General features: G+C 40.9%; 2 long non-coding RNA genes across 2 annotated transcripts; both read right to left on the bottom strand.

The window, feature by feature from the left end:
- Positions 1–20,000: 20,000 nt before the first annotated feature.
- LOC145820285 (uncharacterized) lies at positions 20,001–20,842 on the bottom strand. Its single transcript, XR_014361552.1, has 3 exons — positions 20,744–20,842; positions 20,544–20,644; positions 20,001–20,311 (listed from the first exon to the last, which is right to left on the bottom strand). It is a non-coding gene; the product is annotated as an uncharacterized LOC145820285 (long non-coding RNA).
- A 7,141-nt stretch (positions 20,843–27,983) lies between these two features.
- Positions 27,984–29,980, bottom strand: LOC145820284 (uncharacterized). The gene is made up of 3 exons (XR_014361551.1): positions 29,111–29,980; positions 28,598–29,028; positions 27,984–28,421 (listed from the first exon to the last, which is right to left on the bottom strand). It is a non-coding gene; the product is annotated as an uncharacterized LOC145820284 (long non-coding RNA).
- Positions 29,981–64,663: the final 34,683 nt, after the last annotated feature.

Here is a 64,663-nt window from a genome sequence, read left to right as displayed (position 1 = left end):
ACTTTTTTATATTATACACTAAGCTCAAAAACAGTTCTAAGATAGGTAAAAATAGTATGCAAGAATGGGATAAAAAGGGGTAAGATTGTTACCCTTGTTGACCTTCTTCACAAATGGTGACCAACCCCTTCCTTGTGCTCAAAACAGCTCCCAAGCTTTAAGAACAAACCTCTGGCCCTTCAAGAACCAAGAAAAGGTGTAACACTATGTGTTTGTGTGCAATAGTAAGACACAAACACACTTATACACACACAAAGGCAAAATGAGAGAGAGGTATAGAGATAGAATATATATAAATCCTAACCCTAGAACTCAAACCCTAAAATGGCTGTCTAAAATGTCTAACCTTTTCAACAAGAGAGAAGACCTCTCTTTATAGAACTTTTTGTCTTGTAAAGCTTACAAGACAAGCTTCTAAAGAGAGAGATCCCTCCATACACGTGTATGGAGGGGAGCCAAATGCAAGACAGCTGTGTCAAAATATCTGCAAAAGCAGATGCACAGTAGTCGGCCGGCCAAAGATGCAATTGACCAAAAAAAAGATAGCCGACCGGCCATCTATAGTGCCGGCCGACCAAATATTTGGCCGGTGGCCACAAAACACAGCCGATGGCCTCAAGCCACGGCCGGTGATGGGTGGGGATGGTCTACAAGCCCTACCATGCCTCTCAAAGGCAAAACACAAGTGTTTGGTGTCAAACCAAGCACAAAACAGTCGAGTCGAGAGGTCCTGCGACGAGGCGCGCTGCCAAGGCTTCCGGGAACTCAAGACGAACACAAGCATGGATAATCACCGAGTGTTCAAATGGTGACGTCCAAGTCTTGAGGACGGTCAAAAATGGGGTGTCTACACCTTCCTTTTGAGTGAAACCTTTATTGACAAGACATACTTTATATCTTTTGACACTGCCTTTAGGGTCTCATTTGGTCTTATGACCCATTTATAAGCAATTGGTTTTACTCATTTAGGCAATTCAATAAGATTTTAAATATCATTAGCTCTCATATGCTTTAACTTATCAACTATAGCATCTATCTTTTTTAAGGAGTGAGCACTTTGTTTGGCTTGATTGAAAGAAATTGGAATATCTTTCAATCCTTTATCAAACTCATGCTCTTAGAGATAAACGACATAATCAACCAAAATCGTTGATCTCTTCTCCCTATTTAATTTCCTTATAGGCACTTTCAGTTAAAGTTATTGAGATTTTTTCGTATTAGTAGGAGGTAGCCTAGAAATATTTTGGCAACATACATCAGTATCCTGTACAATAATAGGTGTCACAGCCTTATTATTTTCAATATTTACTATATGAATGCCAATATTTTTCTCTTCCAACAAAATATTACTAGGTTGTAAACTCCCACTACTTTTAGCATTCTCAATAATTTAAACATTATTCATCTCAATTATGGTATTATTGAATGGACAATAAAATTTAGAACCCTTAACCTTTTCCGAGTATCCAATAAAATGGCAACTATAGTTTTTGAGTTCAAATTTCTTTCATTTGGCTCATAAAGCCAAACTTTAGTTGGACAACCCCAAACATGAAAATATGAGAGCAAACATATTTTCTTTCATTTAGACGGAAAAGGTTCATTTGGTGGTTATTGTCTTCCGCTCCAAAACCTTACTCTTGTTTGCTCTCACATACCAATGGAAAAATATGAAATGGAGTCTAGGGATAGAGTAGGGACCTTAACCACATATTTATAAAGCCCCAATTTCATATTAGTCCATTATAAATAATGGAATTACAAGCGGGCCTAAACTGGCCTTCACACATATGGTTTAACCCATACTCTAGTGCACATAGCATGGCCAAAAATATGTTCTATTAGAGATGTGTCCATGACTCTGTCATGTTTCTGTATGGATCATAATTTAATGGGTTTAACTGACACCACTTATACTTTATTTAATAGTATACAATGTATAATTATTTGATCTATGTAAGCCCACTTACAAAAAATTCCTTACATAAAGTACCTAAACAAACCTCATCTATCTAGGCCAGTTTGCACGAATATGTGGACTATACATCCTAAAATAACTACACAATGTAAATAAGCAATAAAAGGGATGAAATAATGACAAAGTCTATCTTACAAGATGAGATATGCATGTAATCTACTCTAACCATTACCAAACATGTAGAACATGATCAAGTAATCTAAAAATGAGAGTAAAGAAGTGCGTACCTATGGTTTGGCAATCATATCGAGGAAAAATGCAAGAAATGCTTCCCTAAAGCCTAGATTGTTGTTTGCCTTGATTTTCTTGACTTATAATGTGTATTAGGCATTGTTTTAATGACGGTGCTTGGTGTGAGTATTGGAGCTAAGTGTTTGTGAGGTAAAAGCAGTAAAGTTTCAGTAGGTTATGGTATGTATCCCTTTAAAAGGTAAGAAGGGGTATATATTGGTTTAGGATCCTTGGGGGCATATACACATTAGGTTGAAACCTTAATGTATATACACACAGTCGCGTGATGCTCCTCTCCAAAAAGACAACAGGATATTTTGAAAATTGAATCTGTATGCACTGAAATACACATACGACTGCACGTTCACATGTGTAGCCTTCAACCTGTAATGAGATTACAAGGGCGGATGTGCCTATCGAGCTAGCCGCTTGGATATTAAGTTAATGAAGTAGACACTTCCATCACCACCACCACCTATTCAACCATAAGTGATTAGTTTGACTTATGTAGAGAAATACGCCTATCGAGCTAGCCGCCTAGATATTGGGCTAGTGAAGTAGACACTTCCACCACCACCCATTTGACCATATATCATTAGTTTGACTTATGTGGAGGAATGCGTCTATCGAGCTAGCTGCTTGGATATTAGGCTAATGAAGTAAACACTTTCACCACCACCCATTTGATCATAGGTGATTAGTTTGACTTATGTGGAGGAACGCGTCTATCGAACTAGCCGCTTGGATATTAGGATAATAAAGTAAACACTTCCACCACAACCCATTTGATCATAGGTGATTAATTTGATTTATGTGGGAGAATACTTCTATCGAGCTAGCTGCTTGGATATTGGGCTAATGAAGTAGACACTTCCACCACCACCCATCCGACCATATATGATTAGTTTGACTTATGTGAAAGAATGCATCTATCGAGCTAGTTGCTTGGATATTAGGCTAATGAAGTAGATACTTCCACCACCACTCATTTGATCATAACTGATTAGTTTGACTTATGCATCTATCGAACCAGCCACTTGGATATTGAGCTAATGAAGTAGACACTTCCACCACCACCCATTCAACCATAGGTGTTTAGTTTGACTTATGTGGAGGAATGCGTCTATCGAGATAGCCGCTTGGTTATTAGGCTAATGAAGTAGACATTTCCACCACTACCCATTTGATCATAGGTGATTAGTTTGACTTATGTGGAAGAATACGTCTACCGAGCTAGCTGCTTGGATATTGGGCTAGTGAAGTAGACACTTCCCCCACCACCTATCCGACCATAGATGATTAATTTGACTTATATGGAGGAATACGTCTATCGAGTTAGCCGCTTGGATGTTAGGCTACTGAAATAGACACTTCCACTGCCACCTAGTTGATCATAGGTGATTAGTTTGATTTATGTGGGAGAATGTGTCTATCAAATCAGCCGCTTGGATATTGGGTTAATGAAGTAGACACTTCCACCACCACCTATTCGATCATAGGTGATTAGTTTGACTTATGTGGAGAAAATGCGTCTATCGAACTAGTCGCTTGGATATTAGGCTAATGAAGTAGACACTTCCACTACCACCCTTTTAATCATAGGTGATTAGTTTGACTTATGTGGGAGAATGTGTCTATCAAGCTAGCCGCCTCGATATTGGGCTAGTGAAGTAGACACTTCCATCACCAACCATCCGACCATAGGTGATTAGTTTGACTTATGTGGAGGAATGTGTCTATTGAGCTAGTAGATTGGATACTACTCTAACGAAGTAGACACTTCCACTACCACCAATTTGATCATAGGTGATTAGTTTGACTTATGTGGGAGAATGCGTCTATCGAACCTGCTACTTGGATATTGGGCTAATGAAGTAGACATTTCCAGCACCACCCATTCGACCATAGGTGATTAGTTTGACTTATGTGGAGTAATGCGTCGATCAAACTAGCCGCTTAGATATTAGGCTAATGAAGTAGACACTTCCACCACCACCCATTAGTTTGACTTATGTGGGAGAATGTATCTATCGATACAACCGCCTGGATATTGGGCTAAAAAAGTAGACACTTCCACCACCACCCATTCGGTCATAGGTGATTAGTTTGAGTTATGTAGAGGAATGCGCCTATCGAGCTAGTCGTCTTGATGTTGGGCTAGTGATGTAGCATTTCCACCACCACCCATTCGACCATAGGTGATTATTTTGACTCATGTCATGATCTATAAGTCTCACCACAGCACATGCATTTTTTTTTTAATTGTTTGGCTTTGTCATTCAGTGATAGTGTACTTCAAGACTTTTAAGAAGGGATGCTTAACCATTCTCGAGGAATCTAGTGACGCTATTGAGAAGGGGACTATTCTTCCAATTTGCCCTCCTTTCTTTGGTGTTTCGGGTTTGAAGTTCGAACCGCTTGATGGTTCTTTTCATTTGGCACAATTGGCTCGTGAGATTTCATGTCAATTGATTGAAAGCCTGCCACATTCTCGGGTTTTATTATTAAAGTCATCTAACAATGGAGAAATTGATGATCTTAGCTCATATCCTAGCCTTAGGAGTGTGGTTTGGGCTCAGAATGTGGCATGGGGTACTATTTTCAAAGCCATAGCAGAACCTTCTTTTTGTGAAGGCTATTGGGAGTGGTTGCAGGATGCACTGGGGCAACATCGTGAGAATGGCTATCCTCTTCATTCATTTTTCTATAAGAGTTACAGTTTTTCTTCAATAATTTCCCACCATCACCGTGGCTAGTTTTCTTCTTTGACTAGTTACACGAATCCATTCTCCTCTTCCCCTTGTATTTTTCTTTGGTTCCTGGCTCTGCCGGCTTGTAACATGTGAAGCACCTCTTGAACGATGTCTAAAACCTTTGGTGATTACGGCTTGCTAGGTCCACAAGTTGAGGTTGATACATAGATGAAACAGAGCCATTTGTGGGTTTGTGTGATGAGTTTGAATTTGAGGGCATAATTTTTTCACTCGGACAAGGGGATCTTTTGTCTCTCAAAACCCGTGTCCCAAATACCGTTCCAGATGTACGATGGTGCTTCAAGATTTTCGTATTTTGAAATTTCTATTACATCGTGAAATCGGGACTGATGTTCACTAACCCGGCATTTTGAATCCTTGCAGTAGCTAATGGCAGATGTTAGCTTCTCATTCCTCTCATCTTCATTCATTTCTCTATAATAGTTACAATTCTTCTTCGGCGACTTTCACCATAGTTTTCTCCTCTGATAATTTACACGAATTCATTCTCACATTCCCCTTGTATATTTTTTTTTGATTCCTAGCTCGGTTGGCTTGTAACACGTCAAGTACCACTTGAATGATGTCTAGAACCTCTGGTGATTAAGCCTTGCAAGGTCCACAAGTTGAGGTTGAGACATAGATGAAATAGAGCCATTTATGGAATCGTGTAACTTGTTGGAGAAGAAAACTAGCAGAGGTGATAGTGGGAATTCACCGAAGAAGAACTGTAACTATTATAGCGAAATGAATGAAGGTGAGAGGAATGAGAAGCTGACATCTACTATTAGCTACTGCAATGATTCAAAATGCCGGGTTAGTGAACATTTGTCTGTATTGCACGATGCAGTACAAATTTCAAAAAATGAAAATCTTGAAGCACCTTCGTGCAGCTGGAATGGTATTGGGGACACGGGTTTTGAGAGACAAAAGATCCCGTGTCTGAGTGAAAAAAACTATGCCCGCACGTTCAAACTTATTACACAATTCAAACTCATCACACAAACCCACAAATGGCTCTATTTCATCTATGTCTCAACCTCAACTTATGGACCTAGCAAGGCGTAATCACAAGAGATTCTGGACACCGTTCAAGAGGTACTTGACATGTTACAAGCCGACAAAGCCAGGAACCAAAGAAAAATACAATGGGAAAATGAGAATAGATTCCTGTAGCTTGTCAGAGAAGAAAACTAGCCGCGGTGATAGTGGGAAATCACCGAAGAAAAACTGTAACTATTATTGCAAAATGAATGAAGAGGATAGACATTCTCATGGTGTTTCCCCAGTGAATCCTGCAACCACTCCCAATAGTCTTCACAAAAAGAAGATTCTACTATGGCCTTAAAAATAGTGCCCCATGCCACCTTATGAGCCCGAACCACACTCCTAAGGGTAGGAAATGAGCTAAGATCCTCAATTTCTCCATGGTTAGATGACTTTAATAATAAAACCCTAGAATGTGACAGGCCTTCAACCAATTGACTTGAAATCTCATAAGCCCATTGTGCCAAATGAAAAGAACAATCAAGCGGCTACACCTTTGAGCCCTAAGCACCAAGGGAAGGAGGGCGAATTGGAAGAGTAGTCCCCTTCTCAATAGCGTCACTAGAGTCCTCGAGAATGGTTAAGTATCCCTTCTTGAGAGTCTTGAAGTACACCATCACTGAGTGACAAAGCCAAACAATGAAAAAAAAAATGCATGTGTTATGGAGAGACATATAGATCATGACATGAGTCAAAATAATCACCTATGGTAAAATTGGCGGTGGTGGAAGTGTCTACTTCACTAACCCAACATCAAGGCGACTAGCTCGATAGGCGTATTCCTCCATATAACTCAAACTAATCACCTATGATCAAATGGGTGGTGGTGGAAATGTCTACTTCATTGGCCCAATATCCAAGCGGTTGGATCAATAGACGCATTCTCCCACATAAATCAAACTAATCACCTATGATTAAATGGGTGGTGGTGGAAGTGTCTACTTCATTAGCCTAATATCCAAGTGGCTAGTTCGATAGACGCATTCCTCCACATAAGTCAAACTATTCACCTCTGATCAAATGGGTGGTGGTGGAAGTGTCTACTTCACTAGCCCAATATCCAGGCGGCTAGCTCGATAAACGCATTCTCCCACATAAGTGAAACTAATTTGCTATGATCAAATGGGTGGTGGTGGAGGTATCTACTTCATTAGCCTAATATCCAACGGGCTAGTTCGATAGACACATTCCACCACATAAGTCAAACTAATCACCTACGGTCAAATGGATAGTGGTGGAAGTGCCTACTTCATTAGCCTAATATCCAAGCGGCTAGCTCGATAGACGCATCCCTCCACATAAGTCAAACTAATCACCTATGGTTAGATGGGTGGTGACGGAAGTGTCAACTTCACTAGCCCAACATCTAGGGGGCTAGCTTGATAGATGCATTCCCAATATCTAGGCGGCTAGCTCAATAGATGAATTCTCCCACATAAGCCAAATTAATCACCTATGATCAAATGTGTGGTGTTGGAAGTGTCTACTTCAGTAGCCTAATATCCAAAAGACTAGTTCGATAGACGCATTCCTCCACATAAGTCAAACTAATCACGTATGATCAAATAAGTGGTGTTGGAAGTGTCTACTTCATTAGGCTAATATCCAAGCGGCTAGCTCGATGGACGCATTCCTCCACATAAGTCAAACTAATCACCTATGGTTAGATGGGTGGTGATGGAAGTGTTTACTTCACTAGCCCAATATCCAGGTGGTTAGCTCAATTGGCACATTCCCCCATATAAGTCAAACTAATCACCTATGGTCGAATGGGTGGTGGTGGTGGTGGTGGAAGTGTCTAATTCACTTGCTCAATATCCAAGCGGCTAGCTCAATAGGCGCATCCCCCACATATGTCAAAGTAATCAATTATGGTGAAAGGTTAGTGAGATATATTACTTAATTATTCTTACAAACTCATTATTTTTATGGGCAACAAGACAATGCAATTTGCAATGAACACTACAACACATAAGAGTTTTAAAGTGAAATTTTGTTGCAAAAGACATTTAGGGATTAATTTCTATCATCGTGAGGATAGTCGCTAAAAAGTCGTCCCAAAAAATAAAAAATAAGACTTTTAGCGACAAAATTTTGAAAATGTCACAAATAAATACACTTTTAGGAACAAAATAATTTAGTATCAGAATGGCTTATTTTTTGTGACAAAATTTGGTTTAAAAAAGATAATAATTCATCACTAATGTCCAATTTTTGTTGCTAAAAATATAACAATGCTACTTTTCGCAACAAAAAGATTTAGACCCTAAAAAATAATTTTCTCCCTAAATTGTGGTCTCTAAAATCTTAGTTTTTTTAGTGATATATAGGTGAGCAATTGGATGATCAACATTAGAGTTCACCCTAGAGTCTGCCTCTTTGTCAAGCCACCGAAGAAAAACCTCTGTGTGGAGGCTTTATTTTATTTTGTTAGGCTTGAGTTAATCTTTGTATCTTGCTAAAAGTCCTTCATGTAGAGTGTGAGATATGTTATAAGATATGTCTTCATACATGTATATATAAAAGTGTGTTAAAAATATTTAAATTACTACATTTGATTATGTACGCACAGTTCAATGAACATTATTATTTTTTTGTTTTGCTTCCATTTCAGGCACTGAATATATGTAAATATTTTGAAATTTTTCTTTGAGGTCGTAGGTAATCTTCGTATTACTAGCCGGTTATGACATTAAACCTATATGGGCAGATTTGGGTCGTGACAAAAACCAAGCTCTTGTTTGCTCTAACACACCAATGGGAAAATATGAGATGGAGGCTAGGGATGGAGTAGGGACCTTAACCACATATTGATAAAGTCCCAATTTCATATTAGTCCATTATAAATAATGGAATTACAAGTGTGCCTAAACTGGCCTTTACACATATGGTTTAGCCTATACTCTAGTGCACATAGGATGAGCAAAAATATGTGCTATTAGAGATGTGTCCATGACTCGGTCATGTTTTTGTATGGATCATAATTTAATGGGTTTAACTGATGCCATTTATATTTCATTTAATAGTATGCAATGCATAATTATTTGATCTATGTAGGCCCACCTACAAAAAATTCCTTACATAAAGCACCTAAATAAACCTCATCTATCCGGGCCAATATGCACGAATATGTGGACTATACACCCTAAAATAACTACACAATGTAAATAAGCAATAAAAGTGATGAAATAATGACAAAGTCTATCTTATATGATAAGATGTGCATGTAATCTACTCTAACCATTACCAAACACGTAGAACATGATCAAGTAATCTAAAAAGACGATTAAAGAAGTGTGTACCTATGGTTTGGCAGTCATATCGAAGAAAAATGCAAGAAATGCTTCCCTAAAGCCTAGATTGTTGTTTGTTTTGATTTTCTTGACTTATAGGGGGTATTAGGCACTATTTTAATTATGGTGCATGGTGTGAGTTTTGGAGCTAAGTGTTTGCGATGTGAAAACAGTAAAGTTTTAGTAGGTTATGGTCTATCTCCCTTTAAAAGGTGGGATGGGGAATATATTGGTTTAGGAACCTTGGGGGCATATACACATTACGTTGAAGCCTTAATGTGTATACACACAGTCGTGTGATGCTCCACTCGAAAAAGGCAACAAGATATTTTGAAAATTGAATCTGTATGCATTGAGATACACATACGGCTGCACGTTCACATGTGCTGCCTTGAACCCGTAATGAGATCACAAGGGCAGATGCTCCTATAAAGCTACCCGCTTGGATATTGGGTTAATGAAGTAGACACTTCCACCACCACCACCACCCCCACCCATTCGACCATAGGTGATTAGTTTGACTTATGTAGAGAAATGTGCCTATCGAGCTAGCCGCCTAGATATTGGGCTAGTGAAGTAGACATTTCCACCACCACCCATCAGACCATATATCATTAGTTTGACTTATGTGGAGGAATGCGTCTATCGAGCTAGCCGCTTGGATATTAGGCTAATGAAGTAAACACTTTCACCACCACCCATTTGATCATAGGTGATTAGTTTGACTTATGTGGAGGAATGGGTCTACCGAACTAGCCGCTTAGATATTAGGATAATAAAGTAGACACTTCAACCATCCATTTGATGATAGGTGTTTAATTTGATTTATGTGGGAGAATACGTCTATCGAGCTAGCTGCTTGGATATTGGGCTAGTGAAGTAGACACTTCCACTACCACCACCACCACATATTCAACCATAAGTGATTAGTTTGACTTATGTGGAGAAATACGCCTATCGAGCTAGCCGCCTAGATATTGGGCTAGTGAAGTAGACACTTCCACCACCACCACCCATCCGACCATATATGATTAGTTTTGTTTATGTGAAGGAATGCGTCTATCGAGCTAGCCGCTTAGATATTAGGCTAATGAAGTAGACACTTTCACTACCACCCATTTGATCATAGGTGATTAGTTTGACTTATGCGTCTATCGAACCAGCCGCTTGGATATTAGGCTAATGAAGTAGATACTTCCACCACCACCCATTCGACCCTAGGTGATTAGTTTGACTTATTTGGAGGAATGCATCTATCGAGCTATCCGCTTGGATATTAGGCTAATGAAGTAGACATTTCCACCACCACCCATTTGATCATAGGTGATTAGCTTGACTTATGTGAGAGAATATGTCGATCGAGCTAGCCGCTTGGACATTGGGCTAGTGAAGTAAACACTTCCACTACCACCTATCCGACCATTGGTGATTAATTTGACTTATGTGGTAAAATGCGTCTATCGAGCTAGCCGCTTGGATATTAGGCTACTGAAGTAGACACTTCCACCGCCACCCATTTGATCATAGGTGATTAGTTTGATATATATGGGAGAATGCGTTTATCGAACTAGCCGCTTGGATATTAGGCTAATGAAGTAGACACTTCCACCACTACCCATTTGAATGTAGGTGATTAGTTTGACTTTTGTGAGAGAATGTGTCTATCGAATCAATCGCCTAGATATTGGGCTAATAAAGTAGACACTTCTACCAACACCCATTTGATCATAGGTGATTAATTTGAGTTATGTGGAGGAATGCACCTATTGAGTTAGTCGCCTTAATGTTGGGCTAGTAAGGTTGACACTTCCACCACCACCCATTCGACCATAGGTGATTATTTTGACTCATGTCATGATTTATATGTCTCTCCACAACACATGCATTTTTCTTTTTTTTTTAATTGTTTGGCTTTGTCACTCAGTGATAGTGTACTTCAAGACTTTTAAGAAGGGATACTTAACCATTCTCGAGGACTCTAGTGACGCTATTGAGAAGGGGACTACTCTTTCAATTCGCCCTCCTTTCCTTGGTGCTTGGGGCATGAAGTTCGAGCCACTTGATGGTTCTTTTCATTTGGCGCAATTGGCTCGTGCGACTTCATGTCATTTAATTGAAAGCCTGCCACATTCTCGGGTTTTACTATTAAAGTCATCTAACCATGGAGAAATTGAGGATCTTAGCTCATTTATTAGCCTTAGGAGTGCGGTTCGGGCTTAGAAGGTTGCATGGGGCACTATTTTCAAGGCCATAGCAGAACTTTCTTTTTGTGAAGGCTATTGGGAGTGGTTACAGGATGCACTGGGGAAACATCGTGAAAATGTTTATCCTCTTCATTTATTTTTCTATAACAGTTACAGTTCTTCTTCGGCGATTTGCCACCATCACCATGGCTAGTTTTCTTCTCCGACAAGTTATGCGAATCCATTCTCCTCTTCCCCTTGTATTTTTCTTTGGTTCCTGGCTCTGTTGGCTTGTAACATGTGAAGTACCTCTTGAACAATGTCTAGAACCTTTGGTGATTACGGCTTGCTAGGTCCACAATTTAAGGTTGAGACATAGATGAAACAGAGCCATTTGTGGGTTTGTGTGATAAGTTTGAATTGTGTGTTGAGTTTGAATTTGAGGGCATAATTTTTTCACTCGGACACGGGATCTTCTGTCTCTCAAAACTCGTGTCCCCAATACCGTTCCAGATGTACGATGGTGCTTCAAGATTTTCGTATTTTGAAATTTCTACTGCATCGTGCAATTGGAACTGATGCTCACTAACCCGACATTTTGAATCCTTGCAGTAGCTAATAGCAGTTGTCAGCTTCTTCTTCTCTCATCTTTATTCATTTCTCTATAATAGTTACGATTCTTCTTCGGCGACTTCCCACCATCACCGTGGCTAGTTTTCTTCTCTCACAAGTTACACGAATCCATTCTCATCTTCCCCTTGTATTTTTCTTTGGTTGGTCAGCTTGTAACATGTCAAGTACCTGTTGAATGTTGTCTAGAACCTTTGGTGATTACGCTTTGCAAGGTCCACAAGTTGAGGTTGAGACATAGATGAAATAGAGCCATTTGTGGATTCATGTAACTTGTCAGAGAAGAAAACTAGCCGTGGTGATGGTGGGTAGTCGCCGAAGAAGAACTGTAACTATTATAGCGAGATGAATAAAGAGGAGAGGAATGAGAAGCTAATATCTACCATTAGCTACTACAACGATTCAAAATGCCAGGTTAGAGAACATCTGTCCCGATTACACGATGCAGCAGAAATTTCACAATGCAAAAATCTTAAAGCACCATCGTGCAGCTGGAAGGGTATTGGGGACACTCCCAATAGTCTTTACAAAAAGAAGGTTCTACTATGGCCTTGAAAATAGTGCCACATGCCACCTTCTGAGCCCGAACCGCACTCCTAAGGGTAGGAATGGGCTAAGATCCTCAATTTCTCCATGGTTAGATGACTTTAATAATAAAACCCCAGAATGTGACAGGCCTTCAACCAATTGACATGAAATCTCACAAGCCCATTGCGCCAAATGAAAAGAACCATCAAGCAGCTTGAACTTCAAGCCCCAATCACCAAAGGAAGGATGACAAATTGGAAGAGTAGTCCCCTTCTTAATAGCGTCACTAGAGTTCTCGAGAATGATTAATTATCCCTTCTTGAAAGTCTTGAAGTACACCATCACTGAGTGACCAAGCCAAACAATTAAAAAAAAATGCGTGTTGTATAGAGACATATAAATCATGACATGAGTCAAAATAATAACCTACGGTCAAATGCGTGGTGGTGGAAGTGTCTACTTTACTAACCCAACATCAAGGCGACTAGCTCGATAGGCGCATTCCTCCATATAACTCAAACTAATCACCAATGATCAAATGGGTGGTGGTGGAAGTGTCTACTTTATTAGCCCAACATCCAAGCGGCTGGTTCGATAGACGCATTCTCCCATCAAATGGGTGTTGGTGGAAGTGTCTACTTCATTAGCCTAATATCCAAGCGGCTAGTTTGATAGACGCATTCCTCCACATAAGTCAAACTAATCATCTTTGACCAAATGGGTGGTGGTGGAAGTGTCTACTTCACTAGCCCAATATCCAGCCGGCTAGCTCAATAAATGCATTCTCCCACATAAGTCAAACTAATCAGCTATGATCAAATGTGTGGTGGTGGAAGTATCGACTTCATTAGCCTAATATCCAAGCAGCTAGTTCGATAGACACAATCCTCCACATAAGTTAAACTAATCACCTATGGTCAAATGGGTGGTGGTGGAAGTGTCTACTTCATTAGCCTAATATCCATGCGGCTAGCTCGATAGACGCATTCTCCACATAAGTCAAATTAATCACTTATAGTCGGATGGGTGGTGGTGAAAGTGTCTACTTCACTAGCCCAATATGTAGGTGGCTAGCTCAATAGACACATTCTCCCACATAAGTCAAATTAATCACCTACGATCAAATGGGTGGTGTTGGAAGTGTCTACTTCATTAGCCTAATATCCAAGAGACTAGTTCAATCGACGCATTCCTCCACATAAGTCAAACTAATCAACTATGATCAAATGAGTGGTGGTGGAAGTGTCTACTTCATTAGCCTAATATCCAAGCGGCTAGCTCGATAGACGCATTCCTCCACATAAGTCAAACTAATCACCTATGGTCAGATGGGTGGTGATGGAAGTGTCAACTTCCCTAGCCCAATATCTAGGGGGCTAGCTTGATAGACGCATTCCCAATATCTAGGCGGCTAGCTCAATAGATGAATTCTCCTACATAAGTCAAATTAATCACATATGATCAAATGGGTGGTGTTGGAAGTGTCCACTTCATTAGCCTAATATCCAAGCGGCTAGCTCGATAGACGCATTCCTCCACATAAGTCAAACTAATCACCTACGGTCATATGGATGGTGGTGGAAGTGTCTACTTCACTAGCCCAATATCTAGGCGGCTAGCTCGATTGGCGCATTCCCCCATATAAGTCAAACTAATCACCTATGGTCGAATGGGTAGTGGTGGTGGTGGAAGTGTCTAATTCACTAGCCCAATATCCAAGCGGCTAGCTCAATAGACATATCTCCACATAAGTCAAAATAATCAATTATGGTGAAAAGTTAGCGAGATATATTACTCAATTATTCTTACAAACTCATTATTTTTATGGGCAATAATACAATGCAATTTGCAATGAACACTACAACACATAAGAGTTTTAAAGTGAAAATTTTGTTGCAAAAGGCATTGAGGGATCAATTTCTATCGTCGTGAGGATAGTCGTTAAAAGGTCGTCCCGAAAAGTAAAAAATAGTACTTTTAGCGACAAAATTTTGAATATGTCACTAATAAATACACTTTTAGGGACAAAATAATTTTGCATCAAAATTGTTTAGTTTTTTAGACAAAAAATTTGGTCCCAAAAAGATAATAATTCATCACTAATGTCCAATTTTCATTACTAAAAATATATTAATGCTACTTTTCGCTACAAAATATTTAGTCCCAAAAAAATTATTTTCTCCCTAAATTGTGGTCTCTAAAATCTTAATTTTTGTAGTGATATGTAGGTGAGCAATTAGAGGATCAACATTAGGGTTCGCCCGGAGTCTACCTCTTTGTCAAGCCACCCAAGAAGTACTTCTGTGTAGAGGCTTTATTTTATTTTGTTAGGTTTGAGTTAATCATTGTATCTTTCTAAAAGTCCTTCATGTAGAGTGTGAGATATGTTATAAGATATGTCTTCGTACATGTATATATAAAAGTATGTTAAAAATGTTTTAATTACTACAATTGATTATGTACGCATAACTTAATGGACATTATTATTTTTTTGTTTTGCTTCCGTTTCAAGCTCCGATTATACGTAAACATTTTGAAATTTTTCTTTGAGGTCGTAGGTAATCTTCGAATTACTGGCCAGATACGACACTAAACCTATAGGGCGGATTTGGGTCGTGACAAAAACCATGCTCTTGTTTGCTCAAACACACCAATGGGAAAATATGAGGTGGAGCTTAACCACATATTTATAAAGTCCCAATTTCATATTAGTCCATTATAAATAATGGAATTACAAGTGTGCCTAAACTGGCCTTTACACATATGGTTTGGCCCATACTCTAGTGCACATAGCATGACCAAACATATGTGCTATTAGAGATGTGTCCATGACTCGGTCATGTTTCTGTATGGATCATAATTTAATGGGTTTAACTGACGCCACTTATACTTCATCTAATAGTATACAATGTATAATTATTTGATCTATGTAGGCCCACTTACAAAAAATTCCTTACATAAAGCACCTAAATAAACCTTATCTATCTGGGCCAATATGCACAAATATGTGGACTATACATCCTAAAATAACTACACAATGTAAATAAGCAATAAAAGTGACAAAATAATGACAAATTCTATCTTATATGACGAGATATGCGTGTAATCTACTCTAACCATTACCAAACACGTAGAACATGATCAAGTAATCTAAAAATACAAGTAAATAAGTGTGTACCTATGGTTTGGCAATCATATTAAAGAAAAATGCAAGAAATGCTTCCCTAACGCCTAGATGGTTGTTTGCTTTGATTTTCTTGACTTATAGTGTGTATTAGGCATTGTTTTAATTATGGTGCTTGGTGTGAGTTTTGGAGCTAAGTGTTCGCAAGGTGAAAGCAGTAAAGTTTCAGTAGGTTATGGTCTGTCTCCTTTTAAAAGGTGGGATGGGGTATACATTGGTTTAGGAACCTTGGGGGCATATACACGTTAGGTTGAAACCTTAATGTGTATACACACAGTCGCGTGATGCTCCTCTCCAAAAAGGCAATAGGATATTTTGAAAATTGAATCTGTATGCACACACATACGGCTGCATGTTCACATGTGTAGCCTTGAACCCGTAATGAGATCACAAGGGCGGACCTACGGGTTGACCCAAGATGTGTGGTTGCGGCTAGGCAAGCTTACGGGCCTACAATGCCTTGGTCAACAATTTCAACTTTTAGACTATCTTATTACATAAAGAGGCCCGATTAACTTGAAATTGACATTTTTTTTTAATCATAACTTGAGTCATCTTTTAAAAAATTGACAATTCGAAGTTCATTGGGCACTCCTCATCTCTTCTTCTCGAAAGATATTTGAAAATGTATTTTTGGCCAAGTAAGACAATTATGGATGGAAAATGGGTTTAGGGGGTGGAAGGTGCTCCAGCAGGCCCAACAACGACCTAAACAAACGATTGCATCAAAGCATCACAATTTCATCATTGGAAAGAATCAAAACGCCTAAGTCTTAGAGTCGATCAAAATGGGATGTCTACATAACCTTCATAATCCAAGATCTAGAACTATTATGATTTTTACATAAATAATCCATTATTGGAAAAAAAAATACTTTAGAGATTTGACAGACGATTGAAAACAACCTAAACCTTTTGATTTTGATGGAAAGTGTTTCTCTCTCTTAACTCTATTTAGAATACGTGAATTCTGAACGATTTGATAGATACCTCGCACTACAAAAAAGAAAAAAAAAGGCTTTTCTCAGTGTTTCTTAAATCCTGAGAAAAGTATTAAAAAAAAAAAAAAAAAACGCTGGTAAAAGCCTTCTCGATGTTTTCCTGGCATTTTTTAAAAATCCTGTGAAAGGCAATTGTAATTTTGGCCCAGCCTCGGGCCCATGTCGGGCCTTGTGGGCTCCCGCCAAAGTATCAGGCCGAGCCAGAAAACTAGGCCCATGCCGTAGCCCAAGCCTAGGGGTATTCGGGCTTTGGGCGGGCCAGTGGGCCGGGCCCTTGGGCTTGGGCGGGCATGGGCGAGCCTAAACAAGTTTTCTTTTATTTTTTCCACCAAAATTTTATTATTTTCTATTAAAAATAACATTGGCCCGGGCAGGCCGGGCTTTTGGGCGGCCCTTGAGCGGGCCAATGGGCCGGGCCACTTGCTAGGCCAAGCGGGCCGAGCCCATGGGCGGGGTCGGGCTTCAAAACGATGACCTAGGCCTTGGCCCAAGGCATTCGGCTGGGCTTGGGCTCGGGCCTAAACAGGCCGAGCCAACCTCGGGCCGCGGGCGAACTTCGGACTACCCGCGGGTCACGGGCTAAAATTACACCCCTAAGTATTGGGAATGTTTGCGGCATTTGTTAAATCCTGAAAATATTACCGGTGTTTATAAACTCCAGGAAAAAAAAAAAGCACCACTGACATGACTCTAGTGCAACAAAGACGTTCCTAGCATTTTTTCCGGGCTAAAAACACCGACAATTCTATATTTTGAGGAGTTTTTTAAACGTTGAAAATAACCGTAAAAGTGTTGAGAAAACATTTTCTTTTTTTTTTTGGCAGCATTTTGTCATAAAAACACCGGGAATAGTTTAAATTTTTATTAAAAAAAATTTCAATTCTAATAACCTATACTCATACAATCTTGTTAGTATTTAGCAAAACATACAATTAAAAAAAAAATTACTGCCACAATATATAAACCATTCATAATAGGGCAAATTACACAAATAGTCCCTATAGCTTGGGACTCGTGTCACTTTGATTCTTGACTTTTCAATTGTGACAAATATGACTATGAATTTTGAATTTTGTTTCAAATAAGGACAATTGAATATACCATTGTTTAATTTCAAGGACAAAATTGTCAATTTAATAAAATATAAACTAATTTGACAAAAATAAATATCAAAAAAATATTTTAAATTTTTAAATTTTTTTTTTATCCACCAATGATAAAATTATGTAAAATTGAAAAAAATTAATAAAAATTACATGATTAATTTTTTAAAATTAATTTTACATGATCATCATCCAAACATATAATAAAAATTAATTCAGTAAAAAAATAAATCAATGTTTAAAAGATTTATCAATTTTACATAATTTTACTTTTAGTACGTAGAAATAATTTTTAAAAATTAAAAAATATTTGTTTGACATTTATTTTTGTCTAATTAGTTTATATTTTATCAAATTGACGATTTTACCCTTGAAAAATTTAATAATATCTTTAATTATCCTTATTTGAAATAAGATTCAAAATTGAGGATCAAATGTGTCACAATTAAAAAATCAAGGATCAAAGTGACACAAGCCCTAAACTATAGGGATTATTAGTGTAATTCACCATTCTTAATAACTATAAATCATTTATTGATAATAAATTATACAAATTTGTCCATCATACGTCAAGATAAATCAGCAATGCTACGTATCTCGAATTTGATCTTGTCTCGAATAGATCAAATTTTGTTTTATTGGTTGTTCGGCCGGTTGTTTGGTAAAGAGGCTGACAGTCGCAGTAGACAAAGTGACAGTCGCGATATACAAGTGCTTCACTTAGTCGTTCGAATAATCGTCCGACCGATCGACCGGTGAACACAAATTCATATCATTCACTCCTGAAACTCTCAAAACCTAAAATATTTTAGAAGATAAATATTCATAATATAAATACATCACAATATATGAAACGTAAAAGACTGTCAGGTAGGAAGTCATTGTCACTTTGACAAACCCGAAATAAACAATTAAATAATCAAATAAACAATAAACTCAAAACATCAACTAATTGTTAAAGTTTCTATAATGATTTTATTTTAGCAAGGTCCAAAGACCTGTCACGTCGAGCATGGTACCCACGCTCTCCGCCACCAAGATAGCTGCATAGAAAAGATAACAAATCATATCGAGAGGGTGGGAAACAATTTGGATACAATTTCTTCGTCGTCCGAAGATTATACATACATTTCACAGTTTAAATCAACTTCGAAACAATTTTTCACTCTCAAAATTTGATAATGTGAATTGCCAGAAATAATTATGACAACCAAAATAAATATTTTAAACATGAAAGAACTTCTGGTTATTTATAATCACATAACAATAAACAAATTAATTATTCAAACATTGTTACAAAAATATTTATCTCAATATGAAATGGGTTTGCAACTTAATTCTCCTTAATTATCTCAAAAAAAGAAAAGTTGGGGTAAATTATTAATAGGTCCTAATAGTTAGATTTAATTCCTATCAAATCTTATTAAAAATAAATCTTGATAAAATTGTTGCTAAAAATATTTTTTGTGACAATTTTTTATATACGTCGCTAAAAATTGACAACTAGTGACTTTTTTGTCATAATTTTTATAAATTATCGCTAAAACTTAAAATTACTGACATTTTTTTTATGAAATTTTTTTTCATAAGACATTGCTGGAAAAATGACTTTTAGAGGCGATTTAAAAACGCCGCTATATGTCTGAAAAACCCCGCTAATTCCTTTTGTGACGCTTACCACCAAACGCCGACGACGCGGCCGTCGCTATAGGCTTATGGCACTTTAAAAACGTCGTGAGATTAGTAAAGGTAGCGTTTATAAACGCCGCTAAATGTGACAACTAAACAGTAACATGACATCACACAGGTATTTAGCGACGCTTCAAAAACGTCGTAATACCTTTTTTGTTATTTTAAAAATATACCTATAGTGGCATTGGAAAAACGCCGCGATAGATTCAATATTTTTTTTTAAATAGATTCAAATTTTTTTTTTACTAATTTTGTGAGATGTAACTTAAAAAAAATACATGTAAAATAGCAATAATGAATAAAACTTTATATAGACATATATTTGTTTAATTACTATTCCCTCGCATCTATAATAGTACCCAATACAACATCCTTCATGAAAAAAATCCAACAAGTTCAATTCCAAAAAACCAAGTAGCCACCTCATGCACAGTTTCACATCATCCAACAACAATCTAATATAGAAGGCAATTAGAATTGTCATAAAATACAAATTGACTCTCTCATGTAGAACATATTACCATCTACATCTAAACAACAACCTATCTATGAAGAAATTTAATCTCCATTGGTACAAATAACAGATATTGTGAAACACTATATTCATCATCACAACGTTTTTAGATTGAGATTCTGAAACTATTATTGGGACAGCCCAGAGGAACCCATGCTTCCAGATTCACAATTCCTGTATTAAGAACAAAATGTTCCTTAGAAATGCTATCAGGCAATGTAGCATACTCAATAATGAATACACTATACCAATACATAGAAATGGAAATAAAATGGTCCTAGTCCTATATGTACCAGGTTGCAACTTGTAAGAATGGAACATGAATCCTATGTATCTCATAACCTCAAACCAGCTTCCTGTCCAATAAACATACCAAAATTTATAGTTGGAATAATTGGGTACAGACCTAACTTTAAGGCATTATTTCAAGTTCAAACCCACAACCTTAAGGTTGATATGCTGAGTTTTAACAAAGGGAGCTTCCATCCACCTCACAGTAAAAGAAAGCTGCACATGCACAATTCAGAGAGAGAAACATAAGTTTAAACCTTTCTGACCCTCTTACAAAAATAGAAAGCATATTTGACATTATGAAAATCTGCATACCAGGTGCATTTTCTCATATGTCACAGTGAGGCACAACATTGGGGTCAGCAAGCCCGACCCGCACATGTTGATTAGCAAGCTTATTACACCTGTGGACCTGCAACATCGATTTATGGGATTTTAAAGATACTGGTAAAGCATCTTTATAAAATTTGGAAAGAGTGGCAATCCAAGAGGCTATATTTTAAGCACAACCAAAATAAACCCTAGCAAATTTTTGTGCACTCTACCCCAAACAAAACACAATCACCCCCAAGCCTTTCGCTTCTAATTAAAAGATAACTAGATACCAACAATTGGGCTTGTGCACTCTACCCCAAACATTAACAGAGTCACCTCCAAACATAAACTTTGGTTCTATTTAAACAGATAACTAGACACCAACATTTGGGCAACAAACAAGAGAAAGCATCAATCAATTTCAATTTTCAACAACTGATGTACCATACCCATGATAAGTAATTGGAAGTTAATATTTTGCAATTAATAAACCAGTTGACTCAGTCAATTCCATATTCAGATGGTATTTTCTTATTTACAATCAGTTTCAGGATCTTAAAAGCCCAACTCAAGTTCAACCAATGGTAGACAAATAAGAATTACATTGTTAGGGGAAAAGTATTGATCTAAAGGGAAGGGGCCAATTAACACATTTATAGTTATCCCATCAAGTAAACTATACACCAAAGTCAAATTAGGCAAAAAATATTTTGTAAAAAAGTCTATGCAAGAAAATAGATAAATCCAATTGAAATAAATAAACCATAAAACTCGGAGAAAAACGGGGCCATTAAAGTCTCATGAAAACAATACCAATTCCATGCCAAGCTCGACATCATCTTGGTAGTTGCTCTGCTTGCCTTGACTACTCCCACAAAAAACACAAATACTCTTGAACACACAAAGATATGTACACACATAGCTAATACACACAAACTTAACTTAACAAGATACCATAACATTAAAAACAAAACTTAAACTTACATCACATGTGCCTAAAGAATCTTATGGTTATGGTCTCTTTTTATATAAATTATTGCTTTATACCATCATGATGCTCCACATAACCATCTAATCATTATTTATGCACAACAAATGAAAGTGAATTTACATAAAAGAAAAAAAGATTCATTGTAATTTCCATCAGCTAGGAATATGGCTATTCATGACATGAGTGATACTGAGCAGGAAAACAGAATTTACATGTGGCTTCCTAATCAGCTCCTTGAGAATAGAATGAAGTGTTAACCAAAGTTCTTTGAAGAGGATAGCAATTAGGGCAGGTGCTACCAATTTGGACGGTACGTGTATTTTTAAAAATAAGCCATCCATTTTTTATTTTGTTTTGTGACAAATAAGATAAATTGAGCAAATTACGTTTATTGAATCGATTTAATTTTTTTTATGGAATATATAAATGAAGAATCCTACAAAATAAACGTTCGAATTATCAAAACAGAACCGGTAATAAATTTCGCGAGCCTAAATAATATCCTCCAATTCAGATCTAAACTAGAGGCAATTCAGATCCTTTATATAAAATAAATGCACAGCATGACCCTTCACCATATTGTTCCCTTAATGCTGTGGACACTGAACATTGATTTGTTTGGTGAGATAACCAACATTACACACAACTTAAAACAATATCATCACTTCACTATTATAACCTCCAACAGAAACATAACACCTAATAAAAATAGGAAAAAAGAAGTGGGAATAAAAAGAAAGCTAAAGCTGAAATGAACAAATTTGAATCATCACAGTTAATTAGGTGATTGCCTTCAAATTCAGAAACACATTGAAAACATAATGAGAAACATATATAGTTTTCAAGATCTTGTTTCTCATTATGTTTTCAAAGTGTTTCTTCTCAACAATATATGTTTAGTACCACCTAATTAACTGTGATGATTCGTTACTCTGTCCTTATATGTAACTCTGTCCTTTTAGTTCCTTCTCAAACAATATATTGCATATTTACCAACAAAAAACAAGTGGACAACAACCTAAGCTCATTTGTCTTCAAGTAACCAGTACACAAAACCATGAAAGGACAAGCTGTACCTTCATAAAATTTAGATTTATGAACGTCTGATGCTTGAACACACATCTACAACCAATATTCATACCCAAGTCCATGTAACATAAGTCACACTCGTTGAATAAGCAAGAAACTATTAGATTGGTAGCATATTCTGAACTAGATGATCCACTTGCAAGTTATTAGGTGGGGTTATAAAAGTGATTCAGAACTAAGTCCAATGTTCTGGGATAGCTGTAGAGTGAACCATGATGAAGACTGACATATTTAAGTAAGCAATTGATGTAGCTAAAATTTAGGGTTTTATCATAGCAAAACTACCTAGATACGTGTCCCCAATGCTATGTGTAGACACCCCATTTTTGTCCGACCTTAAGACTCAGATGTCACCAACTAAGCACTCGGTGATGTTGCATATTGTGCTTGTTCTGAGGTTGCGGAGTCTCGGCTGCGAGCCTTGCTTCCGGACTTCGGGGCTCTTTTGTGCTTTGCCTCGGTTTGCGAACTAGGTCCTGTTTTCTTTGTTTTCTCTTCCCGAAGGGAGGGAGAGGTCTCGTAGACCATCTCTCAGTGGCCGTAGGCTACGTTTCGTGGTCATAGGCCATTTTTCCCGTTTGGAGCCCAATTTTCGATTTTCGGAGCCGTCAGGCCGTGTGCCTCGGTTCGAGACCGCCTAACCACCTCCGTTTGCTCTGGTTTTTGGCACACACACCTTGTTTCCTCCCTTTTGAGGGACACTGTGGTCCGGGAGACCACCTTCGTGGTCATACACCACTTTCGGTGCCTAACAGCCTGTTTTCGGGGCCCCGGACTGCTCGTTTTGGCCCCCGAACCCTTGTTTTGCATCTGTCTTGGTCCATTTTTGGTAGGGACCCTATTTTCATTGCTAGGGAGGTGGTAGGATGGTGGGAGGCCACCTTTTCCCCTAAAAAACTAGTTTTCTCTTTTTCTCTCTCCAAAAGCCGATTTTCTGACCGAAAGCTGGTTTTTTCCACTTTTGAGCCACATTTTCTGGCTTTTCATACCACCATTGTGTTGTACTCATCTGGGAGGCCTCCAATATGGGTAGGCCGGCCAGAAATTCATCTTGACCCTTTTAAACCTTGCTTAAAAGCTAGCTTTTCTCTCTCCTAGGTCACATTTTCTGGTTTTTCACTACACAGCTGTGTTGCACTCATCTGGGAGGCCACCTTTTTGGGGTGGCCGGCCAGAAATTTTTCTTGACCTATTTGACCCCTGGTCGGCCGACCAGGGGGAGTGGCCGGCTGGCCACTTGAACTAGTCGGCCTGCTTCTTGCTTTTTGCTCTCTTTGAGTGTAATCCAGCTGTGCCAGCTAGAGGCCATTTGGTGCATCCTCCATACACGTGTATGGAGGATACTAGTGGTCTCTTGGAGATATTTTGAAGCCTCTCCTCTATAAAGGAGAGGCTTGGCTTCATGTTCAAGGGTTGAACAAAATTTGGTGAAGGCTTATACCCTCCATCCTCCATATTCACTATTCCAAGCTCCAAAACCCTAGTTTTCTTGGCCTTTTTGCACTACAACCCTTAGCACCACACCTCCATCATCCATTCCAGCACTTTGGGACTGACTTGCAAGGGTTGAAGGTTCACCAACTTGGTCCAAAAGCTCCAGCTTTGCTGCTCTTCAAGGGTAAGTGCCTATTTTCCTTAAACTTGCATTTTTTTGCTCCATTGATTAGCCTTACTTGAAAGTATTTCTGGACTTTGTCATAAACAATAAAGTGTCATATTTTGAGCTCCTCTTGAATATTGATTAAGGACATTTTTCTTTTTGAGGCCTCCTACACCCTTGTATGTTTTATCCCTCTTTGTAGGCCTATTTTGCATCATATCTTAGTCTTATTTGTGAGCATTTTCGAGATTTGTCATAAACTAGAAAAAGTTTCCTTTTGAGCTTATAAATATGTTTGTTTAAGACACTTTCTCTGTTTGGAGTCATCTACCCCCTTTCATGCTTCATTCCTTCATATTTAGGGCTATGCATTAGAGCACTCACATTGGCCTTGGTTTGGCCTCCTAGACACTGAAATCCAGTGGATTTTCAGTGGCTTGGATGTATGTTTGAGAGCTAAAATCAGAGGGGGGTGACCCCCTCTCTCTTTGTCTTATTGGTTGGCCCTATTGGCCTTCCAAAGGGCCCCTCACTTGCATGTTGTGAAGTCACTTTTTGGGCTCAATTTGGTGAGTTTCAAGGCCTGCCTTAGCTCTGTCCAGAGCCTCTTTGGTCTTATTTTATGTCTATAATACATGTGTAAAACAATTCCATTCAAGGCCTTTTGAGGGGGGGCCTTTCATTGTATGCTTCATTGACCCATTTTAGGGCCAATTTGGTGAATTTTAGGCTTGTCATATTTGATTTCTAGAGTTGGTTTTGCCATACTAAGTGTCCTTGTTGTATGTGCTTAATAACCCCTTGTATGGCCCTCTAAAGGAGCTCATCATTTTTGCATGCATTGGCTGCATTTCAGCGGTTGTTTGGGCATATTTTGTCATGTTTTATTCACTGTTTTTGGCAGGTTTGATGAGTTCTCATATGCTTCATATACATGCCATGTAAACCATGCTTGCTAGTCGAATTTGCATGCTATTTTAGTCCATCATGTTAGCACTTTTTGGCCATGCTTTAAACTAGAAATGTGCATGTTTTGGGATTGCCTTGGCTCTGTCTTTGTACTTCATGGCCAAATAATGCTTGCTTTGTATAGTTATAATTCAATACATGTGCCTAGCTTTGAGTTTCGAGGCTCATTTCATGCATCGGGTGCCATATTTCCATGTTTCGGGACCATTTAGCATCATGTTTCAGTGCTGGAAATTACAAGTTTATATTCCATCTTTCATCGTTTGCCATGCTTTGGTAGAGTGGCATTTTATGCCTTAGGTTCGGTCCTCGGTATGCGTGCACGTGTGCACGCATTTCGGCTGTCTCTTTTCCATCTCATGGCCACTGATGTGAGTGTGGCTGAGGTCCATTCATGTTGGTGTAAGTCCATCGTGCATTGCGTATATCATTTCGGTCCACAGCATTGCGTATGCTGAGTTGCATGTTAGAGCATTGTGTATGCCATGTTACATCACGCGCATTGTGTATGCCATTTTAGTACAGAGCATTGTGTATGCTAGGTTGCATATAAGTCGCATTGTGCATGCCATTCCATTTGCATGGTGCTTGGAATAGGGTTTAGTCCGAGCACGGGAAACGAGGGGCGTTTCGTACTCCAAGTCACGAAACGTGCCTCGATTCCTGGTCCTTGACGTTCTTGATTATCTATGATAGAATTGTTAGCTTCATATGTTCATACTTGCATTCTTGTCTTATTAAAATGTGCAATTCGATCTCTCGGCCATCATGCATCGAGATGCGTGATTGGTGGCTCGAGAACCGAGGGCCACACTCCCTAGAGCTTGTGCAAGGACGGGGAGGAGTGGTCGCGCACACATATGTTGAAAATACATTGCTTTCTCTTCTTCTTGCCTTTGTTGCAGAAAAACCAGAGTCCAGGGGTAGAAAGTGGTCGGCCGACTAGGTTTTCTGGTAGGCCGACCACCTTTTTTGGTTTTCACCATGAGGGGTGGTCGGCAGGGGGTTTCCAAGCCAATACCTGGTCGGTGGCTTTCCCAAGGTGGAGTTTCAGCTTCCTGGAGCTTTGTGTAAGTTTCTGAAATCAGCTGCAAACAATGGTGAGACAAGGCATCGCGATGGAATTTACCGACAAAGTGCATCGAGCATGCATGCATCCATTATCATCCAAAATAGAGCCGGGGCAGTCCATTTGCATGCCAGTTTATAGCTTACTTAGCTAATTTGTTAGTTAGTTAGTGGATGTGTAATAATTAGCTGTATTATTTATTCGAACCCTCCGAGCGAGGGCACAACTGTAATAAGTGTGCGTGCGTGTGATGTATGTCTTCCAACCCCCACTTCTTTCTTCCTTTTATTTACCAGCTTATGATGGTTAGTTTAGGGCATGTTTCAATTAGCATACTTATGATAGCATGTTTGCATTCATTCATCTATCTTGCATGTACCAAGCTTGGCGCATCATACTAACTGCATTGTATTTCAATTCCGAGTTGAATACTTGTTAGTTGTAGCATTTCACATGCCATCTTTAGAATAGCCGAGCCCATTGTAGTTGCATTCCTACATGTGTTGCATTAGGCATTTCTGTGTAGTTAGGATCATGCATGGATTTCTAACATAGCTTTTGTTTGGGCTTGGAGGACTCAGTAAGCGTTTATGCTTTAGCATCCTTGCATGCGTGTGAGTGACTGCCATGATAGCATGCTTACCATGAGGCTATGTGCTTATGTGATATACCTGCCTGAATGCCTGTGGGTGAAGGTTGGGTTATTTGAATTGGAACAATTCATCGACTGCGAGTTTTAAGCCCACTAGATAGTGGCAAAACCATATTTTCTAAGCCCATCTAAGGGTGGCAAATCCACATTTTAGCCTACTTGCGAGTAGCAAACCGTTTTCAAAACAAACATGAGATGTTTCGTTCCAATTCAGGCGATCCAATCTATACTTGTATGCTGCGCGCATCACATAGTAAATCTAGGCTAATAACCGGAATAAAAACGCATAATGTTTTCAAAATTAGATATCGTGGTTAGTAGAGGCCGATCTTTGATCGGGCGAGCGGGGGTGGTAACGAAGTGACCTTCCCAATCGTACCCAAGTTTCCGAGCCGAGGCAACTTTGGTGATGACAGACACGTGGCCTTAGACAACGAGTTAGGGTTTCCTAAATTTTCCAAAATAAAATATTTAGGTGGCGACTCTGTATCTGGCAAAGCAGTCCATGTTTGGCACTTCTTTCAAAAAATCTGTTTTCAAAAACAATTTGTCGGATTTGGACTCTTTGATGATTCATCGGTCTTGCATTGCACTCTGCGAGGTTAGATATAGGACCGTGACTTTGAGTCATGAACTGTAGTGAGCCCAATGAACAGAACGGGGGATCCCCCCCCCCCCCCGAGACGTTCGGGGACGTCTACACTATGGCATTGGATGCTTCATGGATAAGGTCTGCAGCATGCAACCCAAATATATGAACACCAAGTATCTCCCCGTTGTCAAGTTTGTATATTAACTGCCAAGGAAGAATAAATCAACATAATTCGGATAAAAGTAAAATAATGAGAAGCATCTAAGTGCAAGAGTATAATTAAATTCTTAAGGCAGAAATTGAAATAGAAGAATAGTTACATAATTTTATTTATAACAAGTGAAGGATGAATAATAAAATAGCAAGGTATAAGTTTGACCACATGGTTTAGATCATCACAAGAACTTGTTAATAAGAGCAAAAAAATGAATGTGACAATGAGAAAGAATAAAACAAACACAAAGCAGTTATGCAGAAACATGAAAATTGTCGAGTCACTTTTCAAAATAAATTAATCAATAACATATGGAGAAGAGAATCTGTTAGTTTCCCCGGATTACAAGGTTGGCATTATAGAGAACAAGAAGGTTAAGAAATATAACCTTAGCCAGTCCCTCCCCTTCATTTTCTGCTAGAGCCTTTGTGATAGCCTTAAAACTTGTCTTGGCAACACTTATCTCAAACCCCTCTATTTCAGCTCTCTCCTTCGCTTGAGGCTGCAAAATTTTAGATGTTAGTCAACTATAGGTAAATTACAAGAATATGGTGGGTAAGTTTTTTTATTTCACTACCCAATAAGAACAAAAGAGACAATAAAAATGCACACATCCCTTTTTATTTATTTTATTCTATTTGTGGGTTTGGTATGGGAATTGGAAAATTTGATATTCACCTCTGTGAGTCCAACCATTACTAATTTCTAGGTGAGTGAAACAAGCTGCTGGAATGCTTAAATGGTTGAGCACATGATCTTTTGCATTGACTTGTTCAACAACTATATGAAGAGAGCAACGCTAAATATGCAATAGGTGTAAAATGTAAGCATATAACCTGAAGTAGCAAATAGCAAGGTAATAACCACATACCAGAAATCCCTTGTGCATTAGCAGCATAAGCAAGAATCATTTTCTCATTTGCATCATCAACACAATACAAGTGAGGAACCTAATGGTAGAAGTATTGTTTCAAGAACCAGTTGCAAAACCATACAGAAAATTGTGTTCATGACGGAATGTATAGATGACAAACCAGGTTGCCATTTGCGTCAATAACTTGCATATGCTCATCTACTAGAACAAAACCCCGTTGTGTCACTACATTGATCTGCAAAAAACCCAATACAACACTTCAACATTGTCTCATGCATATTATCAATTAACATGACATACATTCTCCAGTCCAAGACCTTTTGTAAATGGACCCCTTCTAGTTGCAATTAATGCAGCATCTACCTGTAGCAAAACAACTACATTTTGTGATAAAGGGTGCGGTACAACAAACTAGATAAATAAAAAAGCATGGACAGAAGGTAAGGTAGAAAAGTCAGTTGTTGTCTCAAATTGGGTTTTCAAGCTTACTCCATAAAGGAGAGAACCATTGTTACATGGGAGCAAAAATACAATAAAAACCTCAATTTCCACTACTTGATTACATCCACAAAGGAAAGGACCTTTTAATTTCGCCGCTCTGTTAATAGAACATGAAATCTGCTACCAATATCACAGAACTAAAAATTATCTTCGAGGTATCTTTTGGTTCTTTTGTCTTGGCATCAATAAGCTCAATAGTGACTGGTTTCCCATCCTTTGCTTGAGTGATCTATGGAAAGGAAAACACACAGGACCTAGAATTTTAGAAAATCATAACAATAAAGCACACAAAAATAAACAGGAAATTACCTTGGAAGCAAACACTCCAGTAGAGGATCCTCCAATCTTATCTAATAAAATGTTAAAAAACTGTAATACTAAACTCTAACATCTAAATCTTGCATATGCACTAAATTGAAAATTCTCAACCTTAACCTTGCAACGCAGTTTATGTGACCTCTACTCAGTCTGTATAGCAATCTCAGATAACCAGAAAATTATTTTTTTTAAAAATAAATAAAAAAACTCACACCCCAAAGAGACAAATGCTAACATAAATATGCTTACATCAAGTCGATAAGAACCAAAAGTCGATATAACAACATTTGCATCCTCCACCATCTAATCAGTGTAACCTCTAAACAAGATTCTATTGCACCACAAGACACTTAAAAACTAAGCATGACAGGGGAAGGGGAAGGAGCTTAAACTTGACTATAAAAAAAATAAAAACAAGATTCAGATCATTATAAGAGAAGCCACAAAAAATTTGAAGTAATTTGAGAGGAAACTGAGAGAGAGAGAGAGAGAGAGAGAGAGAGAGAGAGAGAGAGAGAGAACCAAAAGTCAATATAACAGCATTTGCATCCTCCACCATCTAATCAGTGTAACCTCTAAACAAGATTCTATTGCACCATAAAACACTAAAAACTAAACATGACAGGGGAAGGGAAAGGAGCTTAAACTTGACTATGAAAAAATAAAAACAAGATTAAGATCATTAGACGAGAAGCCACAAAAAATTTGAAGTAATTTGAGAGGAAACTGCGAGAGAGAGAGAGAGAGAGAGAGAGAGAGAGAGGCGGTAGAGCTCACGTTAGTGAAATCAAAATTGCCGATGCAGATGGTGGTGGCGATGGAGCTTCGAAATGGAAATCGCTCTGAAATCACTGAATCTCTGAATCACTGCATCTCTGAATCTCTTCAAATGAGGATCAAGTAAGAATGCCTTAAAACATTGATTTCATAGATCTAGAGAGAGGGAGAGAAAGAGACGGTGGAGCTCGCTACCTCGCCGATGCAGACGGTGGTGACGATGGAGCTTCGAAATCGCTTTGAATCTCGAAATCGATCTGAATCTTCGAAATCGTCAGTGCAGAAGGAGCTTCGATGGAGAAATATGTGCGTGTAAGGGTTGAGAGAGAGAGAGAGAGAGAGAAATCACAGATATCTTAGTAAAATAACCAAACTACCCCTGACTTGACCTCCATAGCTGAGCTTCAAGCTAAAACTCAGTGTCATGTGTACTTACAGGATTGAGAGTGTTGAGCTTCAAGCTCTCTTAAAAAATAGTCGATTGATCTTTCGAGAGACGAAGCTTCTTCCTATCTCCTCCATCTTCTTCGTCGTCGAAAGAGAGAGAGAGAGATGTGTGCGTATAAGGGTTAAGAGAGATAAAGGGCTCATATACAAAATAAGGGTTTCAAAATAATAAGGTTTCAAAAAGCACGTGTTCCTACCGCATTTGGAGGCGCTTTTAAACACCTTCAGTTATAAAACGGTGCCGTTTTGGTTAAAAATATGCGGCGTTTATAAAACGCCGTTAAAAATTAAAAAAAGTGATGCTTAAAGAAACGTCGTTAAAAAAACGCCGTTAAAACTCATTTTTCCTGTAGTAAGACCTATTAAACAATAAGTCCACTTATTATGATCTATACATATGTACGTCAGAAAAGTTAAAAGACAAAATGACAAAACTCATTTTGGTATAAATCACCATCAGAGAAGTGATGAGCCTGAACAGAATTGTACCTATTCACATATACAACAAAAGAATGGGATAGCAACTGTTAAGCATGGACAACTAAGATGATACTAATTAGTCCAATATCTTCCAAAGTAAAAGAATCCGACCATAATAAGTTATGATTGTTTTTTTGATCGGCAAAAAGAAACTTTATTGATGGAAAAACATGACGAGTATGATAACATACAACAATAAAGAGGAGGGTGCAAAAAGCATCATAGTGAAACATTTAGATCCCAACTAGGTTGGCACCTAAATGCACACCAAATCATCTGCTAGCACACACACGAAGCTCCAAGTTGGTGAGAAACCAACATGCAGAGCGGAACAAAGCAAAACAAAAACAATAAAGCAACAAAACACTCCTTTGCATGAGCAAAAGACAGAACACCAAGACTACTTCAATACCCTCTGGCTTAGACAGAACACCATGACTACTTGAACACAGCAGGCCAGCCTAAGCACCAATGTTTCAGCAGCAACTCAATCATTTGGCTTCTTCAGAACCAATACCAGAATCAACTTTACCAATCCTGAAAGCCTTCAGCAACCTAAGAACTACTCCACACCAGCATACACCAGTTCAATAACAGAACAACAACACAGCCTACACTAGCAGAAATACACCCAACAGACAAGCATCCACCAACTCAGACAGCCACCCACATACCCTCAGAGTACAGCAGCAGCCAGAAATCAACCAGCCCACCCACAACCATCTCAGCAATACCAGACCAGAGATCATAACTGAGCAGCCTGAGCATAGTAGCCCAGCAAGCATCCCAGACCAAAGACAGCAATCCAAAGAGCTGCAGACCCAGACAGATTCAACCACACCCAAGTATGCTTCCTCGAAGCTTAAAACTGGGCAGATTCATCCACACCATTCCTACAAGCATCTGATGAGCCAATGATAATCCTAAGTCTATGAGTCCATAGCAGATTCAACCACACCACAGCCCATAGCACAAGATAGAGACAACCACAAAAGTCTATAGCACAAAGCAGATAAGCCTGTGGGTCCATTCAGCCATAAACAACAGCCCATACTATCAGTCCACCAGCAATCCACCATCAGACAACATACACCACCAAAATCTGCATAGAGCATACAGAACAGTAGCATACAACAATAGGACATCAAATACCTCAGCAGGCAGCATCCACCTCAGCAGAGCAGTTCAGACCTTAGACATCATACACCAGCAACAGTAGCATACAAAACAACAATGTACACCATTAGACAACATACACCAGCAGCAAACACAATAGGGCATTATATACCAGCATCAAACCTTTCAGCAGAGCAGCCGTGAATTTTGCATGTTGAGATCTTCAGGCAAAGATAGGAAGTTCAATCCAGGGTTATGGATGTCTTCATGCTCAGGTCCAAAAATTTGAGACAATGTTAATTCCTCAGCAGGTCCTTTACCATCATATATCAGCAGCAGCCGTAGACCCAAAATAACAGATATCAGCAGCCAAACCAATCTGTGATGGGCTTTGTTGAACATGCAAACATTCCTAAACTTCCATACCACAGCAGCAACTCCATCTTCAATAGCAGATTCTATGAGCTCTTCAATAGCAGATTCTTGGTCAACTTCACACCTGAGTAAGGCAGACCAACAAATAGAGCTTAACACACAGCAGTCCACAATAGTAGCAGTGCAAACTTTGAATCAACTCCCGTGCTAAAACCAATATTGAAATCATACTGAACCAAATACATAGAGGAACTAGCACAGTTGAACAAAACAAACCACAATTGAGCAAGGCAGACCAACAAGATGTACCCAGAACTAGAGTAAAGCAATCCCAAACACCAAAGCCAGCAGAAGAACAAAAGAACAGCAAATGAAAATGAAACAGAACCTGAGGCAGAGCAGCTGCAATTCTACAAATGAAGATTAAACACAAACACACTAAACACAGCTTCTAACTTGATGGAGATTAAACACAAACTCATCCACTGTGTACCCTTGCCCAACTGAGTGAGTTTTCAGCCAAAGGGCCACTCTAACTTTAATAAACACACATAGATCTTCACAGATAGGTTGCAGCCCATTGAAAAGATAGTCATTCCTATACTTCCAGAGGGACCAAAGACCAGCAATCAGGATTGCTCTCCAAATTTGCTTTTTCTTTTTTCTAACCTTGCAGCCCAACCACCAATGCATTAGCATAACCACTGAGCTAGGGAAAACCCAAAGTAAACCCCACCACTTAATTAGATTGGACCAAACTTTCCAAGCAAAGGGGCACAGCAGCAGAACATGGTTAAGAGATTCAATCTCAGTCTGGCAGAATACACAATCAGAGCTAGCAGCACTTTTGACAGTGAACACACCTGTAGGGTCAGATTTCCACCATAATGTATCTATTGATTCCAATCTCAATGGAGGGCCCTCACCTAAAACAGCCCTTAATCTCTGTAGTTCATCTTCCTCCCATGCTAATAAGGGCCGTCTGAAGCTAAAGCTAAAATCCCAATTGTTGTGCTGTCTAATCCTAGTCCACTGCAATTTCAAAGTGATACCTCTAACCTCTGATAAAGAGTAAAGTCTAGGGAATTGGGACTTCAAGCACATGGTTCCCATCCAATTATCAACCCAGAAACTAATTCTTTCCCCATTACCAATCTTGATTTCAACATCTCCAATAATGTAATTGAACAAGCTGCTATTAGAATCACCAACAAATATAATGTCACTCTATACTCTTGAAATATTTGTTGCCTCCATATGGAATGGAAACCATCTACCCCCTTCTGGCTGATACTTGCTGCATATGACCTGCTTCCATAATGAACTGTCTTCCTTCCCAAACCTCCACCACCACTTAGCAAGAAGGTAGTTATTCAATGAACTTAGGTTTCTTATTCCCAGCCCACCTTGCTTCTTATCCATGGTTAACTCCTTCTATTTTACTAAGTGAACTTTCCTTCTCACATCTGAATCACCCCACCAAAAAGCTTCTTGAATCTTGTCCAGTTCTTTTGCCACACCTCTAGGCAGCCTAAAGAGAGGCATGTAGTATACAGGTAGGGAGGAAAGGATAGATTTGATTAGTGTTACTCTGCTAGCAAAAGACAGCAGCCTCCTCTTCCACCCTGACAGTTTCTTCTTGAAATTGTCCACCACAGGCTTCCATGTGACCCTCCTAGATGAGTTTGCCCCTAATGGAAAACCAAGGTACTTCAAAGGGAGCTTATGATATGTACAATTCAGCCTTGAGGCAAAAATTTTCACACATTCCTCTGACAACCCTACTCCACAGACCCCACTCTTATGAAAGTTGATCTTCAGCCTAGAAATGATCTCAAAGCATCTAAGAATTCTCTTGACAGTTAGCACTTCAGACCACTCAGCTTCACAGAAAATAATTGTGTCATCCGCGAATTGGAGATGGGAGATATTGATGGCATTAGACCTAATGAATACTCCTTTGATCAAGCCCAGCTCTTTTGCTCTTGCAAGGAGAAGGTTCAAACCCTCAGCCACCACATTAAAAAGAAAAGGTGATAATGGATCACCTTGCCTAAGCCCTTTTTGGGGACAGGGTTCAGGGGTGGGTAAGCCATTAACCAACACAGAGATTCTTGCTGAGGAGATACAAGTGTGAATCCACTTCACCCACTTATTGCTAAAACCAAAATTTGATAGCATTTGGAGGAGATAGTTCCAATTGACTGTGTCATATGCTTTTTGGAAATCCAACTTCAAAATCAAGCCATTTCTTCTTGATTTTTTCCAACAATCCACCACCTCATTAGCTATTAGTACACCATCCAGGATGTTCCTACCCCCTAGGAATGCAGATTAAGCAGCATATATAACAACAAGGAGCACATTTTTCAACCTATTAGCAAACACCTTGGAAAGAATTTTGTAAGTGGAATTTATAAGGCTAATAGGCCTGTAGTCTTGAATTCCTAGGGAATTGTCTTTTTTAGGGACCAATGTAATAAAGGAGCTATTTAAGCCCCCCACCAAACTACTGTTAACAAGAAACTCCTTCATAAACATGATGATATCATTCTTCATAAATTTCCACCCTTTTTGATAGCAAGTCATGTTAAACCCATCCGGTCCCGAAGCCTTATTACCATCACAGTCCACCACTGCTGCCCAAATTTTATGTTCAGAAAATTCCACATCCAAGCTTCTGAAATGCTGGCTCTATGTAATCACCTTAAAAGGGCCCAAAAGCTTAGGTCTATACGCCCATTACTCAGAAAAGATTAAATTGAAGTGATCATACACAACTTGTTTAACCTCCAAAGGTTCCTTCACTAATTCCCCATTCACTGACATGGAATCAATGGCATTGGTGTTCTGCCTATTAGTAGCCATGATGTGGAAAAATTTTGTATTTTTATCACTTTTAAGATTCCAGTTCAACCTTGACTTCTGCAACCAAATTCTTTCCATTATCTTTCTGAGCTTCCACACTTCCCCCCACACCTCTCTTCGCTTTTTACCTTCAACCTCATCCAGATCTCTACTCTCAGCAATTAGATATATGGCATGCAAATTCTCTTCAGCTTGCTTCAGTTTAGAATCCATATTCCCAAACACTTCAGAGTTCCACTGCCGTAGAGATTGTTTAAGTGCCTGCAACTTAATCTTTAGTTTGTAGCCTGCCCAGCCATCTACCTGAGTGCCCTCCCACACTTTCTTCACCTGCTTAAGAAAAGAGGGATGAGATGCTCAAGCATTTATAAATCTAAATGGCTTTGGGCCCCAGTTTCTGTCATCTTCCATTAGAATAATTGGACAATGGTCTGAGATGGATCTAGGAAGACCCCAAAGTTTGAACCTAAACCAGACCAACCATTCTGGCCCAACAAGAAACCTGTCCAACCTGCTCTATCTCTCCCCTTCCAAAGAATTACACCAAGTAAATTTCCTTCCCAACATAAGGAAGTTAATCAGTTCCAAACAACTTATGAAATTACAAAAATCTGCCATTCCCCTGTCCCTTCTTACACAACCCTTCCTTTCATCTATTGATTTAATTTCATTAAAGTCCCCCCTATACACCACGGTTTGGGGAAAACAACCTTAAGATTGATCAAAGAGACCCATAAGCTTCTCCTAGCACACACATCATTAGGGGCATACACATTCACAATCACATAATCCAAGCTATTAAATAAGGAACCTGATAGAATGATGAAGCTCCTATTGTAGCAGCAGTCAGCTAGATAGAAGACTTCAGGCTTCCATAGAAATAATAGGCCCCAGCACTCCTATCAGCATCCACATTCATATAAACAACTTGGTCATAAGGCCAGATTGACTTCATCCACCGATCTGAAATGTTTGCCTTTTTTGTTTCTTGCAACAACACCATATCCACCTTTCTTTCTTTGATAACTGCTTTGATTCTCCTCTTCTTCTCAGGCCTACCAAGCCCTCTAATATTCCAAGAAAGAAGCTTCATAAGAATTTGCTATTTACTCTTGAGCAGCCCTTGATGTTGATCTAAACCCTTGCACCATCACTTCTATCAGCAGCCTGTTCCATGTCATTCTCCTCCATTTCAATTATTTTCCTCATAACTTCATCATCTTGGCCTTCAAAATCAATATAGCGATCCCGGTTGTCCCTTTACTGTTCTGTTATATTCCGGACTCGGTTCCGTGAAGCTGGTAGTGGTATCTATCTTGTTGTCGACCTTTAAGTCCACTTGATTGAGTTTTAGGATGTTTTGAGGAGGGTTGTTACAGGTTGGTTAGGCCTTGATTTCAATTCCTTGTTGTTCAGTTTTTAGGCAGTCTGCTCGAGCGGGTCTTCTTGCGCTCGAGCGGGGATTTCACACCTCCAGTATTTCGAGTTCCTGTAAAACTTCTGCAGATGTGATTTTTGCGCTCGAGCGGGTCAGCTGGCGCTCGAGCGGGTATTACTTTCTGGGTATAAGTTCTGGGAGGGGGAAATCTACGCTCGAGCGGACTGGTTTTCGCGCTCGAGCGGGAGTGCTTTATTCTTGTGTCTTGGCGCTTGAGCGGGCCTTTTTGCGCTCGAGCGTGTCCAGATTTTGTTCTTGGCGCTCGAGCGTTGTGTTCTCCACTCGAGCGGGTCATGCGTATATGAGTTATCCGCTGGGTCATTTTAAATCACTTTTTCACTTTTCTTCTCTCTCCTACTTTTCCAAAAACACCATTGTTGAGCTTCTCACTCTAGAACTCTACCTTCTCTCTAGGTATTGATCTAGTAGGAGTGATTCCCTCACCTTTAGCCTTTACGAAAGAGTTGTTGATCGTCGAGGGCTATCTTTTGATCCGAGAAACTCGTGATTTGGAGCAAGTTCGTTTTCATCATCTTCTCCGTTGGTTGTCATCCTTTGAGGTAGGGATTCCTACTCACTCTTATGGTCTTTGACCTAGTTTTTTAGTTGTTTTGATAGAGTGTTGAACTTGGGAAATTTTGGGACTTAGGGTTTCAAAATGTGAGAAAAGGGTTTTGTGATTTTGGGCTCATAACTTGTATTTTGGGTCTCAAAGTGATGATATAGTTGTTGGTTGTTGATATTAGGCCATTGGGTCAATATGGGAAAAGGGGGTAGAAAACCCTAATTTGTGGTATAAATTAATTGGCATGATTAATTTGGGAAAATTGTGAACTTATGGAATTGTGTTGGAAATAATGAAATTGGCTCATTATGTTGTGAAATGATGGAGTTGGATTTATAAATCGCTCGCCTTTGAAAACATTGATATTTTATCTGTTGGAGCTTTTATTATCTATTTAGAAATAATTTCTTGGGCTACCGGTGGAGGGTAGTTTTGATTGTTATAGACAACGCATGATGATTAGGCAAACTAAAACTAATCAATTGGATGTGTCATAGAGTATGACGGTTGATAGAATACATTAACGTTATGTATTAATTGATTGTGTGTATGACATTTGTGTATATATGCATTGTGTGTGTGGGAGGAGATAGGGGATGTACTCCACGGTTTAGGGGATGGACCTCTAAACCGGATATTGTTTGGGAGGAGATAGGGGATGGACTCCACTGATACAACTCATATGCTTGTTAGATAATGTGTTAATACACCTCATATGCTTGTCATTGGAAGTGTTGATACAGCTCTTATGCTTGTCATCGGAAGTGTTGATATAGCTAATATGCATATCTGTTGAAATGTGTATACAGCTTGTATGCTTATCTGTTGAGATATTGATAGAACCTGTGTGTTTATCTATTGTAAAAATGGAAAATGTTTAATATGAGCCTTTGTCTCATATAAGTGGTTGGCCAGGTTCTGAGCCATTGATGGAAATTGTGAAATTGATAAGAAATGGAAATGGATTATGAATTGGTTTATGAAAATTGGACATTTATCAAATTGCTAATGTCTTAGTCATTGCTCATACTGTGTTTAGCATATCTCTACTGGGCTGTGGCTCACCCTATATGGGAATATCATTTTCAGGTACAGGTAGCATGCCACCTCCAAGGACTTAGCTTGGGAGGCTAGAGACGGGCAGACTTTTGTTGTTTAGTTTCTTGATGTATTACATGTATATTCAAGCCAAGGGCTTAATGTGTAAATGAGTTAGTACTCTTTTGTTGTAATCAAGTGTTAACTTGGAAAGCTGTAAGCCTTTAGAGCATTCGCTTTTGTCGTTAACATGTAATACTTTTTTGTAATGGAACTCTGATGAATAGAAGAATGTGGAACTTTTACATATCCTTACATGTCTATATTGTTGGGTTTAATGTTATTATTTTGAGGCGTTACAACTTGGTATCAGAGCGTACCGGGTTCGAATACTTTGGGTACGTGGGAAGTTATTAGGACGACAATGGGTTTGTCTCGCTTGATAGAGACTTAGATGTAGTGTCATATGCTATGTGCTTAATTGATAACATGCTTATGTGACTATGTGGGTATGGAATGTAGTTTCTAGGATGTTGATCGGATCCTTGGGTTGCTGGGAGTCTTGTTGGAAAAGCACTTGATCAATGCTGTTTCTAACCGGAACTCTAGTAACGCCTCGGGACTATCATTATCCGGAAATGAAATTCGTAAATGCTTATGTGTTTATGTGCTTACGTGGAGTGAATTACAGTTCTCCATGCATTAGGACGAGGGTGTTATAGCTTCGGCACATTTGTGAATGCGCTAATAGTCTTGGTTACCTTTATTAGGATGTCAGGACGAGGGCGTGGTAGGCGTGGCAGGCATGGTAGGCAGGAGGTGCCTTTACCGGAGGAGGTTCCGGCAGTGCAGGAGGGAGTTGGTCAGGCCAACGTGGCCGAGCCAGCGGGTCAGCAGGCTATGGGCGCCTTGGCCCGAGAGATAGCGGGAGCTTTGGGTATTCTCAGAGCTGAGAATCAAGTTGTTGAGGCAGGGCCTTCTTTCTTGAAGAGGGAATTCTTCCGGTCTAACCCGGACGAGTTTGTTGGGAATCCAAAGGAGCCACTTAAGGCTGACGAGTGGTTGGAACAAATGGAGAAGACGTTCGAGATGCTTGGCATCAAGGATGGGGCTTTGAAGGTGACCTTGGCATCCTTCCAGCTGAAGGGAGATGCGGGTCAATGGTGGAAGTATGAGAAGGGCAGTGTTAGTGGTGCATGGGAGGCGTTTGTGAATGCTTTCCAGGAGAAGTTTTTATCCTCAGCTGCGAGGGGGAAGCTGAGAGAGCAGTTTTGCCAGCTTAGACAGCAAGGCTTGTCTGTGGCCGAGTTTGAGGCTACTTTTACCAGTCTGTCCAGGTTTGCACTTGAACTGGTGGCGTCCGAGGAACGCCGTTGCTTTGAGTTTGAGCGGAAGTTGAGGCGAGGCCTCAAGTTGAGGGTTGGTGGATCTTTCATCCGGGAGTATAGACGTTTGGTGGATGCAGCAGCTCATATGGAGCTCATGATGCAGGAGGAGGATGATGGGCAGAAGGGCTCCAAGAGAAGCCAAGATGGTCAGGGTGATGGCAGGAGACAGAGGGGTTCTAACCCTCAGCAGTCTCAGGGAGGTGTGGCTAGATCGACCTTTCCAGTACCGAGTACAGGCTCTGGGAGAGGTAGTCAGGGAGGCTTGACTTGTTTTGCGTGTGGCCAGCTGGGTCACAAGTCTTCGGTTTGCCCGCAGAAGGGAGGGGGTCAGCGAGCTGCTACTTCTTCAGCTAGACCTCAGGGCCAGAGTCAGGGCAGGGGCCAGTCTTTGTCTTGCTATCAGTGTGGTCAGCCTGGGCACCTGAAGAGGTATTGCCCACAGTTGAGTGCTACTTCGAGAGCGTCTGGTTCTAGGCAGACGCAGAGTTATCAGCCAGCTCAGTCTGTGCAGGCCTCGAGGGCCAATCCGGGAGCTTCGTCATCCCAGTCTGTGCAGCAGTCTTTTGCTCCTAGAGGTGAGCAGATGGATTAGGGGCCTACAGGGCGCGTGTATGCTGTTACCGCGCAGGACCTAGTACCGGCTCCATCAGTAGTGAGAGGTACCTTTCTGTTTTGCAACTCGGTTGCTAGTGTATTGATTGATACGGGTGCGTCCCATTCTTTTGTATCTGCTGCATTTGCATCTGTGTTAAAGTTGGAGTTGGCACTGTTAGAATCTCCTATTTGTGTAGTATCGCCTGTTGGGGGTGAGTTGATTTTAAAACACGGATGTAGGGGTTGTGATATAGAGGTCGCCGACCGTAGGCTTCCTTTTCCCTTTGTTGTTATGCCCATGAAGGGCTTTGATGTTATTTTGGGTATGGACTGGCTATCGTCATACCGGGCTGTTATCGATTGCTACCGTCAGAGGGTCACAGTTTGTACCTTGAGCGGGGAGTGTTTCCATTTCTTGGGAGACCAGGTTGGTTGTGTTTTACCACCGGGGTATGATTCGCGAGGGCGGAGTGAGTTTAGTGGTCTACTTGCTAGCTTTTTGAGCGGTGAGTGTGATGAGACCCAAGTTGTTTTGCCGAGGGTGGTTTGTGAGTATTCGGATGTCTTTCCCGAGGATCTCGTTAGTCTGCCACCTCATCAAGGGATAGAGTTCTCTATTGATTTAGTGCCCGGCACAGCGCCGATTTCTATGGCACCTTATCGTTTTGCCCCAGCCGAGTTGAGTGAGCTGAAGATTCAGCTCCAGGAATTGTTATATAAGGGTTTTGTTCGCCCCAGTGTTTCGCCGTGGGGAGCACCGGCCCTCTTTGCTAAAAAGAAAGATGGTGCCTTGAGATTGTGTATAGACTACCGGAAGTTGAATCGGGCTACGGTCAAGAATAAGTACCCTATGCCCCGTATAGATGATCTGTTTGACCAATTGAAGGGTTCCCGTTGTTTCTCTAAGATAGACTTGAGATCGGGTTACCACCAGTTGAGGGTCAGGGAGGGGGATATTCCTAAGACGGCATTCCGTACGCGGTATGGCCATTATGAGTTTCTGGTGATGCCATTCGGGCTTACCAATGCACCGGCAGTCTTTATGGACTTGATGAACCGGATCTTCCGGGAATTCTTAGATCGATTTGTAGTCGTTTTCGTGGACGACATTCTTATCTATTCGCCTTCTGAGGAGGAGCATGAGGAACACTTGAGAATGGTGCTTGAGTTGCTTAGAGCCCATAGGCTGTATGCCAAGTTTGGGAAGTGTGAGTTCTGGCTAGGAGAGGTGAAATTCTTAGGCCATGTGGTATCCAGGGAAGGGGTGTCTATTGATACATCCAAGGTAGAGGCAGTGCAAGATTGGGCACAGCCTAAGAGTGTGTTTGAGATCCGCAGTTTTCTGGGATTAGCTGGGTATTACCGTCGGTTTGTGAAAGATTTCTCCAGGCTAGCTTCGCCGTTAACTAGATTGACGCGAAAATGGGTTAAGTTTGTGTGGAGTGAGACTTGCGAAAAGTCGTTCCAAGAGTTGAAGGTTAGATTGACCACCGCACCGGTTTTGATTATTCCGGAGAGAGGGTTGGGTTATGTGGTTTATTGTGATGCCTCGCGAGAGGGTTTGGGTTGTGTGTTGATGCAAGAGGAAAAAGTGGTAGCTTATGGCTCACGTCAGTTGAAAATTCACGAGAAGAATTACCCTACACACGACCTAGAGTTAGCAGCAGTGATCTTTGCCTTGAAAATTTGGAGGCACTACCTTTATGGTGAGAGGTTCGAGGTGTTCTCGGACCACAAGAGTTTGAAGTACCTGTTTACCCAGAGGGACTTGAATTTGAGGTAGAGAAGATGGATGGAGTTCATTGAGGACTACGATTTTGTGTTGCCCTATCACCCGGGAAAGGCAAATGTTGTGGCCGATGCCCTTAGTAGGAAGTCCATTAGTGATGTAGCTTGTATAGCCATCCGGGAATGGGGAATGTTGCGTGCACTTGGCGAGTTTGATTTGCTTCTGGGCAAATCTGTTGAGGCTGTGGCCTTGTTTTCTGTTGTTGCACAGCCTACACTTGTGACTAGAGTGTTAGAGGCACAGAGAGGTGACCTTGAGGTAGAATCCCTCCGCGAGAAGATCTCAAATGGAAGGGTTGAGAAGGGTTTGACGGTGTATCCCGACCAGAGTGTGAGACACCGAGACCGTTTGTTTGTGTCGGAGTCTCGCCGAGAGGAAGTACTCCAAGAGTTCCATCATTCACGCCTTGCGGTGCATCCGGGAGGTACTAAGATGTATCGTGACTTAGGTCGCCAGTTTTGGTGGCGAGGTATGAAGAGAGATGTGGCTGTTTTCGTATCAAAGTGCCTTACTTGCCAGCAAGTGAAGGCCGAGCATCAGAGGCCAGCGGGTTTGTTGCAACCCTTGCCTATTGCCGAGTGGAAGTGGGAACATGTCACTATGAACTTCGTTGTAGGTCTTCCGAGGACTCCGCGGGGTAGTGATGCTATTTGGGTGGTTGTAGACCGGTTGACTAAGTCGGCGCACTTCATTCCTATGCGCGTGAGAGATTCGGTAGATCATTCGCCGACTTGTATATTCGGGACGTAGTGAGATTGCACGGGGTCCCAATGACGATCGTCTCAGATAGAGATCCTCGTTTTACTGCTAGGTTGTGGCAGAGTTTGCAGAGTGCCTTGGGTACTAAGTTGACCTTTAGTACGGCTTATCATCCTCAGACTGACGGGCAGTCCGAGCGTACTATTCAGATCCTTGAGGATATGCTTCGAGGTTGTGTCCCTGACTTTAGTGGGACGTGGGAGAGGCACTTGCCCTTGGTGGAGTTTGCCTACAACAACAGTTTCCAGTCTAGCATCGGTATGGCACCGTTTGAGGCCTTGTATGGCCGATCGTGTAGGTCTCCAGTGTGTTGGGCCGAGGTGGGTGATGCACCTCTGTTGGGTCCGGAGTTGGTTAGGGAGACGACGGAGAAAGTTGAGCTTATCCGTAGGAGGCTCGTTACAGCCCAGAGTCGCCAAAAGAGTTATGCCGACCGTAGGAGGAGGCCTTTGGCGTTTGAGGTAGGTGATCATGTCTTTTTGAAAATATCACCTAGGCGAGGTTTGATGAGGTTTGGAAAGAGTGGGAAGTTATCCCCTCGGTTTATTGGGCCTTTTTAGATCCTTGAGAGGATTGGCGAGGTTGCTTATCGTTTAGCGTTGCCGCCACAGTTGTCCGAAGTTCATGACGTGTTTCATGTGAGTATGCTTCGAAAGTATGAGCCGGATCCATCGCATGTGTTAGATTGGACCGACTTAGAGGTAGATGAGGATGCCTCGTATGAGGAGAGACCGGTTCGGGTCTTGGATAGGCGGGATCAAGTCCTGCGTGGCAAGACCATTCCTTTGGTGAAGGTTTTGTGGAAACATCACGGAGTGGAGGAAGCCACTTGGGAACGTGAGTTGGAGGTCCGCGAGAAATACCCGGACTTGTTTATTGATGAGTAATTTTGTAATGAAATTTTGTATATTGTTGGACTTAAGAGCTTTAAATATGTCTTAAGTTGTAAAACATTGGTAATGTTTTGGTTTAATGAAAGTATGTTGTAGAACTTACCTTGATATGGGGATTGATTATGATATTGCATTTGTTGACTATATTGTCGAATTGGAATTGTATCATGTATATTGATTATGATATGGACTGTGAACCATGTATGTTGGAAATGGTTGGAAATGGAAGAAAATTACATGTTGATAATGCACTTGTAATATATGTTGTGAAATGCCTCTTGAAAAGAGATGGAATTGACCGGTAATGGGTCGGGTTGTTTAATATTATGTTGTAATACTGTTGAGAATGGAGAAAACCTGTTTTTGAAAAACTTATGTTTAATTTCGAGGACGAAATTCTTTAAGGGGGGAGGTTATAGCGATCCCGGTTGTCCCTTTACTGTTCTGTTATATTCCGGACTCGGTTCCGTGAAGCTGGTAGTGGTATCTATCTTGTTGTCGTCCTTTAAGTCCACTTGATTGAGTTTTAGGATGTTTTGAGGAGGGTTGTTACAGGTTGGTTAGGCCTTGATTTCAATTCCTTCTTGTTCAGTTTTTAGGCGGTCCGCTCGAGCGGGTCTTCTTGCGCTCGAGCGGGGATTTCACACCTCCAGTATTTCGGGTTCCTGCAAAACTTCTGTAGATGTGATTTTTGCGCTCGAGCGGGTTTGTTTACGCTCGAGCGGTAGCGCTCGAGCGGGTCGGTTGGCGCTCGAGCGGGTAGTACTTTCTGGGTATAAGTTCTGGGAGGGGGAAATCTACGCTCGAGCGGATTGGTTTTCGCGCTCGAGCGAGAGTGCTTTATTCTTGTGTCTTGGCGCTCGAGCGGGCCTTTTTGCGCTCGAGCGTGTCCAAATTTTGTTCATGGCGCTCGAGCGCTGTGTTCTCCGCTCGAGCGGGTCATGCGTATATGAGTTATCCCCTGGGTCATTTTAAATCACTTTTTCACTTTTCTTCTCTCTCCTACTTTTCCAAAAACACCATTGTTGAGCTTCTCACTCTAGAACTCTACCTTCTCTCTAGGTATTGATCTAGTAGGAGTGATTCCCTCACCTTTGGCCTTTACGAAAGAGTTGTTGATCGTCGAGGGCTATCTTTTGATCCGAGAAACTCGTGATTTGGAGCAAGTTCGTTTTCATCATCTTCTCCGTTGGTTGTCATCCTTTGAGGTAGGGATTCCTACTCACTCTTATGGTCTTTGACCTAGTTTTTTAGTTGTTTTGATAGAGTGTTGAACTTGGGAAATTTTGGGACTTAGGGTTTCAAAATGTGAAAAAAGGGTTTTGTGATTTTGGGCTCATAACTTGTATTTTGGGTCTCAAAGTGATGATATAGTTGTTGGTTGTTGATATTAGGCCATTGGGTCAATATGGGAAAAGGGGGTAGAAAACCCTAATTTGTGGTATAAATTAATTGGCATGATTAATTTAGGAAAATTGTGAACTTATGGAATTGTGTTGGAAATAATGAAATTGACTCATTATGTTGTGAAATGATGGAGTTGGATTTATAAATCGCTCGCCTTTGAAAACATTGATATTTTATCTGTTGGAGCTTTTATTATCTATTTAGAAATAATTTCTTGGGCTACCGGTGGAGGGTAGTTTTGAATGTTATAGACAACGCATGATGATTAGGCAAACTAAAACTAATCAATTGGATGTGTCATAGAGTATGACGGTTGATAGAATACATTAACGTTATGTATTGATTGATTGTGTGTATGACCTTTGTGTATATATGCATTGTGTGTGTGGGAGGAGATAGGGGATGTACTCCACGGTTTAGGGGATGGACCTCTAAACCGGATATTGTTTGGGAGGAGATAGGGGATGGACTCCACTGATACAGCTCATATGCTTGTCAGATAATGTGTTAATACACCTCATATGCTTGTCATTGGAAGTGTTGATACAGCTCTTATGCTTGTCATTGGAAGTGTTGATATAGCTAATATGCATATCTGTTGAAATGTGGATACAGCTTGTATGCTTATCTGTTGAGATATTGATATAACTTGTGTGTTTATCTATTGTAAAAATGGAAAATGTTTAATATGAGCCTTTGTCTCATATAAGTGGTTGGCCAGGTTCTGAGCCATTGATGGAAATTGTGAAATTGATAAGAAATGGAAATGGATTATGAATTGCTTTATGAAAATTGGACAGTTATCAAATTGCTAATGTCTTAGTCATTGCTCATACTGTGTTTAGCATATCTCTACTGGGCTATGGCTCACCCTATATGGGAATATCATTTTCAGGTACAGGTAGCATGCCACCTCCAAGGACTTAGCTTGGGAGGCTAAAGACGGGGCAGACTTTTGTTGTTTAGTTTCTTGATGTATTACATGTATATTCAAGCCTAGGGCTTAATGTGTAAATGAGTTAGTACTCTTTTGTTGTAATCAAGTGTTAACTTGGAAAGCTGTAAGCCTTTAGGGCATTCGCTTTTGTCGTTAACATGTAATACTTTTTTGTAATGGAACTCTGATGAATAAAAGAATGTGGAACTTTTACATATCCTTACATGTCTATATTGTTGGGTTTAATGTTATTATTTTGAGGGCGTTACAATCAATGCCCAGACTTTGTCCAACTCGAATCGTAGCTTGAGCCTCCTTTACTAGCATATCATGTTTACTTAATCTACTAGTCTGAGATAGTAAAGAAGAAATTGCAGCTGCAGCTGCTCTAAAGATGGCCCCCATTTGAAACCTCCTTTTCATCACTATTTTCCTCTTATTTCTCCGACCCTTTCCTTTACTCTCCTTGCCTTCTAGTCTCTTACTACGTACAGCATCTTGATGGCTTTGACTAACTCCTTAAACACTGTCTACATCAATGCCTTTGCCATTCTCCACCTGGGCTTGAACATGTGTTGGATCCAGATGCTCAGCAAATCTGCTACAGCTAGGGCCCAACCCATTTGACTTAGATTTGTCCCTGACTTGTTCATTCAGCAGGCCATTAAACTGAGCTTGATCAAAGACTACTTCTAAATTAATACTGGGTTTGAAGGCCCATTTCCACTAACACTTTTCATAAGCCTATCAGGGCCCAAGCCACTTTCAATTCTTTCACTTTCTGTAGTTACTTTCTTCCCTTTCTTTGTGATTGCTGCCAACAGTCCACAATGGTCCATATTGACCTCATCATTTTGACTTTTACTAGCAATACACTCAACTGAGGTGTTACTCATGTTTCCCTTGAGCCTCGTGCACTGACCTTCACCTACTCTAGGCCTCATAATGCTGCAGGTCTCATTTACTACAGAGACAGCAAAAAGGCTATTATATGCTCCCTCAAGCTCCTCCTCCATTCTGACATTACCATTTGCAGCTTGTGGTACACCTTGTCATAGGCCATCCCATTCTCTTGTTGCATCCCATCACTCACCTCTTCCTCTCGTCCTCTGCAATAGTTTGAAATTTGATCACCGCCGGTGATGCCATGAACAGAAATATCCCTCACCTTGTTGCTATGACCTGGGACATTAACCAATTTAGACCCAAGCTCTTCCCTCACTCTGATTGAGTGAACATGACCTCTACATTCCAGGTTAACTACACTGTTGATCATCTCCATATGTGTTGTAAGAATCTTGAGTTGACCACATGCCATGGATGACATCTTGAGGGTGTCCTCATTAATATTCATGACCTTACCCCAGATTTCCCCAATCTTGATGAAGTTAGCCGTGTTCCAAAGATGAGGAGGCAGACCATAGCAGTTCAAATCCACGTACTTTCTTGCTCAATTTTCAGCCCCCTCCTCCATTCCTCCATCGTTTCACACCATTCGTGGATCCAAGCTTTAAGATTCATCATGCCTCTGTTTTTGACCTCTGGTGAAGGAAACGCCAAGTATGCAACTCGCCCACCACCATCCTTTACTTACACATCAGACATACCTCTGGTATGCAGTTCTTTTTTAAGATCAGAGCAGTGATAGTGAGACCAGAGTTTTACTATCACACTGTCATACAACCAGCCATTTCCATACTCCACAGCATTCAGTAAGATAGGTTTCCCATTTGTTACTTTACCCCCCATGACAGCTTCTGCATAAGACTTCCCTTTTGTGCTGATTTCTTTCACTCTCATCCACCTTTTACCTGTTTCCACTGGTGGTGGATGATGAGCATCAGCTTGTGGTTGGACTTCGCTTATATTCTTCTTTTTGAAATCAGCTTGCTTAACCTTCAAAGCTCTACCATCACACCAGGTATCGTGTGCTTTTTGGATTGCCATTTCAACTGCTACCAGGCAGTCATACTGAACAAAGCCAAACCTGGTTCCTGTTAAGTGCCTCCGTTTGCTGGGTATTTAGACATCGATAACTACCCCAAAGTTTGTGAACAAATCGTATAACCTTTTTAGATGCATTGAGTCCGGTAGATTGTCGACAAAAACATTGTGAACTTCACCCGTCGAATTTGATCTGCCACCAAAGTGCCTCTTCCTAAAAACTGGTCTCCATCCTCCCAATTTTACCCCACGCTCAATAATAGCCATTTCCCTAATTCAAGCACCTTGTATACAGAACTTTGTAATGATTGATTTATCTTAATCTATTATGGTTTAACGTTGCCCCACCCAAAACACAGCGTTTTTGGCTAGTTGGCCTAGTTAGTAGTACTTGTTATCTTGCTATTAATAAGTTATGATTGTTACAATCACAAGAGCAAGCAAAACGTGAGTATATCAATATAGCAAAAACTACGAACAAAATCTTGATTAAAAAAAAAATGCAATAGACATCATCATTAACAGCAAAAAAATAAAAATAAATAAATTAAAAAAAGCAAGCTTCAACCAATGTTGCAATTTATTCACCAAACATGATTAAACACATTCAAAACCCCTTCTCTTATACCCATGGTTTAGCCACCACTCACCCTCCCACGGATCATATGCCCCTCCCCTCTCTACCAACCAAAACGCCCCCAACACTCCCTATTTTTTCTTGGCACAGACCCGCAACCCCTCCACCATTGAACCCCCCTCTCTTCACACACCCCATAGATTCGCTACCCACTTCCACCGTAGCCTCGACACCGCTCTGCCATCGAAACTGCTCTTCTCCTTTACCATAGATTTGAAACCCCCATCTCCCCTCTCTTCCTCTCCTCTCCCTAGCATAGCTGCTAGACACCTCCATCATCAAAACCCCTATTCTCCACCATAGATCTACCACCAAAAATCCCCCTTTACAATTAAACTACCATATATATACATATATACTAGCGATTTCCATACGCGATGCGTGTGCAATTCTAATAAATATAAATAAAATAAAATATTTATCATATATTGTGTGCTAGTTAAATGGTAAGAGCCTTATTCATTTGACATAAGTCTAAGGTTCAAATCCCCTCTCTCATCTATCTAATTTTTTTTTTATTTCAAATAAAAAAGTAGACACGTGGCAGCATAAGAAACAATGGCTTCAAGACACCATAAAAGGTGTTCACTTTGTAATAGGATCGATAGATAGATATATATATAGAGAGAGAGAAAGAGTGAAAGAGAGAGAGAGAGAGAAATTCCATAATATGGTAAAGTTTCCTATTATTTTTACCGATAATATTATATAAATAAAATCAAGGGTAAATTACATTGACATTTTTGAGGCTTGGTTCAATTACTATTCATTCCCTGACGTTTTAAAAATTACCTTCTTACCTTTATAGTTAATAGTCTTATCTCACAAACTCCTGCTTATATAAAAGATAACAACTCCGAATAAAAAAACAGAGAAAATTATATTAAAAAAAAAGTAAAGGAAATGGGAGAAAAAAAGAGAAAGTAAAGCAAAGAAAAAAAAGAGATAGTGCATGAGCTCAATGTCTTCTTTCCGTCTAAATAACAACAATGACAGGAGAGTTAGTGTAATTTCCCAAATATCAGGAGGTGATATATATTAAATCCAAACCTTAAGGGGTGTAAGTGTAATTTACCCTAAAATCAATGAAAAGAAATTCCATAATATGACCTTTTATGGTTATTGTTTTTAGTCAAAATATCAACCGTTGTGACTCATAGTAACAAGTATGTTACTGCAACATTTTTTTTTATTATATATTTTATATATACAAATTCTATTTGTGAATCAAGTTTCTATTCTCATTAAATATCTCCATACACTTATTAAATGCATTGTAAATTTATACAGAAACTCTTGTACTTAAAAATGAGTTAATTATATTTGCCATCCTGTATTTCACCAAAAACTCACTTAATCATTTTATTTTTAATTGTAACACTCAACTTCTAGCATTTTAGTCAAATTACAATCTCATCATTCTATCCATCTAATTAATGAGGTTGATAGAAGTTTGTCTAAATTAAGATTTCAAAAAAAGTGTAAGAACTAAGTGATATTTAAAAAAAAAATGTAAGGATGCTGATAATGCAAGGAAAATATCGTGTATGGCTCACATAACAAATTTTGTCAGTCTTATTACCATAGATCTGAAACCCCATCTCCTCTTTCTTTCCCTACTCTTCCTAGCATAGCTGCAACACACCTCTATCATCAAAACCCCTATTCTCCACCATAGATCCGCCACCTATTCTCCACCATAGATCCGCCACCAAATATCCCCCTCTACAATTAAACTACCATGTATATATATATACATAGAGAGAGAGAGAGAGAGAGAGAGAGAGAGAGAGAGAAGACATACCTTTGTTTCAGAGAGAACGTAATCTCAAGGATACTAAAGCGGCAACGATGATGAAAAATGTGGATTGCTAGGGTATTATTGGGAAAAAACAAAAAACTCAAAACTATGTTGTTTTAAGCGATAGTAAGCCAAGAACCTTTTTTAAAATGACGCAGTTTCTATCTATATTTACAACTTTTTTGAAAAAACATTGGGAATAATATTTTTAAGTGAAAATTTATTTAAGAAAACGATATCATGTTGTTTTTATTAAAAATGGAGTTTTATGAAAAATGCCAATAAAAATAATTATTTATGAATTTTGTTTTTGTAAAAAGCCCAAAAAAAATTGAAAAGTATATTTGCCAGTGACTTTCTATCATCTTTTGTCAAAACAACGTCGTTGTGCTTTTAAATTTGCGTAGTTTTTCTCAAAATGCCAAGAATAATAGTATAAATTACGAGATTTATTAAAAATGCTGAGGATAAAAGCTTATAGTGGAATTTATTAAAAACACCGAGAAAAAAACGTTAGGAAAAGTCTTTTTTGTTTTAATGTTGATTATTCTTTCATAGGCAGAGAGAGAACTAGTTTATTTGTTCAACTATTACTCCACTTGTCCATCAAAGTAGAAGCCTTAGAAACCACTTTTCTTATTGACCAATCAGATAAAACCTTGTAGCTAAAGATATGGAACCACAATCATATTAAATCTCTAATTTATATGTGTCATATCATGTAGGCCACCTTTATGACTAAATAATTAAATTTAGTCTTACACTTTTTCCTATTTTGATTAATGCCATGACATCAATAAAGGAGCAAAAAATACGATATGTAGACAAAAAAGGCCAAATGATTGATCACTTTTTGGGTGTTGAACATGTTGCTAATATTAATGCTCTCTCACTCATGCAAGCTATGAAAAATCTATCTTGTTGATTTGGATTGAGTATTTCTAGATTGTGAGGTCAAGGATATGATGAGGCTCATAGTATGCAAAGTGATTTAAAATGGTCTTAAAGCACTTACATTGAAGAAGAATCCTTATGCATATTATGTTCGTTGTTTTGCTCATCAATTGCAATTGGCTCTTGTAGTTGTGGCAAAGAATCATGATCAAATTGCTTTGCTTTTCACTTTGATTTTTAATGTGGAGAATGTTACTGAAGTATCATGTAAACGTCGAGATATTCTTAGGGAGAAACACGCTACAAAAGTTGTTGATGCACTTAATACTAGAGAGTTATCAAGTGGGCGAGACTTAAATCATGAAACCAATCTCAAATGTGATGGTGACACACGTTGAGGTTCACACTATGGTACTTTAGTCAACTTGGTTGGTATTTTCTTAATAATGATTGATATGCTTGAAATGATTTCAAAGGATGTTTGAATTCATAACAACGAGTAGAAGAAAATATATTGTTGACTCAATTCAATCATTTGAATTTGTATTCAATCTTCATTTGATGAAACAATATTGGCTATTAAAAGTAGTTATCACAAGCACTACAAAAGAAATATCAAAATATTGTTAATGCCATGACTTTAGTTCAAATTTCTAAAAGATGGCTCCAAAAAGATAAAGGAGAGTGAGTGGACCTCTTTACTTGATGATGTTTCTTCTTTTTTTGTAAAACGTGAAATTGATGTTCCTCAAATGGATGATATGTTTGAAGCTCTAAGGAGAAAAATTCATAATGCTCAAGAAATTACAAATTTACATCATTATTGCGCCGAGTTATTCTATACTGTTTCAATTATCCAAGTTCAAGAACTAGATGCTCGTTTCATTAACTCGTACAACAAGTTGCTACTTTGTGTGGCATGTTTTAATCCATCTAACTCCTTTTTTAGTTTTGACAAGCAAAATTTAATTCATCTAGCTGAATTTTATCCAAAAAAAATTTCTCTAATAGAGTTCATAATACTTAATGATAAACTTGATATATATATTGTTGCATGCTCTCTAGTAGTAAGGTTTCAAAGTTGAATGGAATTGCCAATCTTGCTAAGAAAAGAGTGGAGACTGGAAGAGACAAAGTATATCCATTGGTTTATTTGCTTTTGACTTTAGCATTGATCTTACCTGTTGTAATTGATATCGTTGAGAAGTATTTTTAGCTATGGATATTTTGAAGATTTGGTTGTAGAATCAAATGGGTGATAAATGGATGAATGTTAGCTTGGTTGAATATATATGTATATAAATATATATATATATAGAGAGAGAGAGAGAGAGAGATATTTTCGATGACTTGGTAACGATACTATCATGGAAAGCTTTCAAAAGATGAAAACTAGTCGGGGTCAATTGTAAAAGTTTACAATTAAAACTTTTTTGCAATGAATATTTAAGCGTTTTAGTGTTTAATATTAACTCAAAAAATTATTATCATGTTATTGTTATTGATTAGAGAAGGAAAAAAAATTGAGATTGTAATCCACAAGTGCCCCTCCCTATATTAAATTCTTGGCTCCACCACAGTATGTGATAGTTATACCCTACAATATACCATCGTGGAAGTGTATGAGCAACTTGTACATTATGTGATCTACTCACATCGTGCCAAATTTTAACAATAGCATAATTGATAGTGGTTGCTGGAGTTTCTCTTAGAGCATGTCTGAAAATGCCTTTATTGATAAAGAAAATAAAGTTCGTACTAGTTTTGAATGAGCAATAATTTCAAAATCAATTCCTCTCTATTTTATACTTAGGGTCATTAATATTCTTTAAATTTAATAAACATTTGATGATATCATTTTTCAAGATAAAGAGATTATTATTTAGGAAGCCTCTCTCTTTCTCTCTCTCTTATTTTATTTTTTATTTTTATAGTAAATTGTGGGAGCCGAATTTCATCAAATCCATAGGAACGAATGAGCGTGTCCAGTCCGGAGCGTAACCTCTACTCGGCACATACCCTAGTCAATCGAAGAGCCGAATAAAATAACCAGTACCCTAGCCAGTAGAACAAAGGCCAAATAGAGGTATATGTAATGGATCAAGGATGGGCCCAGTCCAAAGGCCCATAGAGAATACTATAAATACGGGATCATCTATCAGAGAAAGATATGTGAGAACTATTAAGCTTAACTTAGAATACAAGTAATCCTGAGTGTAAAGACTGACTTGCCCGTCGGAGTGCTAATTCAGGCACCCCCGACCAGAGTGTTTATTCCTTTTCAGGTGACTAGCAGAGGATCACGAGCGTCCCCCAGGATGAGAAGAGTATTTCCAAACCACTTCCCCACAATTGGCGCCATCTGTGGGAATACTCAAACACATCCATGGCGGGCGTAACGGAAGACCCTCCGATAGTCACTGATGAAACCACGTAGAGAGACGACCTCACTCCCACAAACATGCTTGGACCGGAGACTATCCCTGCAAGACGCATTTTGAACTTCGCCTTACCCTCGACTTCAGAGCATGAGGCAATGTAAGCGATCATGGAACAAGCAAAGCAAAACAAACAGAGGTTGGAGAACATGATTGCTGAGAACAAACATCTCCGTTAGGATTTGGCCTTGGAAGTGGCGAAGTCCAAACAAGTTGTACGCTAAGATTCAGAACGACCTATGAGGGCAGGTGGTCTACGATCTCGAGGCCGACAACAAGACACTGATAGCCACTGCGACTCATTATTCCCGGAGCCCAAGAAGAAGGGACAATCTCAAACTTTTAGTTCCTCTGAAGAGAGTCCACGTATAAGACATAAACACAGAAGAAACAGCTCAGATGAAGAAGACCAGCATGATCCCTTTGTACGACGGATCGCCAGGGTAGTTCTGCCCAAAAAGTTCAAAGCTCCGTCGTTCACTCTCTATGATGGAAAATTAGACCCCACCGATCACATCCGTCACTACAAGCAAGCCATAACATTGCATGCAGACGACAAGGCCCTTATGTGCCGAATATTTCCCAGCAGTTTGGGACCACTAGCTGTCAGGTGGTATTATAAACTGGAGCCGGCTTCGATTAAAAGCTTCCACCAACTCCAAAAATCCTTCAGGGCGAGGTTTATCACCAATGAGGTCCAGCCAAAGCAAGCCGATTCCCTCTGGGCAATACAGATTCAACCGGGGAAAACCCTTCGCGCGTACTCGACGCGATACGGGGAATGTTTTAATCTAGTAGACGATGCTTGCAATGACTCCATGGCCGTCACCGCCTTCAAAATGGGGCTGCATCCCGACAGTGGCCTCCGCAGCTCTTTGACCAGACGGCCCCCCAAAATAGTTTGGTCGTTGATAAAGAAAGTTGAAGAATACTGTAAGGTGGAAGATGATGCCTTGCCGGTTAAAGTTAGAAATTTTCCTAACAAGACGGCTCCTGCTGAAATTGCTCAGCCGTTAAACTCTGTAGCACCTCAGAGCCCTGAACCACGACATCGGGCAAAACGAGATAAGAGACGGGATTCTCGCCGATCAAGCGACCAATGCTCCCACCGAGCAAGTGAACAACTGCAAGTTGATAGCAGGCGCACGAGGCGGGCCGACAAGAAATATACGGAGTTGGCAGAGCCAATCAGTGCGGTTATGTCCAAAACCCAACACCTTCCGTTCTTCAAATGGCCGTCGAAAATGGTGGAACCTCCCGACACAAGAAGATGGGATAGACGGTGCGAGTATCACAAGGACCATGGCCGTGATACCAAGAGTTGTTATGCATTGAAGGATCACTTGGAGGAATTGGTACAAGATGGTCGGCTACAACAGTACGTCTGAAAAGGCAACTCAACCAAAGTAATAGCCTTAAGACAGGATTCTCCTCCACTCGGCCTTATCCACATGATATACAGCCTGCCGATGTCATCCGCGGTGCATACCATTCAGTCAAACCCCGACCCTCAAGCTTAACTCAGTCCGGCTAAACGACCCCATGAAGCTGCGAGCATTGCTTTTGATGATTCAGATTTGGTCGGAGTGACACTTTCCCATATCGATCCCTTGGTAATTGAGTTACGCGTAAACCGATTCACAGTTGAGCGCGTACTCATTGATCCGGGGAGCACATCGGAGGTTATGTACTACAAGACATTCACCAAACTTGGCTTCTCTGAATCGGATCTCTCCTCGGCCCGTTATCCACTATTCGGCTTCAACGCCAATCCAGAGTACCTGATAGGGAAAATCACACTACTCGTTCGAGCGGGCTCCCGCACAGTTGATGTAGAATTCTTGGTCGTCAAGCTGCCATCGCCGTACAATCTCATTATGGGACAGACTTGGTTGTACACCATGCAGGCCGTGCCGAGGACGTATCATCAGCTACTACGCTTCCCGACAGAGCGCGGCATTGAGCAAATCCGTGGCTCCCAGAAATCAGCACAAACATGTTATCTCCTCGCTGGAAAAACGCCAAAGGAGTTGCGAGTGAATTCCATTGAGGTGCCAGATCGGGAGAGCCTGGATGATGTTGGATGGCTCTCGAGTGAAAAGGCCACGGAAGGCCTAGACCGAGTTGAAATCGACAGAAGTCCAGACAAGTTCTTCATGGTCGGCGCCTCCCTGAATCAAATCGACAGACAGCAGCTAATTTCTTTCCTGCTCAACAACCTTGATGTCTTTGCGTGGACTCCATACGAGATGTCAGGTATAGATCCTTCCGTTTCACAGCACCGTTTGAATGTTGACCCTAAGTGCAAGCCGATCATTCAGAAAAGCCGATAGTCAGCTGTAGAACACACTGCCGCCGTTGTTGATAAGGCTGACAGGCTGCTTGAAGCCGGGGCAATCAGGGAAGTGACCTACCCTACATGGCTCTCTAATACGGTGGTTGTGGAGAGGAAAACTGGGACTTGGCGAGTGTGCGTCGATTTCATGGACCTAAACAAAGCCTGCCCCAAGGATTGTTTTTCCCTACCCAGAATTGACCAACTTGTAGATGCGATGGTACGCCATCAACGTATGAGCTTTCTCGATGCTTACAGAAGCTACCATCAAATCGCCATGCATCCAGAGGACTAAGAAAAAACTGCATTCCTCACCCCAAGAGGAACCTACTGCTACAAGGTTATGCCTTTTGGGCTGAAGAATGCAGGGGCAACCTACCAAAGACTGGTCACTGCCATGTTCAAGGAACAACTCGGCCACACTATGGAAATGTACATTGACGATATGGTGGTCAAGTTCAAGGAAGAGCAGAATCATATAGCCGATCTGGAAGAGACATTCGGCATTCTACGTAAATATAGAATGAAGCTAAACGCTTCCAAATGTGCGTTTGGGATCGGCTCTGGAAAATTCTTGGGTTACATTGTCAACCATTGAGTAATCGAAACCAACCCAAGGAAAATCACAGCAATTCTAGAACTCGGCTCCCCTCGATCGGTCAAAGAAGTTCAGAAGTTAATAGGGATGGCCGCCGCTCTCAACAGGTTCATCAGTCGTTCCACGGACCGCTGCCGACGATTCTTTCATACACTACGGCAGGGCAAGGCTTTTGAATGGTCTGCCGAGTGCGAAGCTGCTTTTAACGGCCTCAAGACCTACGTCCGATCAACTCCACTCTTGACAACACCGTCGGCCAGTGATCCACTCATTTTGTATCTGGCAATTTCTGACCGTGCCGTCAACGCCGTACTGATAAAGGAAGAACTAGGGGAGCAGCGGCCAGTGTATTATCCGAGCAAGGCAATAAATGACACCGAAACACGCTACCTTCCGCTGGAGAAACTCATCCTAGTCCTGGTCATGGCGACAAGAAAGCTGATGCATTACTTCCAGGGGTATAGCATTGGGGTGCTAACAGATTATCCCCTCTGATCAGTACTACGTAGCACAAAAGCATCAAGACGTGTTTCAAAATGGGCTCTTGAACTCGGCCAGTATGATATTCGGTTTCTACCTAGAACCTCAATCAAAGGATAGGTGCTTGCCGACTTTGTAGCCGAATTCACCGGGGGTCTTGCCGACATCAAGTTTGATGAAATTCGACCGAAGCCGAACTGGAGAATTTATGTTGGGGACATTTAGCAGTTGTACTGTGATGGATCATCCAATCAACGGGGTAGCGGAGCCGGAGTAGTAATCATGGCTCCCGATGGGGCAATAATTGAGCAGGCTGTCAAACTCGGCTTTGAAGCATCGAATAACGAGGCCGAATACGAAGCCTTTTGGCCGGTTTGAGGAACGCACACCTTCTGGACGCTCGGCGTTTGCTGGTATTTTGCGATTCAACATTGGTGATCAATCAGCTAAAGGGGGAGTACGCAGCCAAAAATGACCGAATGGCGGCTTACATGAAATCGGCTAGCGCCTTACTAGCCAAATTTGACCATCATGAATTGAATCAAATAACACGTGATCAGAACACACATGCAGACGCCCTAGCTTGCGTCGCCTCCGCCATTAACTCAGAGATTAAACGGACAATCGAAGTAGGTTTCATTCCGGAGCCAAGTATTGGCCCTTCGAAAGAAATCCAGGTCAATGTCATAGAGTCATGACCGAGTTGGATGGACCCCATTGCCGCATTCCTGTCTTTCAAATAGCTCCCAGCGGACAAAAAAGAAGCGCACAAGCTGCGAAATAAAGCCTTGCGATACTATTTGGATCCGCAAGGAAAGCTTTATAAAAAATCCCTTTTTGGTCCATACCTGGAATGTGTACACCCGGACAAAGTCGAAGAGCTTCTGACTGAAATACATGAAGGCAGTTGTGGTGCCCATTCTGGCAGACGCTCTTTGGCCCATCGAGCTATAACACAAGGATATTATTGGCCGACAATGAGAACTGATGTCGAATGCTATGTGAAAAAGAGTGAACAGTGTCAGAAGTTCTCCCCGTTAACCCATCTGCCTGCTGAAGAGTTAAGCTCCATTACCAGTCCCTGGCCGTTCGCCCAGTGGGGACTTGATATCGTAGGACCATTGCCGAGGGCCCCAGGGAACAAGCGATACTTGATCGCCGCGACAGATTACTTCACAAAATGGGTCGAAGCAGAGGCATTAACGCACATCCGAGATACTGATGTTAAGCGCTTTGTATGGAGAAATATCATAGGCATTCCAAGAGCTCTTATCTCAGACAACGGCACCCAGTTTGATTGTGGCGTCTACCAAGAGCTGTGCAGCAAGTATGGTATCCGGCCTTACTTTTCTATGCCGGCTTACCCACAAAGCAATGGTCAAGCCAAAGCCTCTAATAAATCCATCTTGGACGGCATCAAGAAGAGGTTGGAGAAAGCTAAAGGCAAATGGGTCGAAGAATTGCCGAGTGTATTGTGGGCTCATCGAACTATGCCGAGGCGAATTACTGGAGAAACGCCATTTGCTCTATGCTTTGGAACCCACGCGATCATACCCCTGGAGATCGGCCACCCAACCTTGAAATCTCAAGTTTTTGATATGGGCCGAAACGACATGATGCTGGCTTAGCAGCAGCTTGCCAAGTCATAGAATCAACGTGTTCAGCTGCGTCGCTACACACCAGGAGAGTTGGTCCTGAAGAAGGTACTTCCAGCTGCCAAGAAACCGGCTGATGGAAAATTGGGTCCTAATTGGGACGGCCCCTATCAAATTAATTCGATCGCAGGAGTAAGGGCGTATCGGCTCAAAGACATGTCAAGAAGGAGTCTGCCACGGCCTTGGAATTCAACGCATTTACGCAAATTTTATCATTGACCCGACTTGTGGGGCATGATACTTGTTCTGAACAGTTCGCCATGTACATCTCATGTTCTGTAATGCAAAGATCCCTATCTACTCACTACAAACATCCAATTCAAAGGTGTTCCGATAAAAGCCTCCAGATTCGGAGCGCCCTTCGTGGATATCACGATTGGCCAATTAAAGACTCCAGATTTGGAGCTCCATCGGCGAATGACGTCTTTAGGCCGAGAAAGCCTCCGGATTTAGAGCGCCCTTCGTGGATATCACGATTAGTCAAATAAAGACTCCAGATTCGGAACCCCATCGGCAAATGACGTCTTTGGGCCGAGAAAGTCTCCGGATTCGGAGCCCCCTTCGTGGATATCACGATTGGCTAAATAAAGACTCCGGATTCGAAGCCCCATCGGCGAATGATGTCTTTGGGCCGAAAAAGCCTCCGGATTCGGAACGCCCTTCGTGGATATCACGATTGGCCAAATAAAGACTCCGGATACGGAGCCCCATTGGCAAATGACGTCTTTGGGCCGAGAAAGCCTCCGGATTTAGAGCGCCATTCGTGGATATCACGATTGGCCAAATAAAGACCCCGGATTCGGATCCCCATCGGCGAATGACATCTTTGGGCCGAGAAAGCCCCCGGATTCGGAGCGCCCTTCGTGGATATTACGATTGGCCAAATAAAGACTTTGGATTTGAAGCTCCATCTGCGAATGACGTCTTTGGGTCGATTAAGACTCCGGATTCAGAGCGCCCTTTGTGGATATCACGACTGGCCAATTAAAGACTCCGGGTTCGGAGCCCCATCGGCGAATGACATCTTTGGGCCGAGAAAGCCTCCGGATTCGGAGCGTCCTTCGTGGATATCACGATTGGCCAAATAAAGACTCCGGATTCGGATCCCCATCGGCAAATGACGTCTTTGGGCCGAGAAAGCCTCTGGATTCGGAGCGCCCTTCGTGGATATCACGATTGGCCAAATAAAGACTCCGGATTTGGAGACCCATCAGTGAATGACGTCTTTGGGCCGATTAAGACTCTGGATTCGGAGCGCCCTTCGTGGATATCACGATTGGCCAATTAAAGACTCCAGATTCGGAGCCCCATCGGCGAATGACGTCTTTGGGCCGAGAAAGCCTCCAGATTCAGAGCGCCCTTCGTGGATAGCACTATTGGTCAAATAAAGACTGTGAATTCGGATCCCCATCGGCAAATGACGTCTTTGGGCCGAGAAAGCCTCCAGATTCGGAGCGCCCTTCGTGGATATCATGATTGGCCAAATAAAGACTCCAGATTCGTAGCCCCATCGGCGAATGACGTCTTTGGGCCGATTAAGACTCCAGATTCAGAGCGCCCTTCGTGGATATCACGACTGGCCAATTAAAGACTCCGGATTCGGAGCGCTATCGGCGAATAACGTCTTTGGGCCGATTAAGCCTCCGGATTCGGAGCGCCCTTCGTGGATATCACAATTAGCCAATTAAAGACTTTGGATTCGGAGCCCCATCGGCGCATGACATCTTTGGGCCGATTAAGCCTCCGGATTCGGAGCCCCATCGGCGCATGACGTTTTTGGGCCGATTCAAACTCTAGATTCGGAGCCCCATCGGCGCATGATGCCTTGGGCCAATTAAATTGTGGCATTCGTACAGACCGTATAAACAAAGGTCAAAAAATGCAAATATTCAAAATAAGATTGTTCAGGCCGTATAAACATAATCTAAAACGTGCGAACATTCAGAATAAAATGTGTACTAATATAAATAACAAGTACGCTACAAATTGAAAACTAAGTGTTTTATTAAAATTAACCAATAAATACATAATTTCAATTTCAATCTACTTAAGTATTACAAGGTTTTCTTCTGTTCGGCGGCTCCATCGTCATCACTCTTCTCAATTTCGAAAGCGGAGAAGGGGAAATGATTCTGTTGGTACAACGGCAACGCCAAATCCAACCCTACTTCCTGTAGAGCCTCAGCATGCTGAAGTGCCTTGATCCAACCGTGCCTAAATCCATGATTTTCACATCGGCAAACTTCTTCAGCGAGTTTCTCCTTGGTCTTTTGAATTCCGACCTTTCGGCCGTCGTGGAAGCCTTTTTCAAAGGTCGTAGCCCTCGCGGTCTCGATTGCGAACATGCTAGCCATGTTCCGATCGGCGATCGCATCACTAATCAGCCTTTGAGTAACCCTCTCTTCCACAACTGGGTTGGGGTGGCTGGCCGATTGACGCTCGGCGGACATGATTTTTTCCTTAGCTCACACTCGGCCTTCTCTGTTCGAGCTTCCAACTTCCGAATGCGTTCATCTCTCTGTTCTATGTCGTGACGAACAGCACGGAGACGCATGCCGATCTCATAAGCAGTATACAGTCCCTTCACGGCCCCGTGAACGCCTTCACGAAACACTTCGAAGTCCTGCCGACCTATCATCAATTGCTGAACTTCAGGTGGAAAAATCTGTCGAGCGAACTCGACCGCCACATTTGGATCTCGAATGATCGAATCCGCCTCTGTCATTGGTCTATTACCCACAAAGAGCGCGAAACTCAATGGGCAAGGAGTCACGTCGGATTCCCTTCCTGGACGAGGTTGGGGAGACTTGCGCTGTGGTTGCTTGTCCCTCCTGGGCAACCTACTTCGACGACGGGGAGATTGGTGTCTCTCCCGATCCCTCGAAGTCCTACTGCCCGTGCGTGAAGGTTCACCACTTCGACTCATTTCTCCTCCCAGCTCAGTTAGCGTCTTCGCCTCCCTTCTGCTGTTGAAGAAAAGTCTATTTGACATTCGCACTTGTTTAATTTCCCTCTAAGAACCGGAGTGAGTTGCTGTCAGAGCATATAAATAGGACCTTCGTTCACGAAGTACACGCCCATTTACTCCCTACGAAGGCAGCACCTCCGAGGTAATCTCATTAATATTGAAACCTTAACAGCCCAACGCCGATCGAGTCATGCCCTAATCGCCCCATCAACCTCTGTTATTCGGCGTTGTACGTTCATGAACCAGTTGGGGCAAGGGAAAATTCATCAATCTATTCGGCTTGAATGCCCCAACTGTTCCACGAATTCTTTCATCAGAACAATATCCATATAAGTTCGTGTTATTCGGCGTTGTACGTTCATGAACCAGCTGGGGCAAGGGCAGATTCATCAATCTATTCGGCTCGAACGCCCCAGTCGTTCCACGAATTCTTTCATCAGAACAATATCCATATAAGTTCGTGTTATTCGGCGTTATACGTTTATGAACCAGCTGGGGCAAGGGCAGATTTGTCAATCTATTCGGCTCGAATGCCCCAACCGTTCCACGAATTCTTTCGTAAGAACAATATCCATATAAGTTCGTGTTATTCGGCGTTCTACGTTCATGAACCAGCTGGGGCAAGGGCAGATTCGTCAATCTATTCAGCTCGAATGCCACAACCGTTCCACGAATTCTTTCATCAGAACAATATCCATATAAGTTCGTGTTATTCGGCGTTGTACGTTCATAAACCAACTGGGGCAAGGCAAATTCGTCAATCTATTCGGCTCGAATGCCCCAGCCGTTCCACAACTTCTTTCATCAGAACAATATCCATATAAGTTCGTGTTATTCGGCGTTATACGTTCATGAACCAGCTGGGGCAAGGGCAGATTCGTCAATCTATTCGGCTCGAATGTCCCAGCCGTTCCACGAATTCTTTCATCAGAACAATAGCCATATAAGTTCGTGTTATTCGGCATTCTACGTTCATGAACCAGCTGGGGCAATGGCAGATTTGTCAATCTATTTGGCTCGAATGCCCCAGCCGTTCCACGAATTCTTTCATCAGAACAATATCCATATAAGTTCGTGTTATTCGACGTTGTACGTTCATAAACCAGCTGGGGCAACGCAAATTCGTCAATCTATTCGGCTCGAATGCCCCATCCGTTCCACAAATTCTTTCATCAGAACAATATCCATATAAGTTCGTGTTATTCGGCGTTGTACATTCATGAACTAACTAGGGCAAGGGCAGATTCGTCAATCTATTCGGCTCGAATGCCCCAGTCGTTCCACGAATTCTTTCATCAGAACAATATCCATATAAGTTCGTTTTATTCGGCGTTCTACGTTCATGAACCAGCCAGGGAAAGAGCAGATTCATCAATCTATTCAGCTCGAATGCCCCAGCCGTTCCACGAATTCTTTCATCAGAACAATATCCATATAAGTTCATTTTATTCGGCGTTCCGCGTTCATGAACTAGCTGGGGCAAGGGCAAAGGCTGACCTATCGGCACCTCATGAATTCATTTTATTTATGATTAAACCAAATTCATTAATTTAATCGGCTACAAAGTTTGTCGTCTCACGAAGTCGTCACATTTTGTTCTAACTGCTGATTCTTTTAATTATGTACTCATAGAGCAAACAATACAAGCAATAACTTGAGAACATAGAAAATTTTCATTCATAAATTGAGTACAGCATAGTTATCCTTTTATACATGAAAATTATCCCAAGCAAATAGTTGTCTACTAAGAAATCAAAACATGATTGCAAAAAGATACATTGAAAATAGCTAAAGTGATCCCCAAATCAATCATCGGCATTAGACTCAAGCGGCTCAACCTCCACTTGCTCGTATGGAATCAACATGTCCAATGTCACCCCAGCGGCAGCAAGGGCTTTGAGCCAGCCATGTTTGAATCCCCGATTCTCAAATTTGGGGACCACTTCTACATAATTTTCAAGAGCGGCATTTTTCCCAGCCTCAAATGCTTCGGACGCCTCGGAGTCGGCTTTCTCCTTCGCCGCCTTCAACTCTGCCAACTCGGCCTCCAACTTGGCAAGCGCCTCCTTGGCCAACTTGAGCGATTCCTTGTTCGCGTTGCCCCTCTCCTCGGCTTCGGCTCAGGGTTAGTCGGTAGTCCACGTCATTTCCTTCTCTGCTTCGGCCCGCGCACTTTCTATTGTCGCTCTCATCGCCTCAAACTCAGCCCTACTCCGCTGACCCTCCACTTCCAACTGCAAACGGCCAATCCTTTCGACGGCATCATGCTGGTGGCGGCCCAATTCGGCGATCTTTCCGACCGTCTGCAAAACAAGTTGGGACAGTCACATACCAAGAAATACCGCTTGCAAACAAAATCAAAACAAGGAATTGGAATGAAGTTACATACCAGGAGGGCCGACTGGGCAGCTAATGCTATCGCTACCAAAT

The sequence above is a fragment of the Camellia sinensis genome, chromosome 2 (assembly GCF_055761805.1).
Source record: "Camellia sinensis isolate YWXY chromosome 2, ASM5576180v1, whole genome shotgun sequence".
Lineage (NCBI taxonomy): Eukaryota > Viridiplantae > Streptophyta > Magnoliopsida > Ericales > Theaceae > Camellia > Camellia sinensis.
Note: the sequence above shows the minus strand (reverse complement) of the source record. Positions and strands in the feature narration are given on the sequence as shown.